Source organism: Populus nigra, chromosome 4 (genome assembly GCF_951802175.1).
Source record: "Populus nigra chromosome 4, ddPopNigr1.1, whole genome shotgun sequence".
NCBI lineage: Eukaryota > Viridiplantae > Streptophyta > Magnoliopsida > Malpighiales > Salicaceae > Populus > Populus nigra.
The window spans coordinates 22,841,492-22,902,439 of NC_084855.1; the positions used below are offsets into that span (position 1 = coordinate 22,841,492).

Sequence of the window (60,948 nt, forward strand, 5' to 3'; positions counted from 1 at the left end):
GTTGATCAAATATACTAGTAAAATCTCAATTAATAATCAAATTAAAAATTATTTTTATATCCTTTAAAGGTAGTTTTAGGCATCATTTGGGAACGTGGTGCAAACCATGTTCCACAAAAATTTAATTTTTTCTTGTTAAAAATTATTTTTTTCATGTTTTAGATCATTTTGATGCGCTGATCTCAAAGATAATTTTTAAAAATAAAAAAATATATTATTTTGATGCATTTCGACACAAAAAACACTTTGAAAAACAATCATAATCACACTTTCAAATAGAATTATACTGATTCAGATTTTTTATATATATGGAGAAATTGGAGGTGCATCAAAAGCAGAGGTAAAGTGGTGGATTGAGGATGTAGACTTCTTCTTCTTCGATTCTTCTTTTTATCATATCATGCAAGGCAGTGATTAAGATCCAATTTCCATACTTTAGCAAAAGAAGTTTGCGTTGTCATCTTTCTTTCTTTTTTGGTAAAATGATCTTTTAGCTGATTTGAGCATTAATTTACACAATAGAAAGATTAAATGCAAAGCTGAGTGTGCTTTGACGAGGCAATGTCTTAAGAACTAATAATTCTTATAAAATTATTATTTGGGTTTGAGTTCTAAGAATAATTATAAGAACAAAATATATACTTTTTTAAAATGTGAAAAATATTATCTTTGACTCCTAAATCTTTCGATTTTATTGAATTTGCCTCAAAACATAATACCCCTTCAAGTATAATATATTAGGGGCTAAATTGTCAAAAGAAAAGGATTTAGATACCCAGATATCAGGGAAACCCAAAGAAAAAATGAACCGGAATTATCATAGTTTTCACACCCGGCCTGGTTTAAGGCTGGGGTTCCAGGTTTTGACCGGGTCACCCGAGTTACTTTCTTTTTGTAAATCAAAACGACGTCGTTTTAGTAAAAATCAAAAGTCAACGGATTACAGTCAGGTGTTTGACCGGATCTTGCCGGGTCATTGGATCAACTAGCTAGGTCACACTGGGCTTTTTATTTTTTTATTTTTTCTTCAATTAGACCTGGTTTCATTTCTAAATTGACCGATCAAGTTAAATCGGGTTTCAAAACTATAAAAATTACTATCGATAATGGAGAGAAACATTACACTAAAATTACTTCTGTAGAGAAAAATTCTAATAACAATAAGTAAATTTGTGATTTTGTTGTTGGCTAGTAAAATTAAAGAAAGAGGTTTATAGTTTTAAAATCTAAATCGAGTGAAAGCAAAAATTATAGGTGGGAAGGGTAAATTCAAATTAATTTAATTTTAAAAAAATAATAATGAAATTTTATTGGATTTTTATCCATGTTGATCATGTCGGTCTGGAACTTAAATCAACGAGGTACCGTATCCACATGTCAAGCCGGTGATAGACTAGCTAGGGTTATAGTTTCTTGTTCTCCTTCGCAACCATCAAGGAAGATTGTGGAAATAAATTGGACCAGAAAAAGCAGATCATATCATTAGCCAGGATTTTAGGTCTTATTTGGATGGTGATGTTACACGTCATTAGGGTTAATTCAAATTAATTTAATTTAATTTAATTTAAAAAAAAAATAATGAACTTCTTATCAGGTTTTTATCCATGATGATCGTGTCATAAATCAACCTAGATTTTGATTGGTCTGAACCTTAAATCAACGAGGTACCGTATCCACATGTCAAGCCGGTGACAGCCTAGCTAGGGCTACAGTTTCCATCGCAACCAGCAAGGAAGATTGTGGAAAAAGCAGTTCATATCACCAGGCAGGATTTTAGGTATCGTTTGGATGGTGATGTCCAAGCGAATCATCTGTTGAAATCTCATTGGGCGTACTGTAATTGATGGTAAGTAGGGAGTAATTGGGTGCATCTCAAGTCAAAACAACTCAAATCATGTAGTTAGAGTCCTTTTGACAAAAAAAAACCCACTAACTGGAAACTGAATTTGTCTTCCAATTTCAAATGAAATAATTGAAGAGCTTGAAAGATTTTTACCAAATGATTTTAAATCAATGACACAGAGCATTAAGTGTAGCTCATTGATTTTGCAGCAAGCTCCAATCTAAAAACAGCACATCGCCTAGGAAAACCTGATTTTTTTATTTCATTTTGATTTTTTTTCTTATTTTTTTTAAAAAAATTTATTATTTGATATTCGATAGATTGTAAATTGATCTTTGTAGTTGGTTCTGAATTTTTTTTATAAAATTATTAGTTTCAAACAAACATCCAGATAATTGATTAGTGATTTACTTTGCGAGGGTTTAGTTTTGTTATTCTATAATTAAATAAAAAATATTTTAAAAAAATTAGTAATCTTAAGTATATTATCTAAATTATGCGTTTGACGAGTTAAATTGAGTTTACTTTCTCATTTGGTTGCTATAATCTTTTATTTTTTCATGTATTTTTGAAACACAATTTAATAAAAAAAAACAAATTAAAAAATAAAGTTATTATTTACTGACTGACATTAGTTACATCACCCGTGGTTAAAAACAGAAGGAAAAAACTAATCATATTATAGAGAAATTTAGTAGAAAATTTTTAATATTTTTTTAATTGTAATAATAATTAAAGTTCAAAATATTTTTTATTTAGAAATGTATCAAAATAATATTTTTTTTATTTTAAAAAAAATATTTTTTATATTAGCAAATCAAAACAATTTAAAAACATATAAAAATAATAAATTTTAATAAAATATTCAAAATTTAATAAAATACAGTGTAACATAAGTTACACCACATTTCCAAACCACCAACCCCCTTTACAGAAGTGAAATCTGAAGAAGCAGGGTGTGTTTGGTTTAGCTTTTGTGGTTGAGGTTTTGGTAGGGTACAATCCATTTATGCACAAAACTCAACCATGAAAACTAATTTTTCTTATTTTTTATAGTTTTTTTAATAGGTTCCACATCCAACCTCAACCTTTACCTCTCTCTCTCACACACACACACACACACACACACACACACACACACACACACACACACAGAGCAGGCATGGAAAGACCTCTTCTTGCAAAACCAAATACTTAGGTGGAGTGAATCTTACCGTCACTGTCTCAACTTTTAGTAAAAAGGGAGTCGGGTTCTTGTTAACATCACTGCATATTTTCTTTCAACTAGGTGACAACACAGTAAAAAGTATCAAATCTTTACTGCATGCACCTAAGAGAGACATCAAGATGAAACTTCCAACAAGTAAATTTGGTGCCAGTGGGGCCCTAGTTAGGACGTATGATTGATGGAATGTGTTTCTTTTTGTGGGGTTTACTATTGATGATCATTGCAAGGGTCCCCCTTTACCAGGCTGTCAATCTACAATCATAGGTTTTTATTATAACTCCTATTGTTTTTGTATTTTAAAATTAATTTAATTTTTTTTATTATAAATTAATTTTTTTATATTTTATATTTTTAAAATGCATCAAAATAATTTAAAAATAAAAAAAATATTAATTTGAAATTAAAAAAAAATTGATTTTTTTTTAAAATGCAGAAACAAAAATGACCAACTTTAACTTCGGTTGGTATATATAACCTTTGATGGAGGGAGGAGGGGAGGTGGACAACAGAGGCCATCGAGCAGTATCATTTCGTTTCACCAAACATAACCATAAAAGCTCGTTTAATTTCCTAACAGCTCCGAGAGATTTCTCTTTTTTCTTTAATGGCTAGTGTTGTTACGTAGATGTCACTTTCAAATCCATCTCCCCCTCCAGGCTGTAATGAGTGGCTAGGCTAGGCTAGGCAAGTTTCTAATCTTCTTAAATGGAACATGAATCCGAACACTACTTGTTTCTCATATGCAGCCATGGGGAGATTCATGTCACAGAGGACAAGGCCACAAGCTTCTTGTTTAATGGCCTCCATGATATGATAGACTCCTCCCTCCTCCCTCTAATACTTGTGGACGTCTGCTTTTGTTTTTCGACAACTTCTCTTGAAGATTGCCTCCTATCCTCTTGACATCGTCCAAACCAAACAAACAAATGATCTATGAGCTTGACTACATCTTTTTAGTTCCTTCAGATCTTTTTTGCACAGGCCCCAGTGTCCAGGCAACAGGGGCCCACCATATCCATTACACCAAAACATCCGAAAGTCCCATTTGTGTACAAAATAACAGTCTCCTTCCTTTCTTTCAATTCAACCCCACGTTTTTGGGCAAGCAAGTTATTCCCATATAGCACGGCGTGTGTTCATGCGAGTCTCACGCATCGACATTGGTCTATATTGACGCTACATGCAGGAGGGCAACATCAACGTCTATGCGCGTAAACCATATTGACACAACATGGAGCAAAGATTTACTTTCAATACGCAACAACTAATTCAAGGATATACGCGCGCGCACATACGTATATGTACATGTACGTATAAACATGTGCCTACGTGTGAATAAAAAAGTGGGTACATATTAATATGCAAGTAGGTGTGAATAAAAGAATATATTCTTCATTCATTCAACTGTTATGAACTGCAAGAATCTGAATGGAATACAAGGCCCAACAAGAGAGCCGAGAGGTTGGCCCTAACAAATGGGGTGTGTGCGCGTTATAAAATGGCAAAAACTAGCGGTACAAGCTATATAATAAATCACACGGGAGTTAGTAAAACGTACCACTTTCTATATGTTGCATCGATCATAACCAGAGAACCATGCTGAGGGTTCCGCGAGTTTTGACAATTCACCTTCACCATCTTCCACGTTATAAAACGGCTCAAACTCCTCTCTCCATCGTTCATCACCTTCGCTAAGAGGCTCGCCTGCATCATACTTTGGCATATCACAATCATTGTGAGCAGGTCGTCTTGCTTCTTTGGGCAAACGAGACTCTGCCACTAGCTCCTTTAGAGAACTAATCTCGTCTTCATGTTTTCTCTTCAACTTATTAATATGTTTATTCGCCTTTACAGCTTCTTTCTCTGCCTCCATAGCTCGCCTCTGCCAGAAAATTTCTAGTTAAAGAGTGATGTTGAATAATTGCTAAGAACTATAATCGAAGTTCATAATTTCAGGTAGAAACTCTATCCTGTCAAAAATGAGGGTTTTAAATTGGTTCATGCAAACTATAACACAGGGTAGCCTAATCTTATCTTGCACATTATTCAGCGTTGTCCAACAAATTCGAAAAAGACCATATCTAGCACATTAATATTCGCGGTACTGAGCAGCATTAATCAAAATATACCATGCTTCCCCTATAGGCTTCATGAAGCTTCTTCTCTATCTAGCTGAGTGACATGCACAGGTGTTGACAAACCCAATATTGATGAGTTAATTGTAAAGGAAGCTAATCTAAAATTGATTTCATATGTTAAAAATTATGCGATAAATTCACAATGTTGAAGAGACAATGATATGAGATTTGCATTCGAGCTCCAAAAGAAAACCAAGATTAAGTAAATGAATATACTGAAAAAGTAATTGCACAATGCAATAGAGTAGAAGGTACTTGAGTAGGCAAAATGAAGAACTGATTTAGCTGATGATCATCATTAATTCGAGAGGTTTGCATGCAACATTTCTGGTGTTTGGGGCATTTTGAATGTAAAATTTCCTTTTATCTTAAAACAGTTTGACTTATCATTTAGCAAAACAGCAATTGGAATTGCTTGACCATGTAAGACACGTTATGTAGAGGTGATAAGCCCAGAAAAGGTAATAAGACTATTTGAAGGGCCTTCCTTTACTTGTTTCCTAAGCACGTGAAATGAACCTTTCAGACTAAAAGATGCATATCACGGAACGATAAGAAAAATGAACTTAACAAAGAACACACTAGGGTATCATGATTTGGCACTGACCTCGGCAACAACAGCAGCTTCTTCTGCTTCTTTCAATCTCGTAAGCAATTCACCTGCTGCTTGTACAGCTTCAGCAGTGTCCCTCAGTTGAGCCTGAAGTCCCCTGCTTTCATCTCTAAAATATCGCCTCTCCTTTTCTCTTTCAGCTTTCAATGCAGAAATTTCAGCAGCAAGAGCATTTATGAACTTGGATTCGGCGCCCCTAACTCCAGCTTTAGAAGCTGCTTTCTTGACATCATCTATTCCTTCCTGTATCCGCCTGTGCCTTGCAAGCAATTGAATGTGTTTCTCCTCAAGATCTGCATACTGTTCAAGCATGCGTGCATGTCCCTCCATGGCCATTTGCATTGCTTCCTTCAGCTCTTCTGCACATCTCTTCTCTGTACCCAATTCCTGCTTCAATTTTTCAGCTAACGCCCTGCTAGCATCAAGTTCAGCTCTCAATTCTTCAGCAAGAGAAATCCACTTGCTCTCAGCATCCATCCAGCGTGTTCTCTCCATTTCAAGTTTCTCCTCCGGACTCTCCTCAGATGATTCCTGGATTGTGTTAAGAAGGGGAGCCAAACTGGGCTCACACGAGTAGGTCAATTTCAGCAGTGAATTCCTTTTTAGAGCAGATGGGGATGAAGAGTCTGTATAGTACTGTAACTGGCTTCTTAAATCTTGAATCTCTTCCAACAAGACTTCCCTTTCACCCAAATCACAGAAGTTTCGATAATGTTCTAGCTCATCCTGTACTCTTTTCAGCTCAATATTTATCTTTGAAACTTCGGGATGATTCTCATATTTCTCCTTCAAAAGCTGTAGATAAAAAATTAGATATTTATTAAAACTAATAAGCACATATGAAAATCTGAGTAAAACAGCCATACCTTGTGCTCGTGCATGAGTGCTGCTAACTCTTCCTCCATGAAATCCTTAGTAGATAAAACACCATCCATGAGGCTCTCAAGCCGAAGAATTTTGTCTTCCCTTGTCTGCCCTATTATGGAATTGCATTCCCTCTCATGCTTGTATTGTTGAACCTGTAAACAATGACCAAGAAATCATTTCGACAGTAAGAAAATAACAAACTACATTGCTGTTGTCCAAAGTGGTAACCTACCAGACGGTTGAGCTGTGTTATCTCATAAGCTTGTTTGGCACAAAACTCTTCCAGGGCCATTTCTCTCCTGATTGCTCCTGCCAAAACCTTCTCCACTGCCTGTGTGTTGACAAAATAATAAAACATGATGCAGTTGGTACACATAAATAGGGAAGCACAACCATTAAAACAAAAGCATCAAGATGAAGCCACCAAACGTACTTTAGGAACTAGCGTTTTGGGTTTGTCAATAGACTCTGAGCCAACAATGGGTACTAGCTGTAGGTTTGAGCTGTCATCGACATCTTTCACCTCTAGCTGCGTTTTGGTCTTGCAATTCGCACACAAGAATACTCTTTCTGATAACTCATCATCTTGAGGAAAAGTTTGCACACCCACATCAACAAGCGGAATTGGGTTAGATTCTGCAGGTTTACAGGCAAACCTGAATGACAATTGCCTAAATACAGAACTCTTGCGATGACTATCAATAATTTCCAAGCCACGGTGAAGGCTCGCCGCTAAATGTTCAGTTGGTGCAAGACAACTCTTACTGGTTTGAGCAGTTAGAGCAGCAGAAGAGTTGGATTTTGCAAAAGAAATACGTATGTTCTCTGGTCCTGGCTTGCTTTCATCTTTGGAATCTTTCTGGGAAGCAGTTAACGTTGATGAAGTCCGCAAACTTTTCCTGCTGCTGCTGATTCTAGGCGAAACACTTGGAGTTGGAGATTTAAGAACAGGAGAAACTTCAGAAGGAACTATACTGAGGCTAGAAGGAGACACGCAATTCACTGTCTCATTTTGAGAACCATTGGTTTCACCTGTGGCAGAAATGCCAGTGGAATTTCCATTTTCAGAACCAGAAGTAGTGCATGAGGACCCAAACACCACCATTTCTTTTGGTGATTCTTCTGTTATCAATTTTTTGGCAGAGGAACTAAGAAACCTTTTCTCCTCAACTGGCTCCTCACAGGATTCTGCATCAGTTGTGTCAATAAGTAAATCAACTGGACTTTCTAGTATTTGTAAGAGTGAAACTCTCATTTAAATCTGTAAATTCATGACAAATATTAGCATCAACGTTTAAAAAACCTGAAGTGTTTCTAGCAGGTTTAGCACAACTCAAAATCAGAATTTCATGATTCTCAGCTTGTTCAGATATTGCTTCTTCCATGTCAACATCTGTATCCTCAGTCCCTTGTTTGATGATAGATCTACCTTCATCAACATAATTCTCATCTGCAGAGCCTGCTGGTCCCAGGCCTACTTGAATGCAGAGCTTTTCAACAGCTTCCTCATCAATTTCCATCATCTCATCACCATCTTCATCTACTTGAGGTAATAGAGGACGCGGATGGATAAGGCTTTTCAGTATATTCAAACTTTTACGGGGATCCCAACCTGTTGGATTGTTGCTATTTGCCTTCACTCGGTGCAATTCATCCTGTTGCATTTACCCAGAGTCATGTATTTGCTTAACTTCTCAGCTATTAATACAAGAATATTAATAATTGAAAATAAGAGTCTACCCTTAGCTGCCGTATTACTTCTCGCAAGTGATTCACATCATCCTCCACCTCTTCATTAACAATGGCCTTATTCTTGATTGCCTTAGCACGCTGTGCAAATCGCAATGTACTGAAAGTTTCACTCTTACAACTGCATTTTTTATTCACATGAACTTCCATTATGAGAGCGAAGAAGAAAAGAGTGCTTTAAGACAGCAGTGTCTGCATTGTTTACCTTTGTGCTGGAGAAATAGCACACACCATTGCTAGTTTGGCATTGCCACCAAGTGATTCCTGTAATAAAAACGTCAACCTGGAGTCTCGGTAAGGTATATGCCTTTGCTTTCCTGTTTGAGAAATCTCAGCAAGAATGTTTATCAAGTTCCTGCAAATATAATAATTCATCACAATTGGAGGAAATGTCTCTCTTGATGCATGGTTAGATGAACATGTTCGTTAGAAATTGCATCTTTGAAGCAGCTCAAACTCGTTTTCAGAAATACATCATGGAACAGATTGTGAGAACAAAAGGCAAACAAAAATTTTATCATCTATGTTGGACTTCATATGTGTATGAGATGATTCTACCATGAATTTGACTCTATGACAGGCTCCTCCCTACATCTATCATTCCTGAACTTCCTTTAAGTATTCTGACAGATTCCCATATTTAAGTATTCTGCATTTAGCTCTTAACTTTTAATAGCTTATCAGGGACAGAGAGGGAGAGAGAGAAGAAGAAGAAGCTCTTAAAACTTCTACCTCCAGACCATCCTACATTATTCTTTTAATTCTACAGTGCACTTCCTTTTGTTTTATAAACAAATAAAAATCCAGGCTGAGGTTTTGACAAAGCAAATCTTCATTTTCATTAATTTCGCAAAATGAAGGGTGTACAATGAGAGAAAAGGCTCCTAATGCTAACTATTTTCATCCCAATTTAAATGACATTTTGCATTTTGTCAATTTAATCATTTGCTTCAAAACCAGCGAGTTTAGTTGTGAATTTGCTAGAAATAGACTATCACAATTTCAGAATTTCTAAAAATCATAGAACTGGGCAGGATAGACTTTAAACCAAACCAAATGACACCTCCTTTCTTATTCATTACTAAATCCTCATGTTGATTTGCTCTGGTTCATTTGTCTTAAGAGAAAAGGACAATAATTTAATTTGGATGATCCATGATCCATAGTTCTACACTGGCATTACGTTCAGCTTTTTCTTGAACGTTCATATGTACCAACAAGATCTCATTTCTTTTATTGAGCTCATTCTTTATCTGCACCAAAACTTTTTCCATCTGCAAAAACTCTCCCATCATATGTATATGCTTGACATGGTAGCATAACAACAGATAATTGAAGAGAGTTGATTTTGCCTTTTTTGTAGGTAAATTAACCTCAGACAACTGTTCAGAGGCAGTATATGCACATATCATTACAATTCAAAGTTGCAGTACTATATTAAGAGCTCAGACAAGTGCCAGATTATTTTATGCTAACTATCAGACCTGAATAAAAATCACAAGATTTATTTTTTGACAACAATGTTATTTTCTGGACCTACACTGATTTTACAACAACTTCAAACTAGGCAAAAAAAAAAAAAAGGAATGAAAGTGATAGCTAAGATGTGACCATACCCGAGTTGTGACAGAGATCGGTTAATATTCCCTGCTTCCTTCAACCGTTCCCCTGCAGTGCCAGTTAACTTCTGTCTCTCTGATCCAGCTAGATCAACAAGATTTATTCTGCTTGTTTTCAAGCTGCTCATTCCATCTGCCATGCTCTATAAGATAACATTTTACTTTAGAATCCCTCTGGCAGAAAATGTAAGACAAAATCAACAAAGAAGAAACATGTTCAATAATTTACAAATTTTTGTTCATGTTGCTACTTTCTGTTCTAATTGCTATATTCATGAGCAAATATTGTAACCAGACTTCACAATATCCCAACTTGCTCAGCTGGCAAATCTTTTTCCGAGGAAAAATAAAGTTTGAATCCCACCAACAGAATCAGAACCTCTACCAGAAAGGAAAAAACCAAGAAAAAGAATAGAAGTCTGACAACATACTTCATTCCATAGGATGAAGAATAAATAGCATAGATGCATACATGAGTAGTGAAAGTACTACCTTGCATCGAGATTCAACAACACAGGTGAAAACACTATGTGAACGGGAACTCTCTGCATTTATGCTGGTTGCGCCAGTCCTCCTGTTGGATAGTCCCTGCGTAGTTTATTTCACAGCCATAAACACAATGCTAGAGTTCATTTTGAAAATTAAAATTTCAAACTAGGAAGAAGATTAAAAGGAAAATAAAAATGAAACAAGAATATGAGGAAATTTCATCCTTAAATGTAAGACTGAAAGCAGGTGAGATTAAGGTAAATAACAAACAAAGACTGCAGTAAGAGAGTGTATCCTGCTTCAAGGGATATGAAACACAAAATTAATAGTTGATATTGACGGCTAGTCTTGCATGTGCACTGTAGGAGCAACTCCATGAACAGTCTACCTCCATATTCCTTCTTAGAATGATAAAGTGAATCGAAAACCCAAATTCATTTTTAATACAAACACTTTTTACTGAACTTCAGCTATTTTCCAATCTTTATTACTCCCTTTTAATATCGTTTTTCCACAAATGCAGACTTCCCTGCATAAGACTGCAACTACATTCTGAAACTTCATATACGAGATTTTGAAATTACATGATGCAGTCTATAAATTTCAATTATTTTTCATTTTTCTGTTTTTCACTCTAGGATATGATTTTAAAGGTGAAGATAGTTTTCACCCTTCTAGAAAGAGTTGAAAAATTTAACCAGGTTTGGAACGTGAAAACCATCATACAACAACATTCTGAAACTTTTAAAGCCTCATACACGAGATTTTGAAATTACATGATGTAGTCTATAGATTTCAATTATTTTTCACTTTTTTGTTTTTCATCCTAAGATATGATTTAAAAGGTGGAGATGGTTTTCGCCCTCCTAGAAAGAGTTGAAAAATTGAACCAGGTTTGGAATGTGAAAACCACCATGCAACAACATTCTAAAACTTTTAAAGCCTCATACACGAGATTTTTGAAATTACATGATGTAGTCTATAAATTTCAATCATTTTTCACTTTTTTGTTTTTAACCCTAGGATATAATTTAAAAGGTGAAGATGGTTTTCACCCTCCTAGAAAGAGTTGAAAAATTGAACCAGGTTTGGAACGTAAAAACCACCATGCAACAACATTCTAAAACTTTTAAAGCCTCATACACGGGATTTTGAAATTACATAATGTAGTCTACAGATTTCAATCATTTTTCACTTTTTTGTTTTTCACCCTAGGATATAATTTAAAAGGTGAAGATGGTTTTCACCCTCCTAGAAAGAGTTGAAAAATTGAACCAGGTTTGGAACGTGAAAACCACCATGCAACAACATTCTGAAACTTTTAAAGCCTCATACACGAGATTTTGAAATTACATAATGTAGTCTACAGATTTCAATTATTTTTCACTTTTTTGTTTTTCACCCTAAGATATAATTTAAAAGGTGAAGATGGTTTTCACCCTCCTAGAAAGAGTTGAAAAATTGAACCAGGTTTGGAACGTGAAAACCACCATGCAATAACATTCTGAAACTTTTAAAGCCTTATACACGAGATTTTGAAATTACATGATGTAGTCTACACATTTCAATCATTTTTCACTTTTTTGTTTTTCATCCTAGGATATAATTTAAAACTTGAAGATGGTTTTCACCCTTCTAGAAAGAGTTGAAAAATTAAACAAGGTTTGGAACGTGAAAACCAACCATGCAACAGCATTCTGAAACTTTTTAAGCCTTGTACACGAGATTTTGAAATTACATGATGTAATCTATAGATTTCAATCATTTTTCACTTTTCTGTTTTTCATCCTAGGATATAATTTAAAAGGTGAAGATGGTTTTCACCCTCCAAGAAAGAGTTGAAAAATTGAACTAGGTTTGGAACGGGAAAAGCAACCATGCTTGAACCATTCCCTTCCATCATTTATGCTCTAGAACAGAAGGAACAAAAGAGCTGTCCTTGCTCCAGCCATATTTTCATCTCTTTCCAGGAAAGCAAAAGAAATCATAAGAGTTCATTGCTGGTCAAGAAACTCTCTAAAGAAAAACAAATAGAGGAAAAGCATCAGCGGAAAGACCCCCTACCTTTTACAGCCTAAACTACCAACAAATCTTTCGCTTGCTACAGTGTAAAATGAGGTCAACCTCAACATGTTTTTCCATGGAAGCATTGAAACTTGTATATGAGAACTATTAAGCCGCAATCAATATTTGTGAACTTCATATAAATTTGTGCAAGAGCAGTGATTATAACAGCAAGTTTATGTTCAGTGCAAGGTAGAAAGTAGTCTAAACAACATGTTCAAATATTTTACTTCATGGGCACTCTCATTATTCTTCATAGCAAAAGAAAATTGAAATCAAACCTTTATCAGGAGTTGAGTCACATCTTTCATTGTAAATACGTACTCCTCTCTGAGATTTTCAACATAAACACCAGTTTGCATGTCTTCTCTTATCTGGAAAAGAAACCAGACCGACAATCTAAGAAGACTATTTTTAATTCTATTAAGGACAGACTAGGATGCAAAATTGTCCTGTTTACCTGAAGGTTTCTTTGACCTGGATCCAGCAAATCTGTTATTTGTTCATTATAGATCTGCAAAAAAAAAAAAGGTTTAATTATCAAGTGGTGTAAAATGCACGGTTAAAGAGCCAAGTGTGTACCAAAAGGAGCATTTAGAATTACTTAACCTCGAGAAAAGAGCAGCGACACTGATACTTAAGTTGTTTGTCAGTATGTTTAATTTGCTCCTGCAAAGGAAAGGAAAGATGAGTGCTGACGGTGATAATCTTCAACATAAGACAATCTTCAATCAGCTTGAGTGTGTAAAGAATCAAGCTTCACCTCATTTATACGATCAAAAAGTCGCTGAAAGACTCGGGGGGTCAAACCTTGTTGATCACCTGATAAATTTTCACTTGATAAAGCATTGGCTGGGCCCCACATTGTGAATGTCTTTCCACTCCCTGTCTGAACAGTACAATTTCAAGAGTAGAAAGAAGAGTTGGAAACATAATCTTGTGCAATATAAAAGAAAAGGTAGGAACTAACAAAACTGATTGGGAAGCTACCTGTCCATAGGCAAATACAGAACTGTTAAACCCAGCAAGACAATTCTCCACAAGAGGGGCTCCTACAAGTTGGAACATGTCTAGCTGTGGAAAACAAGAACGAATAAAACTTAAATGAGTATTATTTAATTACCATGATCATCAATCAGTACACTGCAAAGGAACACATCATAGATAGAGATCATGCCTGAGTGGCCCCTGTATCTGCTACTGAGTCAAAAGTGAAGGTCTGTCCATTGATTGCCAACGAATTATTAGACATTTTCTGAACTATCGTCTCTCCTTCCTCCTCGTCATCCTTTTTCAATGGCCGCATTCGCACTATTACCTGAAATATTGTAACACTAAGTTACCGAAAACTGTTTAATCTCAAATTCAACATGTAACCCGAGAAAATAAAAAGGCTAAAGCCGAGTGATCCTAATGCAAATGTTCTTACTCTTTCTTTGGCTAATAACAGATCGAAGTTCCAATCCAATCTGTTCCTTCATCTTATCAGTAACCAACACGATTTGAAAGTGAATTGAAGCCGTTTCTCATCAGCCCAAAATTTGAAAATAAGTGGAATCAAGAAATAGAATACTAAGATTTATCATCACAAATACTTAAGATCACAATCCAGAAATAGAAAGCTAAAATTCAATTTAGTGGAATCAAGAAAACTAGGATTTATAAAATTTAAAGCTGAACTAAAATTTCCTCGTTGTTTAAACAGAAAATTAGAAAAAAAAATCAATTCAATTTCAGTTGCTAAAATTTTCTCAGAAACCAAAAAGAAAAAACTAGGTTCTATTTATTCAGGAAAATAATAATAACAACAACAACAATAAGCATAAAATACCTTGACGCCAGAATCGGAGAGCGAGTTCTCCGGCGAGGTCTCCATGCTGAGCTTGCGCTTGAGAGGATTTGAAGACGGAGGCCGAGGAGGCAAGGGACTCTTCAACTTAGCGGAGGCAGGGGACGGCAAAGGCTTTAGATCGGAAGTAATAGAGTTTGGATCTGGAGGCGGAGCGTTCTCTTTAGACGATTTGGTCCTCCGCGACGGCGACGGCGAGGGTTTCGTCTTGTGAGAGCTAGGGATTGGGGACTGCTCATTATGCGCTGCTGCTTCTCTCAAGATCGGGTTTCTTGGTAGCATAAAGTGCTTCATGGTTAGCTACAGAGTTTTCTAGAGAGAGAGAGAGTGAGTGGATTATGATTTCTATAGAGAGAGAGAGTAGGGTTTGGGCAGAGTAGCGAGAGAGTAGGAGGAAGAGAGACAAGAAGGGAGCGTAGAGAGAGAAATGTAGCCGTTAGAGAAGTAGGAGTTTGAATTTCTTTTTTCTAGTTATTAATTTTTTATAAGAGAAGGGGAGAGGGGTATGGCGATTTTTGAATTTTGTTGCATCTGAGGTGGCGGGGATCCTGTGCATGCAAGAGTAGCTTATTATTACTGTTTGTACATTTCAGATGGTGTCTCCGCCATGATTTTTTCTTTATCAATGTATTCATATCGTACCATTGTGTCTCATATTAGTTGATGTGAATATGGATGACAATTTTACCTCAATGGATACTGTACCAAGGGAGTATAAAATTTTTAGACAATATCGAGTTTAGGCAGGGTTCGGGGTAAAATCTAAAAGTAAAATATTGATTTTAGATTGGGTATAGATATTAATTTATTCATTTCGATTCAAAACTCATCCCGATTTAAATAAATAACTTTTATTTTTTAAAAAAAATAAATATATATTAAGCCAATTATATATTAAAAAGTTTTAAATTATAGCATTCAGGTTTGTATTTAAATTCATGCTATAATTACCCCATAGATACTTAAGACCTCAATTAAATTGGATTTGGGTGGTTGTTTTGTATTTGAATTCGGGTATAAATAATATGAAACTTGACCATGAATATTTAGTATCACTCCTAGATATTAATAAAAATAAAAATTAGAAATGTATAAAAATATTATAATATAGCTTTTGAAAAATTTTCAAGTCTACTATAAATAAAACTTGATCAAATTTTTATAGAAATTAAAATACTTATTTTGAATTTATTTCAAAATCAATTGATAATGTAATAAGTGTTAGAAGGAAAAAACGAGTTACATCTAAAAACATTTTAAAATTAATAATGTTGGTATTCCCATGAAGTCATTAAAACATATATTAGTTATTCAGATCAATTATATTTAAAATAATTATGTTATTATTTGTAAATGTAAGGATATGTAAGTCCATAAGGGATAAAAATTAGATTCAATTAAGGTTTTTTTTTAAATAAAAAACTATCATTCTCATCACTAGAGAATTTTAGATTCCCCTCGTCTTAAGATAAAATTAGAATTTCAGGGGATAAATGTGTGCTTGTTATTATGATACAGGTGTGTTTTTAAAAGTATTTTTAATTAAAAATATATTAAAATAAATTTTTTATATTTTTATATTTTTAATATCAAAATATTAAAATCATAAAATAAAATCTAAAAAATATATATTGAAAAGCATGAAAAACAAACACATTTCCCACAAATGTTAAATTTCCTATTTAATATTTTTTAAGATTTAACATTCTATTGCCTAGATAAACAAAATTGATAATATTTTTTGACATTTTAAGATTACTTAATAAAGAGAATTCAAGAAGCCCTTGTCTCAAACCCGTCATAATCTATCTTTATTTTCAAAAAGAGCTATACTTAGTAGTTTTTAAAAATACAATAGTGGTTATTTTTTAAAGTATTTTTTACTCGGAAATATATTAAAATAATATGTATTTTTTATTTTTAAAAATTATTTTGACATCAACATATTAAAATAATCTAAAAAAATAAAAAAAATCAATTATTTTCAAAAACACTTTTAAAATATAAAAATAAATAGACTCTCAAGATATAAAAATAACTTCCACTTGATAATTTATTTTTCAATCAAGCATGAAACTCAACAATTTACAATTGCAACTAATAAAACAAAAGGAAACTACTCATCCAAGTTTTTTTCTTTTTTTTATTAACGTGAGTGTCCGGACTATCTTACGTACACCTCAATTAATCTCACGGGCCTTGAAGTTAATGACCATGTACAATTGCAACTAATAAAACAAAAGGAAACTACTCATCCAAGTTTTTTTCTTTTTTTTATTAATATGAGTATCCAGACTATCTTACGTACACCTCAACTAATCTTACGGGCCTTGAAGTTAATGACCATGTAAGTCTTCATGTAATCCCACGGGCAGGGGCGGAGCAAGACAAAAAAATTAGGGGGGGCAAATTATAAATTAGAGGGATCAAATTTTTTTTATTATTTCTATAAAATATTTACAAGGGAGGGGCATTTCTTTGCAGTGGTCGGGGCCCCTGACAGCCCCCCTCCCTCCGCCACTGCTCACGGGCCCTGAAGTTAACTAAAATGGTTTTATTCAATTGTACTAATATTAGGAATTTAATTATACTAATAAAGGGCCTTAATGAAGAAAAACATTGAAAATTAAGGCCTAATTGCAAAAAAACAAATATTGAAGATTAGAGTGAATATGTGAAATTTAGAAGTTACAACTAATTATGCATCCAGGGGCTTAATTGAGAGAATTAAAAGGTTCAAGGGTCAATTGGGAACTAAATAAACAAATTTCAAAATCAAAAACCATATTGTAAAAGGCATTGAAATTCAAGAATTCAATTGAATAAGACAATGGGTGAAATTGTAAAAATTTCAAAAGATCAAGGTTGGTTAGAGCTCAATTGTAAAGGTTCAAAGGTTCAGGGATTATATTGAAAGAGATTGTAACCACTATTCACCTTCTTTTTGCTTTCAAAAACCAAAACCCCCTACTTTCAACGCATCTTTCTCCTTTATCTCTGACACCAATATACACAAAAAATTTATTCTAATTCTGAGGATTGTAACTCAATTGGTCAGACTCTAAGTTTACTCTTTAAAAATTACTAGTTTAAATCTTATAAATTTCAAGGTTACTGAAGACTTACATGGTCATTAATTTTAGAATCTGTAGAATTAGTTAAAGTACATGCAAGCTAACTAAACACCCATGCTAATAATAATAATAAAATTCTTACCCCCTCGTACCCTATCATCCATACATACTCCATTCCCAACAAAAAATTCAGCCTTTATTGTACCAAAACCAGCTGCAAATACTCTCCAAGAAATGCTACCCAACACTGCTCTTCCTGTCAAAATAACCTTGTGTGCTCACTTGCCAGCTACTAATTTGGATCTTCACCTTCAACCAACGTCAAGGATCTCTTTCTTGCAATGAAAATTAAGTCGAGATACCACAAGCTCAAAAGCTCCTAAACCTCTCCATTCCTCCTATAAACCTCCCCATCAGGAACTTATCCTCCCAAACTTTCAACCATATATAAACACAAGCCTCCCTCTCAAGTTACAGTCATCCTAGAACCCCATCAGGAACTTATCCTCCCAAACTTTCAGCCATAAACACAAGCCTCCCTCTCAAGTTACAGTCACCCTAGAATAGTAAGAAATCAAACGAAAACTTGTTTCACCTTTCATCCTCTTCTTCCGGTATCAAGATTCAAGACAGTAACTTTTCTCAAGGCCATCCATTTTACTCACAAATTAACCATATCAAGTTCACAGAAAGAGAAGTGCGGTCCTTTCTTGAGTATATGGCGTACTGGCTACCTTCTTCACGAACCTCAACGATGTTCATATAAAGGTCTAATGGTGGTCCAAAGTTGTTGCAGCAGTAACATATGGTGGTGATTTAGTTCTGGTTTGGATAGCAACAGTAAAAAACACACCAAGTTATAGAAGACATTGACTGACTGGTAATATTGAGCCAGAGTCTTGGGTTGATTCCTGGAGTTCAAAGAACTCAGGGTTGGGTACCAAGACCCTCCTGTTACCGTTGCTCTCTTCTTTTTGTTTTTTTCTTGACTGTCTATTTGTCACGGGAGGAGGTCATTCTCGAGTTTCATTTGGTTTACTTGTCGGTACTAAATAAATATTTTGACGCTTTGTTGCCCAGCATGTCAGATGTTTACGCTCATTTCCTTTTCATTGTCTTTGATATGCTTTGTCTTGTGGCGTTATGGGTAGATATTATTTTTTAAAATATTATTTATTTAAAAATATATTAAAATAATTTTTAAAATTTATTTTTAATATTAATATATTAAAACGATTCAAAAAATTTAAAAATTATATTTTTAATAAAAAAACAAGTTGCACAAGATCAGGGGAGATAAGTCATTTTGCATTTTTATATTCTTGTATGCATGACAAAATATAGGATTTAGTATGGTCATTGCTTGTGTATAGTCCAGTGGTCATTACGTATACATAAAAAAAAAAAACGAAAAGGAATTTCTTTATTTTTTTTTCTTATGGTCAGTCCTCTAAGCATTGTTTTGGTATATATATATATATAAAAAAAGCAAAAAGTATTATTCTTGCATATTTAAGCCTTTTTTTTGGCATTTTTCATAAAAAATGAAAAAAAGAAAAACACTTTGGCCCCTTGCTTGGTGTTTGATAGTGTCAGACATCAAATCATGGCTTAGATTCGTGATTGTTTTGATTTTAGAGATTATTTGATATTGTAAAAACGGATTTTTTGAATTGTTTTTTTAATTTTGTAATAAAATAATATTTTTTATTTTTTCAAAAATTTATTTTTAATATTAATATATTAAAATAATTTAAAAATATAAAAAATAATTTAAAATAAAAACTCAACTTTTTTAAAAAATATTTTTCTACCACGAAAACAAATATCCTCGTTGAACTTGCGCTCGGCCAGGGAAATTGCATGACAAGAATGAAACAAATGGCTTGAAGTTAGTATGTTTGGTGTTGTAGTAGCTGTTGTGGTTGTGGTTTGAAAAAAATTATTTTATAAAAAGTATTTTTAGTTGAGGTTGGTTTGAAAAAATATATATTTGGTTAAAATTGTAGTTGAAATTGAGGTTGAACAAAAAGTAGTTTAATGTGTTTGGTTAAGAATGCTTTTGAAATTGAAGTTACAAAATACATTTTAAAAATATATATTAATATTGATGGTTTTTAATTTAAATATTGTAGATTTAATTATTACTATTATATCATGAAATAAATAATATTTTATATAAAATATTTTTTATTGTTCCATTAAATTTTTTAAGAGCGCAACAACAGAGGTAAAATATAATCAGGAATAAAATTGGGATTGCGATTAGATTCTATAAATGTTACGTCATCAAGTGATCTCCATCTAATTTATGTAGTGTCATTGAATAATATTTAACGCTAGTTTTTCGAATAAAATACAATTAAAAATAAAAAATATTATTTTTATTTTGTTAAATCGGACCCGGTTCAATGCATTTTTAGCTTTGAACTGGACCGGTCCGACCGGAACAGTGAGTTTTCCCAGCACAAGAAGCAGCTCATAGGTGCTTCTTGTAAACATGTGGTTGTGCCACAATTAATAGTAGGCCCCACCAGTATAAATATGTTGTTGGAGCATTACCAAATGGTTGAGTGGTTGTGGTTACTTCAAACACAGAAGTAACCACGCAACCAAATAAAAAACTTAAAATCCGTGATCCAATATAATCCCCTAAAATACCTTTTATTCTAGCATTTGAAAGATTTCCATATAAAAACAAAAAAGTATGAACAAATTCAACGAAAAAAATTAAATAGGTTAATTACCCTATTAAAAAAACATGTTAGAATTAAAAAGTGAAAGAAAATTTATTTTTTTTGATAAAATAGAGAAACTTAAATATTTGATTTGAAACTCCATAGACATTTCCTTTGTTATATAGTTTTGAGAGGAATATGATGGATTAGAAAAAAGAAAATGATGAATAATGCAATGACATAATTGTTGTTGTCTGATGCAATAATTCTTAGGCGTTTTCCGGTGGTCAAATTATTCAAGCCGAGTTTTTGAATTTCATGATCTAATTTTTAATTCTTTTATTTATTTTAAAACACACCAAAAACATTATATAAATCCTCAACCACTCTATTTCTCATAGTTTTGAAACTCAGTACGCCCCGACAAGTTGATTCAAGACTCGACCGACCCGGGACTGGAACCGGGCCGCATTAAAGAAAAAACAAGGAAAGGGAAAACCCGGTGTGACCTGGTAAAACCCGATTGCAAATCGTTAACTTATGTTTTTTCTTTTTAAAACGACTTCATTTTGATTTTTTAAAAAAATTGATCCGGGCGACCTGATGATCCGGTCAAAACTCATAACTCGGGCCTTGGACCGGGCTGGTCACTAGGCCGGGTCTAAAAACTATGCTATTTCCAACCCGTAATAATTTATAATCACTCTAAAAATAAAAATTAAAGCCAAATAAAAAACATTATCTATATTTTTATACATGGCTAAAGAGTAAAATTATCATATTTGAACTTTTATTTACGGGAGGAATTTATTAATATTAAAATTATCTTTTTTATGGTTGAAACGTGGTTTATCAATTTTGTTTTTTTTCTTCTCTACCTTGTCTTATAACTTCTCTCCTCTCTCAAAATCATTAAATATGATAAAAATGAAGTTCGAGAGCTCAAATATAAAAATTGAAAAACTTCAGGGGCAGACAAATGTAGAAGTCAAAACTTCAGGGATCAAAATGAACTTTTATATATAATGTTTCTACCGTGCAATTCACGATGTCTTGTATCTTGCTAAACAATATAATGAATCTACCCTGAATCTCTAGTTTTTTTTATAATTATAATATAATCTTATAATATTTATTGACAAAGAGGGGAAATGGTATTATCATCCTCAAATTCTCAATTTGATTACTAAACAAAAAATATTCCTGATTGGGTTTCCTACTTATTGAGCATTACTGAATATCCGGTCGCTTTGAAATTTATACCTTTATTATCTTAGAGTGTGTTTGTTATTACGATTTAAAAATATTTTTGAAAAAAATTAAATTTTTTTTTATTTTTTTATTTCAAATTAATATTTTTTTGATATTTTAGATCATTTTAATGTGATGATATTAAAAATAATTTTTTAAAAAATAAAAAAATATTATTTTTATATATTTTAAAATAAAAAACACTTTAAAAAACAACTGTTATTCTCGTAAATATACTCTTAAAGCTAGTCGGTTTTGTCATGAATTTAACAGTGGGATTTAATTGGATAATATTTGTTAGATGTTGGGTTCGATTGATGATTGTTTTTGCCTGGGGATCCTGTGGAGAATCATATGACAACGAGGCACAAACTTCTACTTAATTAATATTAAAGTTTAATTATTTATAACATAAAAGGGAAGAAAATCTAACCAAAAATCAAATAGACATGCACACTAAAATTCAACTTTTAAATTGAAAATTATGAGAGAGAGAGAGAGAGAGAGAGTTGATAATATGAAATCTAAATCAAATAAAAAATAAAATTTTAAAAACATTATTTTTTAAATAAATTTTGATGAAAAAAATAGATAGACTGAAGAAGTTTGCAAAATGAAAATGAAAAATGACTTAGGTGAAAAAGGAAGGAACATGGTATAACAATAAATGCATTCAAAGTGAGATTTAAGGTTGTGTTTATTTTTGTAGTTTAACTGTTTTTTTTTTAAATTTTATTTTTTAAAATTAATTTTTGAGTTTTTTTTACTGTTTTGATGCTAAAAATAAAATTTTAAAAAATAAAAATATTATTTTGACATATTTTTAAGCTAAACAAACTTAAAAAAAAACATTTTAAAAAAAACCAATTTGATTTTTATCTTTTAATTTATTTTTGCCAAACCAAAACGGGACCAAATCTATTAGTTTAGTTTTAAATTTTATAAAATGGAATAAATCTAATTTAATTTATGGGATTTTTAGTTATGTTATTTTTAATCAATTTTAACTTAATAAGTTTTTAATTTATAATAATATTCAATTTGATTTTTTTTATTTTTCAAATTAAAACCGAATCAAATTATTTTTTAATTTTATAACTGAAATTATTCAAAAAAATAAAAAACTTATTCAACTCAATTAATTTAATCAATTTGGAATCAATTTTTACAAATAATTTGAATAATTCAATTAATTATTTAATTTACTCACCCTCATTCAAGCTGTCATAGAATATAATAAATATTATTTGTAAAAATATTTTTTATTTTAAAATAATATTTTTTTGATATTATTATGTCAAAATAATAAAATAATATAAAAAAATTAATTTTTTTTTCAAAAAGACGATTATTAAACCACGTTGCCGAATATCTTCAAACGGTCTCAACTCCAAAATCTCTTGCCTGGAAAAGAAGCCAGCCACCCATCACAAATAACACACACACACACACAAACTAACGAGCCAGAGCCATGCTCTAGAAAGACACAGAACACCCCAGCCCACCCCGAGGGAAAAAAAAAATCTTAAGCAGAGACGAAGAGAAGGATAGCAAGAGAAAGGCCTGTCAATCAATCAATTCTCCTCAGCCGGCAGCATACGGTATCTGTAACGTCTCTATCTGCTTCAGCTTTCTTCTATGGATACTTAATTTTGTTAACTGTTGTTGTACTTGCGTATCCTGTAACGTCTTCTTCTTCTTCTTCTATAGGTTTAGTCATGGTGAGTACAGCTGCCTCAAGCTCTGTATTGATGACGAGCTTGCCTCAAATCCGTACAGATGATACTTTCTTAAGGAAGAACCGGATAAACCTAGTTCGTTCCCCTTTGATTCGATTCCAAGCCAGCCATCATCAATCTTGTCATTCCATTTCCTCGAAAAGGTCATCGCATTTCTGGAACTTGAACTGTTCTGTGTAGTTGAGATTTTACAATTTGTACAATTTTGAGGGTTTTTGATGATGAATTGATGAAATTTATGCTTTATGTTGCTTCTCTTGCTGGCTATGAACATTATTGTTCTGTTTGCTCAAGTATAGTTTTTTTTTTTTTGAAGGTGGAAACATGAGATTGCTGCCGGTAGATCAGGTACTAGTAGAAAGAAGAATAATGCTTGGAAACATTGTAGTTCGTTCCTTGGTGAGAGAGTGGTTGAGGCGTCTTTTCCAGAACAATTTAAGTGCATGTCTTGCTCCCTTAACCGCCGTAGAAGCCGCTATAGCATCAAGAGATCTATACCGAGAGCCTTTATTGATAAGTCTGCTTTTCGTTTGTCTGGCCATTCATTCGATACTGCTTCTGTAAGTACATATCTCCTGCTTCCTACTTTTGATGACCATCTGTTCTGTTTTGAGGTGTCAAAATGTTATCCCCCGCTCCCTTTCCCCTTTTAGATGGAAGAAGAAGATTATATTAAAAAGGAGGCAAAAACACGATCACAGAAATGAAGTGTGTTTATTAGTTGGACATATAAAGCTCTTTAGTTCTATCGATTATCGGTTACTGTGAATCATTAAAAGATCCCATAATGGCACAAAAATAAGCCAAAATGCTGTTATATCCCCAACAGTTGTCTCAATAAAGAGAGGCTTAGAATTGTTTTTTTAGAACAGAATGTTTTCGAATCTCGTGTATTCTATGATGCAGGATGCATTTGAGATTTCTGTCGTCGTTCTCTATGGTGGTTTAGGCTCGGACAATTGGGGATTTTAGGGTTTGGGTTAAAGAGAAAGGGAAGTAAGGCTTGTACACCTACAAAGAGAAAAACCTAAGCATCATAGCTAGGATTCTTAGAAATCTCACAATCATGGAAGCATAAATTGTTGGAAGTTTTATTCATAATTCTTTTTCTCCATATTGAAATATTACATATCTAATAGCTTTATATAGAGTTCCAAATTCTCCCACTCTTTTAAGGGTGTGAACTCCTGAATAAGAAAAATAACAATTCCTAAAATCATAATTAGTGTAGGAAAACTGAAGCAAAATTTTTAGGACTTATAAAGTAAAACCTAAACTCCGAAAGTCCATCAGATTTGGAAATTTCAAAAATACCCCTCTATTTGAAAATCACATAAGAATATAGGAATTCTGCCTCGCTATTTTTTCAACTGCATTGTTCTCTCCTAGTTGGAGAAATCTTAAACTTGTGCTCTTAAAGTGTCAAAGCTGCAAAAATTGAATAACCTTTAGTGACTTCCTTGCCTCAACACAACATCCTTGAAAAAGAAAACAACCACTCTTTTTTGAAGGTGTCGGCAGTGATACTATGACATGTTTACACTCCATTGCACCATAAACTTAGGGAATGGTGGACACTATGTGCGCTGTAAAAGGGCCTAAATTAGTTTTGAATTTCTGGAAGCTCAGTGAAATACTGGTTTAGAGCATGAAGGAAAGGCTATGGATCATGTAGAACATCAACACATCAAAAAAGGGCAGTGAAAGAGCTGCTTTGACATAAACAACCTGGTCAATATGCTAGAAATGAAGAATTAAGAATCGGATGGAAGCAGCGGAGAGAGATTGATGAACCTCCTTCCTACTACAAATAATCCAAAGTGGCAATAGAAAGAAGAAAAACCACCATAGAATCTGTACATGTCCTCAAATTCTTACCACCTTTCCTGTTCTTACAATAGGCTAAGCTTGCCAATAAGCTATCTGTTATTCAATACAAATCCTAAGTATTCCATTGCTCTTATTGTATTTCTGAGCACTCTGGATATGGAGCACACTCCTTGCACTCTTTGCATGTTCAAGGTTCGCTTTGCATTAGTTATTCAATTCAAGGTTCGCTTTGCATGTTCAAGGTTCGCTTTGCATGTTCAAGGTTCGCTTTACATAAAAAAAGGGCAGTGAAAGAGCTGCTTTGACATAAACAACCTGGTCAATATGCTAGAAATGAAGAATTAAGAATCGGATGGAAGCAGCGGAGAGAGATTGATGAACCTCCTTCCTACTACAAATAATCCAAAGTGGCAATAGAAAGAAGAAAAACCACCATAGAATCTGTACATGTCCTCAAATTCTTACCACCTTTCCTGTTCTTACAATAGGCTAAGCTTGCCAATAAGCTATCTGTTATTCAATACAAATCCTAAGTATTCCATTGCTCTTATTGTATTTCTGAGCACTCTGGATATGGAGCACACTCCTTGCACTCTTTGCATGTTCAAGGTTCGCTTTGCATTAGTTATTCAATTCAAGGTTCGCTTTGCATGTTCAAGGTTCGCTTTGCATGTTCAAGGTTCGCTTTACATCAAAAAAGGGCAGTGAAAGAGCTGCTTTGACATAAACAACCTGGTCAATATGCTAGAAATGAAGAATTAAGAATCGGATGGAAGCAGCGGAGAGAGATTGATGAACCTCCTTCCTACTACAAATAATCCAAAGTGGCAATAGAAAGAAGAAAAACCACCATAGAATCTGTACATGTCCTCAAATTCTTACCACCTTTCCTGTTCTTACAATAGGCTAAGCTTGCCAATAAGCTATCTGTTATTCAATACAAATCCTAAGTATTCCATTGCTCTTATTGTATTTCTGAGCACTCTGGATATGGAGCACACTCCTTGCACTCTTTGCATGTTCAAGGTTCGCTTTGCATTAGTTATGAGGACAAAAAGAATGAAAAGAACGTTAATCTTGCATCAAGCATTTGGTTCAGTGGTTCTTCTATGTGATATCTTCTAGAATTCAATGGCATGTGCATAATCTTCTAGAATTCAATGGCATGTGCATAAGTTAATTGATGAGCATTTATAGATTAATCTATAAAAAAAAGGGAAAGAAAGAAAGAAAAAGAAAAAGAATAGAGAAGAAAGGTAAGTAATTAGAGCTAGTTTGGATTCCTACAAATTTATTTGGAGTTCATGCCAAGGTTGAGCTTGCCTTAATTGTTCTTTAGATCAGCTCCAATCCAACAATCATAAGCTTTTGCCTACTCAAGTGGAGCTTAAGCATGGGTTTTCTGGATTTGTTTGGTACTCTCACCGTTACCAGAGTGCGTTCACTGTGATCAGGGATTAATTAATGACCATATCTGAAGAGTATTTCCTTATTTATGAAAATTGCATGACTGTTATCCCTAATTGTGTTCGTTCCAATGTCTGTTCAGTTCCAGTGTATACCAATTTCTTCGCTTGCCTCCTCAGATAATTGCTACTAAATTATTGTAGTCTTTTCATGCATATGATGTATGCATATTTTTCTAGATTGCTGATTGTTGTCTGCATAATTTCCAGGCAAAGCATGTTCATGTCCCATGTGCATCAATGGGTCCAAATGAGCCACATGCAGCAAGTATAGCCTGCCCAGATGGTATTCTTGAGAGACAAGATTCCCATTTATTAGATTCTGAATTAGAAAGAGCAAGACTACTTGAGTTTTTGAATTCTGAACTTCCATGTCACCCAAAGTTGCACAGAGGACAACTGAAAAATGGACTCTGTTATCTGATTCTACCAAATAAAGTTCCACCAAACAGGTATAGTTCATGCACTCCTGTGTGACTTATGTTATTCATCATGTTTCCAGGGCATGCCACTTTAAGAATTCTAAAATCTTATGGTTATTATATAAGATAGTTACCGCATGATAGGAGCTAGATGCTTGTTCTATGGTTCATTCAAAAAAGTTATATTTACTTCTTGTAAATGCTTGAAATATCATTACATACATTCTTGTACATTTTATTACCACATGTCCTTGTCAAATGATGTGTGAGAGGACCTGAAGGTGACTTTTGGGGTGTAATTCAGGGTTAAACTCTTCAATTAATGAGGAAAAGATAAACTACAATAACAATTCATAACAAATAAAGAAACTAAGTGCTCTTCCTCAGATCATTGAACAGTAAGCATCCTTATATATGTATATATATAACCCATCCATTAACATTAATTATGAAATAATCATCCATCAATGTGATATTGAAAGGTTATTTTCAAAATTTAATAAGCAATTTCCTAGACTTCTACTCTTTGAGGAATTGGGTTGCTCCATGTATTCTTGACTACAGATGCTTGTCTTAATTTCTCCATATGTTCACAAGTTCATTCTTCTATAGCACATGATGCTGACAACTAACGTATTGTTCGAACCTTTCTTGCAAGTTAGATGTAACTAGCATTTGGTGTTTTACTTATGGAAGTCTAATGGATTACAAATTTGAAATATGTTAGCACATCCAACAAAAGCTTCCATTATGACAATACATTACCTTCATATTTCACAAGAGCAAAGCTAACATTATGAAGGGGAGACATATTAGAGGCCAATTCCAGTTATCATGAAATGTGTTGAACTAGGTGTAAGTTAAAGTAAATTGAATTCGTGACCATGTTGAAGAATATAGTAGTTGCATGGTTATGATACTAAATCAATTCATTTAATTTCTCTTTAGCTCACCAAATGATATTAGAACTTATTACTGAATGTTAAATTCTTCTCTCGCAAGAGATGTATGGTTGTGGGATTTTTATTTTTCTACTCAAAATCTAGAGGGCCCAGAAATCTTTTCTTTTAATTCTTTAACTCCCATTTATGCAGTACCCTAAAATTTCTCATTTCATCTAGTTAGTGGTATTTGGAAAGAGAGGATACCATCTGTGGTTAAGGGTTTTAATTTGATGATGGTAATTGGTGTCGTCAAAACTCACCATTCCTTCTCTCATATACAAAACTAGCTTTCAATTTTTAGGTTCGAGGCACACATGGAAGTTCATGTAGGATCAATAGACGAGGAAGATGATGAGCAAGGAATTGCACATATGATTGAACATGTTGCATTCCTTGGAAGTAAGAAACGTGAGAAACTTCTTGGAACAGGGGCCCGATCTAATGCTTACACTGATTTCCACCATACAGTGTTCCACATTCATTCACCAACTTGTACAAAGGTTTGTCACTTTTCTCAATCTTTTCCTACACTAACAATTGATTTAATTTAATGGTTTTGATTGTTGTGTTCTTAACACCTTTTTAAGCTCCAACTGTTTCCTTTCACTCTGTTGTGTGCTTTTATTGTGATATTCTTTTGATCTGTTTTTTTCCTTGCAGCTCTTTGGTAACTTTTGATGGGTTCAAGAAAGTATTGTTTGAAGATAAATAATTCTATGCCATGATGGAGAAAAAAAATAAAAGCCATCTAAATATTCAATGTTCTTTTATAGTGAGCCAAAAAAAAAAAAGTAGTAGTTAAACACTTTAAAGCATGGATTATGATTGCAAATTTATAATATAGTTGATATCTTATATATCAGCAAAAGACTTTTAACTCTACAAAGCAAGGATTATAACTACAAATTAAGGAATATACATATGTATTAGACAATATATGATTGTTGTGTTTAATAGAAGATATTTTAATTACTAGCACAAACTTGTGTGTTTGTGTGCATTTGTAGATGTGCTTCATCTGATTCAAACTAAGTTGCTTGTTAGTATGTTTTGCACCTTGCTGGAAGGAAAAAAAGACTTCAGAATGTGCACCCAACATATTAGAGTGAATTTATTTTTGCACAATGAAAACAACACTTGGTGAGTGTTTGGGAGCATGGTAGCTTATGCTTTTAGATGCTTTTCAAAAGCGCTTTCACTTAAAAAAGAATCAAATTGATATTTTTTTAAAGCGCTTTTTAATATTCTGATGTGTTGATGTTAAAAATAAAATAAAAATCTGAAAAGAAAAATCATTTTAATGCATTTTTAAGCAATTTTTTTTAAAAAGCACCCTGCACCACAATAGCAAACACACAATTATCTTATTGTTCAATTTGTCCTTTGCATGGGATAGTGTGCACCAAGCATCTGATAAAGTTATGGAAGTTAACATACATATGGATGAGTTTCATTAATTTGGTAGAGTACATTTGAATTTTGGTGGAGTTGCTGATTGTTATCTGTACCCAATATGGTAGACATATGATACTATAGAATGAGTATCTGCGTGACTTGTTGAGAGAATTAGGGAGATACATTAGTATGTCTTGCAATATTGTGTCTCCATGCTTGCCTATTGTAATTGTATGCTTGCATTATAAACTACCTTATCTTTATGTCTTGCTATCTTTTTCTTGCTTCTTGCACCGATACTTTTTGATTAAATTCCACCATGTGGTATTTATTGATGGCAAATGGTGCTTGCCAGGATGCTGATGGAGATCTACTCCCCTCTGTGCTGGATGCCTTGAATGAGGTACAGATAAAGGAATTGCTCTTGTATTTGAGATGTTTCCCTTGGTTTGGAATTTTTTTTTGTCAAGAAGACAAATGTTTGCTAGGATGATGGCATGCAGAATAAAGATTTGACAATTACAGTGTCTTATTTAATGTATCCGTTTCATTGAACAGATAGCTTTCCACCCGAGCTTCCTTGCTTCTCGAGTTGAAAAGGAAAGGCGTGCTATACTTTCAGAACTACAGATGATGAATACTATAGAATATCGTGTTGACTGCCAGGTACAGACTCAGCGTTGCTTATAAATTGAAACTAGTTAATGTTTGAATATTTCTGTTTAATATCAATGTTTGATGATTTTCTTTTGAATGTAGTTGTTACAACATCTACATTCAGAAAACAAGCTGAGCAAAAGGTTCCCAATAGGATTGGAAGAGCAGATTAAGAAGTGGGATGCAGAGAAAATTAGGAAATTCCATGAGCGTTGGTACTTCCCAGCAAATGCAACTCTATACATTGTTGGTGACATTGCTAACATTTCAAAGACAGTTCACCAAATTGAAGTATGCCCAAAAACTTGTTGATCGTATTTGTGGCAATTAATCAGTGTCTGGATTAGTAACTTATGTATCTATCTTGAAACAAGGACTATAATTACTTCTTGATGTGCAGAATGTCTTTGGACAAACTGGCCTGGAAAACAAGACAGTTTCTGCTCCTTCTCCAAGTGCATTTGGTGCAATGGCTAGTTTTCTTGCTCCTAAGGTCTCAGTTGGGCTCCCTGGAAGTTCATCTCGTGAAAAGTCATCTAGTTCTCTAGACCAATCCAAAATCATTAAAAGGGAAAGGCATGCAGTTCGTCCTCCTGTCGAGCATTATTGGTCTCTCCCTGGAAGCAATGCAAATTTGAAGCCACCACAGATATTTCAGCATGAGTTTCTTCAGAATTTCTCAATTAATATGTTCTGCAAGGTATGGACAACAAGAGTAGTCATCATGTTTTGCAGCATTTTGCTGTGTGCTGGTTCTTTTGCAGATGCTCTTGTTTTGTTTTATCCTCCTACTTCTTGGGGCGATGATTGCTATTGTGTGTATCTCACCGCATTCTAACTTCAGAGCAAATTCAGTAAAAAGCATCATTTTATCTGCATCACTGTTTCCACCTTCATGTGCAAGTTGTGATGACAACCAGTAAAATTGAAGAGTTGTTGGGATTCTTGCTACTTGGAAAGGGAATTTTGGCAGAAAGTGAAGCCATTGAGTGGTGTTTCTGTTTAGGAAGGACTTCCTTTGCATTGTCTCAATGCGTTACTTGAGACAGTGCTATGACTAGATCAATTATTTATCATCTCAGAAACTTGTTTGATTGCATGCTTTGATTTAAAGTTTTATGGTTCCGCCTGTTAAGTTGAATCTTAGTTCCACTTGATTTCTAGATCTTTTGGGTGTTTTTTTTTTTAAAAAAGTTTTTTAGTTTTGTGTCAAGGTCTCCATATGTTCTGCCCCCTGCAGTTTGTAATGGTTTTTCCCCTACTTTCCATTTGGAACTTTTTTGAAGGAATGAATTGAATTCTACAAAATGGCAGTTGAGCTGAAATAAAAATTTCATTGTTACTTCTGATAGAATAGAAACAAAATAAAGTTTATCTTCTGAATTCTGTAACAGGCCATTTTAAGTCAACTCATGAGCAACAAATTATACCAAAGTCAGTGCAAATTGATTATTATGGGAATCATTTTTGCAATTTGTTTATTGCTTTTGATTTCAAGCTGGGTATTGTAAAAATTAAGAAGACTCTTGCTTATCCCAACGAATAATTGATGACCAACAAAGAACAAAGTTTATTATGAACATGAATAAAATTTTCCAAACCAAATGATACATGATCTTTGGATTTTTTTTTCCCAGTGTTTTACCACCTAAGTGTGTTTCACGAGTTTGTTCCAGTAATAAATTGTCTCTCTCTCTCTGAATTGGTCTCTTGATGGTCGTTAACACCCTTCAATAACCCAAGTTTATATGCATTAGTGTCGTGCTATGCCAATTATTTTTTATTTCATACTTTAGAATGGTGAGACTCTGAAGCATTGGCACTAATAAAGTGTGCCTTGGATTTAGTGTTATTATAGATAACTGCCTGTCAACTCCCCACAGAGGACATGGATTCAAGATTCTATTCATTCATATATGTCATATTTCAATCTGATGTATGATATATAGAAGCAAGTCTTTGTAATGCTGTTTGAAAGGAGAATATCATTTTTACATCTTAGTCAAAGGAAAGAAAATCAATTGGTTACTAATAATCTCGCCTTCCCATGCTGTTGATTCTGTACCCATTAGCCACTTTTCATGGCACGCCACTTTGAAGAACACTTTTCCATTCACATAAACATAAAAACATGAAGGTTTTCTCTGGTTCCCTTCTTGTAATTTAAGAAAAATCTGGTGTGTCTAAGACACTTGCAGTTATATGCTGTTAAATTCCTTATCAGCATGTAGAAAATTTTGCTTATGTGTTTCTCCCTTTGGGACTAGTATTCAATTTTCAACATGCAGAAATACTAGCCTTTGGAAAAGTGGGTTTGATTCATTGTTTTTTCCCCCCCCTTTTTTCGGGTTTGGGATTGACATCATGCTCTGGATTTTGCTGCAGATTCCGGTGAGCAAGGTCCAAACGTATGGTGACTTGTGCAGTGTTTTAATGAAGAGAATATTTCTATCTGCACTGCACTTCCGAATTAATACAAGATACAAGGTTTCTGCTGGTCATGTTATATATAGTTTGAGCCCTTTGCCGCACTTGTTTCTTTCCTTTGCTTTCCTATTGGTCACCATTTAACCTGTGATTGGGTTGGTCTCTAATTGTTTTTTCCTTATATATCAATTTTAATTTGTTCTGTTGCTTTACATGCGTGTTTGTTTGGGAATTGCCTTTTAGTAAACACAGATTATAAATGATGATGGTTTTATTGCTTACAAATGCTTAAGGTTTCTTATGACTATCGATCATGAATTTAGCTATGCTTTTGTTTCAATGTGCAGGATGAAAGTCAATGCAAATTTAACAATTAAGATTTTAACTCAACCATTTAGTAACTCTGCAGACTGCTGGTAAAAAAATTATGGAAGCTGGAAAATTGTCAGGATGAAAGCCGGTGCAAATTTAACAATTAAGATTTGAACTCAAACATATAGTAATTTTGCAGACTGCTGGTAAAAAAAATGATGGAAGCTGGAAATTTGTCTATATTGTATTAATTTCTGTATGTGTAGGTCCATATCTCTTAGTTTCATTAGCCCTCCCAAAATTTTTGTTAATTTGTTAAAATTTTCAGAGTTCAAATCCACCATTCACTTCAGTTGAATTGGATCATAGTGATTCTGGAAGGGAAGGATGCACTGTCACAACTCTTACAGTGACTGCAGAACCCAAGAATTGGCAAAATGCAATTAAAGTTGCTGTTCAGGAGGTTTGTACTTTTCTGTTCTTGCTGTCTTCACTCTCATTGCTACTGTTAAATGCAATTCCATTGCATCAATTTTTTCATTGCTATTTTCATTCAGGTTGGAATTATTATCAGATAACAAGCTCTTTTTTTTTTTCGTCATGTTGTTATTTCCCTTATTTGCTAACTGTAGAAGAGGGCATGGTTTTTTGTTTAATAAGATTACATTAGCAGTTGCAACTATTAATAGTAGTCTTCAGTGGGCCATGCATCTATTTGTGTTTTTTTGGCAAAAATTCTGGAGACAGAAAGCGTTGAATCTTATTTGATGCTGCTACCAACTTTGCTCAATCAAATTTAGATCTTCTTCCTTTTCTCATCTTTTCCTGGTTAAAATATTTTATAGATTTTGTTTGATGCAGGTTCGAAGGCTTAAAGAATTTGGTGTCACAAAGGGTGAATTAACTCGCTATATGGATGCACTTTTAAAAGATAGTGAACATCTGGCAGCTATGATTGATAATGTATCATCTGTTGATAATTTGGAATTTATCATGGAGAGTGATGCTCTTGGCCATACTGTGATGGATCAGAGACAAGGACATGAGAGTTTGTTTGCTGTTGCTGGAATGGTCACACTTGAAGAAGTAAATTTCACCCATAGTGGCCCTAACTATTATTGCCTGTTGTGCACGCTCTTATCCCTGTAAAATGAAATTATGTAACATGTGTGCTAGTAATCCAGGAAGTCATAACTTCATCATTGTCATGTGTGCTTATATTTTGATTTTGACTCTTACTGTCGCATCTTTTTTCCCCTTACGTTTCAGTATATAGCCTGAACTTGCTTTAGAACTGCCATGCTATTATTAGTATAGAGACTAATACAGAGCCATAGTTAGTATTGTGCCAAAATACTATATTCTAGAAGATACTTAATTTTTCTAATGGTTTTGATGCTTCACAAATTTTGCCATTAACATTTATCTAATGCCTTGATTTCTTGTCTCTTAACTTTAATTTGTTTGTTGATGAGGTTTTATTGGAAATATTCGTGGTTATTATTGTGATATATTTGCCTTCGGTAGTAGATGCTTTGTGAATGTAACGCTTTTTTGCATAGCCTGATGTGCTTTCTGAAGTTTTTGAAGTTGAGAATGAGGATTTTGAGGTTCCTTTGTATATTCACTCTTTTGTTTGTGAAATTATTATTTTTTCATGATTTTTTCTAGTTATTTTAACTCTCTCTCTCTCTCTCATAGGTCAATTCTATTGGTGCCAAGTTATTAGAATTTATCTCTGATTTTGGAAAACCTACTGCGCCCATTCCTGCAGCAATCGTTGCATGTGTTCCTACAAAAGTGCATATTGATGGATTGGGTGAAACCGAGTTCAAGATATCCTCAAGTGAGATTACAGCTGCCATAAAATCAGGATTGGAGGAAGCAATTGAGGCTGAGCCAGAGGTGTCCACATGGAACTTAGCATGCTTTGTTCTTTTAACTTTTTTTTTGGTTTTTATATAAACAGCCAGTTATTGAAATAAACTTCATTGACAAGTTCATTTATTTGATTCTATGTGCAGCTTGAAGTGCCAAAAGAATTGATATCTTCAACACAGTTAGAGGAGTTAAGGTTAGAACGTAGGCCATCCTTTGTTCCCTTGCTTCCACATGCAGGCTATACGAAATTGCATGACCAAGAAACAGGCATCACTCAGTGTCGTCTTTCAAATGGAATTGCTGTAAATTACAAGGTATCCTTATGCATGTTTTTATTCAGCTGGTCACTTCATTATGCTGATGTTTTGATGTTGTTTAATATCCCATTGAATTTGGATTCCTTTCGTGTTTGCAATTCCACTCAATTATATATATATATATATAGGTGATCCCTAATAACGATATGTTACTGTAGTGTAACAGTGCTTGCGGTATTTATTTATGAAGACATGTTGCATTTTGGTTCACTTCAAAGCAAAACAATACTTCTTGTCTGTTCCATCTTTCATCCTCATTTTTTGCATCTGGATGGTAATAAAAAACTTGATAGATACATATTGGGAATATGCTTAATATATCACCACCTATTTCAATTTTAGTTTAATCCCACGCTGTGTACAGATATCCAAAAGTGAATCCCGGGGAGGTGTCATGCGGCTTATTGTGGGTGGGGGCCGAGCAGCTGAAAGTTCCGAGTCTAAAGGAGCTGTTGTTGTGGGTGTTCGAACTCTCAGTGAGGGTGGTCGTGTTGGCAGCTTTTCGAGAGAGCAGGTAAGTCTAGTACTATATATTATGTTTCTTTTAAAAATTAAATATTAGAAAGTTCATTGTGTGGGTTAGACTATTGATTATGAAATGAATGTCAAAAAGAAGTCATCAATATCATTTTTACTAGCGGTGCTTGTCCTCTATTTCGTCTTATTAAAATTTTCAATTTTTATCTGAAAGATCTGCCATAAAAAAATCAGTTTAAATGGTAGTGCAGGCTGGTTGTTTAGACTTGAGGAAACCTTGGATAATCTTTTTGCTAAAGGAAATCACACAGTTGTGGTCCTATTAGATTACAGTCTTGGAAGGGAGAATTTGGAGACACTCCTACCCTTTATGGTTTTTAATGAAGAGCGCGCACTTGAGAATTGAACACGGACCTTTGTTGTGGCAAATTCCCCTATATTTTTAGATCAAAGAAAAAAAAATTGAAACCAGGATACGGCTGTATGAGTTATGAACAGCAATAAAGAGAGATCTCAAAACATAGTGAAACTAAGCAGCAGTTTAGATAGAACTTGTCAAGAATATTATCAAAGCCATCAAAACAGATAAATAAATAAATTGTCTGAATTTTAGGTGACATTTTTCTTCAGATATGATTTCATGTTGCATATATACGCTTTTTTTACAGAGCAGATCTTTTGAAGTTTTTTATCAGTAAATTAGCTTTGATAAGGAATCATTTGCAGAATAGGATTTATTGCAGTTAAATACTTAATGAAACATGAAGAATTTTGGAGGAAAAACATAAATAAAATGTGATCTGTGTATACGAATATGCTTGTGTTTAATAATTCATTATGGGACTGAGAAATTAATATTCTAAAGATGAAATCATAGTCAAAATCTTCAATTATCAGGCGTGAGTGTGTTAAGTATAATGGGTTTCCAATTTTTTAGAACTGCTGCTGCATTATGTGAAGTTAGCTGCATGCAATCAATTTTTTTTTATGCGTGCTGGGAAGTTTTCTCAGCAGTTCATTTTACCCTTATTACTGTGCAATATGCTTCTTCAGGTAGAACTTTTTTGTGTGAATCACCTAATAAATTGCTCTTTGGAGTCAACTGAGGAATTTATTTGTATGGAGTTCCGCTTCACTCTGCGAGACAATGGGATGCAAGCAGCATTTGAATTACTTCATATGGTACTTGAGGTACCCCATCAATAACCAATATATGCTGACCAGTAAAAGTTTAGTGTCATTTTTAGGTGGTGTTTGGTTTTTTTGGTTGCTTTTGATGGATGCCACATTGTTGACCTCATATATTGATATTTTGATACCTGAAATTGCTGAATCCCAGCATAGTGTCTGGCTGGATGATGCATTTGACAGAGCAAGGCAACTCTACTTGTCATATTACCGGTCCATTCCCAAAAGCTTAGAACGGGCAACTGCTCACAAGCTCATGACAGCAATGTTGAATGGGGATGAGCGGTTCATTGAGCCAACCCCACAATCATTACAAAATTTAACACTGAAATCTGTAAAAGATGCAGTGATGAATCAGTTTGTTGGTGGAAACATGGAGGTGTGTGATTATCTGCTTGTTAATCCTGCATATCACATCTGGAAACAGATATTTCATCATCTAAAAGGTGCATGTCTTCATTCTTCAGGTAAGTATTGTTGGAGATTTCTCAGAGGAGGAGGTTCACTCTTGCATTATTGATTACCTGGGCACAGTTAGAGCAACAAGAGATTCTGATCAGGAACAAGAATTTAATCCTGTCATGTTTCGACCATCCCCTTCTGATTTGCAGTTTCAACAAGTGAGGATCAAAACAAGTTTTATTACTTGAAAATTCTCACATTTGAGAATTAAAATGCCAGGAATCTTCATGCAGAATATTGTTAGTATGCTTGCAATGAGCTGAGCTTGCTAACGACACTGCTCAACTGGTTTGTAAACACGGCTTGTTTTAGAAATAAGGCTGAATCGAACAAGCATGTGCTTTACTTCAAGTCTCATGGATGTCATTCCGTGCAAGCATTGTTACTCATTAGACAGCTCTCTCTGATTTTTTTTTTAAAAACTTGAATTTATTTTGTTTTTGGAGTGATTGTTGTCCTGAATCCTTTTAAGGGTGAGATTTAGTGTTGGATTGAAACTGAGTCTTTTTATGTTGGTGAAGATTGTCTAGTAATTTAATTTGCTAGTGGTTATGGTCTTCAACTTTTCATTTGTTATTTGTAATTTGTATCCATGTTTTGGGTTGCCATTTTAGATTCAATCATAGGTTATGACTGATTGAAGATTAACAAGAAGTGAATTAAATAAGTTCTGATTGAAGATTAACAACAAGTGAATTAATATGTTCGGTTGAGCTGCCCACATCTAAGTTCCAAATTTGTGCTTGTGGAGTTGATGTGTTCTGAGCTTGAACTTGAGCTGGCTTGTTGGAGCTCAAATTGAGCTTGAGCAAGTTTGGGCATTTCATCTATGTGACTGAGCCAACCCTGCAAGCAAGTACTAATTGGTTTGGCTTATTAGATGAAGCCCTAATGCGTACCAGATTCCTAGTTTGATTTTTTCTTTTTGAAGTTTATGGAAGTAACCTGGGTCATTGTGCATTTATATGACAAGAGCGCTTAGAGTATCTGTGCTCTTATGCAGGTGTTTTTGAAGGATACTGATGAGAGAGCATGTGCATATATTGCTGGTCCTGCCCCAAATCGTTGGGGTTTCACTGTTGATGGAACAGACCTGTTCAAGTCAATGAGTGGCTTTTCGGTTGCAGCTGGTCAGTTTTCATTCTATAAGTAAAATTAATAAATTTGATGTGTATTTTGATTCTTGTAAGATTTCTTAAGAGTTGTGAGGGAATAATGGAATGAAATGAGAAATAAAAAAGGGAAGAACTTAGTTGCAAATGGTTGGATAAGCTGTATGGCTGGAAAGATGGGGATAGGATAGTATTCCTTTCTTCAGGTGCTTTGGGAGTTTCTTTAGCTGATTTTCAGTGGAACTTGGCTGCTCATTAATGATATCTGTTTTGCTTTATTATTTGGGAGGATGACTTATTCTCCAGCAAGCTTTTGTAGTTCTTTTTGCTGTTAATACAATCTTCTCTTATCTAAAAAATATATCTGCAAAAATTCCTTTTTGTTTAGCCCTTCTATCATGTTCCATGTTAAGCTTATATTCGCTGGCTTTTTTATTTTTAATTGCTCTTCTAAAATCTGTGTGCAAAATTAATTGTGACAGATAATCTTGTAAATAGGATACGTGTCTTAGTTAAGTCACTGCATTTTTAATATAGCATTCAAAGTATTGCAAGAAATGGGTCTCTTTTCAGAAGGCATGGATTATATGGATAACCACTTGGTTTGGTTTCCAATGTGTCTATTGAATTTTCATGTTGCTTTTCTTTTGGATTTAATACTGTCGAGTCTTGTCTGCTTATACAAGATGCTGGTTGACATGTTATAGAAAATGTAAATTTATTCAGGTTTGCCTTTGTGAACATTGTCTGGCTCACTTCTGAACTGTTTCTCTGCATAGAAAGTGGAAAACAACTTTATTTTTTCCCAAAAAACTGAAGTGTGACTCATAATCTCAGCTGGCCAATGCTTTGCAGATGCACAACCAATAACTGAAACACAACAGATAGACGGGAAGGATGTTCAGAAGGATATGCAAGGAAAACTTCGCTGTCATCCACTCTTCTTTGGCATAACAATGGGGCTACTGGCTGAGATCATAAATTCTCGGTGATTTTCCTGACAGGCTTGCTTAGAAAGCATTTGATCTATATGATATCACTGCATAGATTAGCAATTCACTATCATGCGTGCATTAACCAGTGTTATTGTTTGTTTGTTTCTAGTGTTTGTCTGGAATGTTCCTGAGGGAATTTAGTCTAGTTGTATCATACTCTGCAAAACTGCCTCTCCATAGGATTGCTACCTTAAGAACAAACAAACAAGTAAAAATGTGTGTACCCATCTAAAGCTGTAAAAATACTTTGGGAAGTTAATAAAATTCAATATTGTACCATGGATGATCTGTCCATTTTACTCTTTGTTAACACTTCTTGACTAGCAGATGAGGCAGTAATCTTTTAGTTTTGAAAATTATGCAGCCTTGCTCGAATCTAAAATATTTGTGGCTACCATAGCTATGAATTGTTGTATTTTCATGAAGCAATTCTTTGTTTTGTGCAGGCTTTTTACCACAGTTAGGGATTCTCTTGGGTTGACATATGATGTATCGTTTGAGTTAAGCCTATTTGATAGGCTTAAGCTTGGATGGTATGTTGTATCAGTAACATCAACTCCAGGCAAGGTGGGGGTTCATTTCCCTATATTCCATCTAATATTTTCTGTTAGTTCTGATGTATTCACTAGTTTTGGGTTCTATTAACATGCAGGTACATAAAGCGGTTGATGCATGCAAAAGTGTTCTTAGAGGGTTGCATAGCAACAAGGTTTCCCAGAGAGAGTTGGACAGGGTTAGATATTATTCAACTACTAGAATGCTGTTTGTGTTTTTCTGTGATTGACAGCATTTATACTCGGACATAGGATTCAATGAAACAAACATGTTTAATGGAAATGATGAAAAACTTTTCTAGAAGTTCGTTCTTGTTATTCCCCTTCATAACAGCTTTTGCTTAAATTAACTTCCCTGCTGGGATTTGTTTTTTACTTTTCCTTAATAGGGGATATCTAATTGCATAATGGAGTAGAGTTGTCTTTTATATCCGCATGTATCTTATGTCTTGATGCACGTGTAGCATGTTTCCATTTTAACACTTCGCAATTACAGGCAAGACGGACGTTGCTAATGAGACATGAAGCTGAGATTAAGTCCAATGCCTATTGGCTTGGATTGCTTGCTCATTTGCAAGCCTCTTCTGTTCCGAGAAAGGTGAAAAACAATATGTTTGAAACTTAGCTTTCCATCCTTTAGCTCTCATCTTCCAACTAGAAACAAAGTATGACTTCATGTGACCTGTTCTTTATGGTTCTGGGGTTCAGGACGTCTCATGTATTAAAGATCTCACTTCACTCTATGAAGCTGCCACAATTGAGGACATATACCTTGCATATGAACAATTGAAAGTAGATGAGGATTCTCTGTATTCATGCATTGGGGTTGCTGGGACACAAGCTGGAGAGGAGATTAATGGTAAACAACCATAGTTGAAATTATTCAATTTCCCTGTCCAATGTTTCCTCCTATTTACAGTGTATTTGATTTAATATAAACCAGAATAAACAGAATGCAATGATCATTGATTTTATGAACTGAATTGAAATAATTGAAATCTGTATTGATTTAGAAGCCAATTAACAAGGTTACTTAAAATAGCACATTAATTCATATATGAGTTGTTATGTCATTTTTCTTGGACATCAGGCACAAGGAACATCTTATCTTGTTTTGTCATTTCATGTTTGGATTTTTAGTGGCATATTCTCTTTGAACTGCTTGCATCTGTCTCTTTTTCCTTCTCTCTTTTTTGTCCTCTCTTTTTGCTTCATTTATTTAATTGCTTTTCTTAAATTGTTCTCCCCATTTGATTAACTCATGCTTCGCAGCTCCATTAGAAGTGGAAGAAACAGATGATGGTTTTCAGGGAGGCATACCTGTGGGACGTGGTTTGTCTACAATGACACGACCAACAACCTGATCTTCCTGGATGACTTAATATCATTGATTGCAGTGAAACCTTTTTCAGTTAGTGTTAGAAGGTATGGTTCTTATTGGCATTAAATCATATATTATTTGTATTATTTGTACAACAAGGCCTGTTGCAAACAGATATAGCAAGTTGCGTCCATATATGGCTTGGGCCCATGCAATGAAATTAATAATTTTGATTCAAAGGTCTGAAAATTTCCTTCAAACATGCCAAGGCAGATGCATATATATCATATGTCATTGGTTGAAATGTGAGAGAAGAACCAATGTTTTTTCTCTGCTTTTCTTTTCCGAGTCCTGAAATATGATATTTCCTGTGTGGAGAATGTGGGTTTATGTCAACCCACTTTGTAATTTATCACCAGCTGCCTTGAATAAAAGACTACGTTAAACCTTTTAAGGGTTTTACTTCTGTTAATCATATAAGGTCATAAATTAGAATTAGTGACAAGCGAAGTTGAATGTAGGTGTACGGGTTCCAATCCACGTCTGTCACTCTGTAACAGGATTCGGGTTAATTAGGGTCTGAGCTTGGGAGAGAGGGGAAGGTGTATCAGGACAGGGAGGAGGGTTGTACCACCCTGCATTCCTTTATAATGTTTTTTTTTTTAATTATATCTCTTCCTGTGTTGAACACCTCAAGTTTGAGCATGTGCTGAAAATTGCCATAGAATTTCCATCTTCACAGTTCCATGGTATAATAAAAGGATAGTATGCTGCATTTCTTGTTTCTACATGTTAACAAGAAGTAAAGTCATCTGCAGGATCATGGGCAGCTCTCTACCTGATTTAAAGGTCCGATCAACAATTGATGGAGTTGTCCCATAAAGCCTCTCCTGGACTTTCAGAACGGTCTAGAATGTCCTATCGAGTGGTTCAGGTATGTCAAATTAGATGCCCAACAAAAGTAGTTGTGGAGTTGCGCAAGTTGATAGGGTTATTTTGATTGCTGGCAATTTCAATCACTGGGATACCAAATTTTTTACAGATGTTTGTATAGATGCTGTTCATGGTGTCATTAGCCGCTTGAATTGATTATAGTTTACAGTCTACACCAGTGCCAATTGTTTCTATTGTAAATTAACCAATTTTGTGTACTTGATATGGGGTCTATATACTGTATGATTTTCATGCAAAAATTGTTGTTAAACTCAGGCTTGGCTCGGTGGGTTGACTAGTTGATCTGCCAACCTGAATCGTGGTTTGGGCCAAATCAGGTTTCCTCTCAAACCAGTTTGGTTTGGTTATTGATGTGGTCAAGTTCTAGTGAATCGACGGGTCAACTTCAACTTACAAGTCAGTTGACCTAATCAAAACTCAGATGAGACTGGGAGGTTAATTTCTAGGGTTGTTTTTTAATTTTTTTAAATGATGTTTTAATTTATTTATTGGCCTAGGTAGCGTATATAAATAGAGGAATATAATATTGGCCTAGGTGGCATATATACACAAAGGGCTTATTTTACAGTGTGATATAAATGTTACTTTTTTAAATTATTTTTTACTTAAAAATTTATTAAAATAATATATATTTTTTAATTTATTTTTTATATTAAAATAACAAAATAAAAAAAAAAAAATTTAAAACTAAATAAGACTAAATTTTTTTTTAGGGAATACCAAATACCACCCAAGATTGTTGGTTTTAGCCATCCCTGCAAACTGAAAATTTAGCGAGCTAGGTCACATGATTCTTGTTTTCTTTTATTTTTATTCCTGTCGTCAAAATGAACATGTATGATTTCACGCTCTGCTTTTTTGTTTTATTTCCCTTTTGACAGAAAAGAAAACGTTACCCTCAGAAGAACATATACCAGCTGGAAACGAGTCACACAATCCACGACATAACAACGCAGCAAAGCCCTAGACGATAAGAATTAGCACACTCACACTCTTCCTAGTTCCTCCTCCCCCCATCTAAAACCGAAGGAGGTCGACTCGGTTCAAGAACTCATCGTGAGTTGAGATTTACGGGTCAATTTTCGAACTATAATTATTTAAAAATAAATAGAAATAACATTGTTTTTTTAAAAAAAACCCTAATTCAGACTAAAATTATATAAACATAATTTGTAACCAACTTAACGGTGGATTTTTATGAAATAAAACTCAATTCAAATTAAGTTTTTGTTCAACAAATTACTAGATTGACTCATCTAACCGGGTAATAACCATGCAAAGAACAACCCACCCACTCTTTCGAATCCACGAAAATTCTCAAAGTACAAAAGCTGATACGGCTACATTTCTGAGAAAAACAGAACATCCCATCAAAAACTCACACCTTCTGTCGTTTTCCCTACTACGTCTAGCCACCTCACCTACCTCATGCATCTTTCAATTACGCGGCACGCCGTTGGTGCATGCACACCCACTACACGTACACCTCCTTAATTTGCGTGTCAGCCTCTGATCTCCGTCGTCCCCACAAACTCATTGCTACAAGACACACACGCCTCCTCCCCTCTTCTCTCTCTCTCTCTCTCTATATAGCTCATCTGGTCTTTTCATCATTCTCATCAAACTAACACACCCGCTAGGTATGGCAAGACTTGTGAAGTCCTCAGCACCCTTGTTTGTTTTTCTCGTTCTCTACACGCTTCTTGTGTCAGGAGTGAGTGGAAACGGCGGAGGGATGGTAGGCGGGAGAGCCAAGGTGAGTGATGTGAAGACTAACAAGGAGATTCAGGAGCTGGGAAGGTTCTCCGTGAAGGAGTTCAACAACCACAGGAGCACGTACGGGAAAGGTGGTGAAGTTGGAGAGCTGATGTTCTCTGAAGTGGTGGAGGCACAGACGCAGGTGGTTTCTGGGGTGAAGTATTATTTAAAGATTGAGGCAACCACACAGAGTGAAGAGAAGCTTATGTTTGATTCGGTGCTTGTGGTCAAGCCTTGGCTTCGATCCAAGGAGTTGCTTGCCTTTGAGCCTTCCATTGGACTGAGGGTAAGAAAATGAGACACTAAAACGAAGATAATCAAGATCTTGAGGTGTTGAATTGTGATAATCAACTGTAACAACATGAGTTGAAGAGATTAAGTAATCTGATCTTTTGTCTTTGTTTTACGAGTCTGTATGTAATAACCATGTTCATATATGTTAACTGTGGGTGCTCAAGAAATTTATATGAATAAAGAAATAATTATTTATAGCCTCTCTTCTTAATTTATCCACCTCTCTGTTCTTTCTTAAATAATTAACCAGCATCTTAGGCTTAGCAGCATGCATCCTACCACTGTTGTAAAACCCGGTGAAATTCAGGCCATCGACTTTGTTTTAACCTATTTGCATCGAGTTTTAGACTCGGTTTTCTATTATGTCCAATCATGTATTTTAAAAAAATTTCTAGTTTTAAATTATTATTGCTCATTATCATTGCTCGTATTTGATTGAATTGGATTGGATGTTGTTGCACTCAATACTATAAACTATAAAGTATATAATATATAAATGATATTTTTATATTAATTATTTTAATATGTTTTTAAACCATAAATATTTTAAAAAATAATTTTTATTATACTTTTAAACTACAAAATAAAAATAAAAAATAGAGATTTTTACTATAAACTTTATACTACGGGAATAGAGATAGTCGTTACAATAGAAGAATATGTTCTTGTCTTTTTTTTAAAAAAAAAAAAAACTACATATATTAACTTTAAAATTATTTTAAAAATTGATTTATTTTATATTTTTTTAATTAAATATATTTTTATCTCTAAAATAGCGATATAGTTAAATATATTTTTTAAAATTGTAATCACTGCTCATATCTGATTGAATTGAATTGGATGTCGTACTCCTCCGAATACCTATCAAGTATTCTATTCAACTGTTTTTTTAGCTGCATTTGGTCGAATTGACTTGGATTTTTTTTATAAAAATTTAAATAAAAAACATTTTTTAATTATTAAGTAAAATTGAAGGTTGAATAATTATGTTTATTTTAAGCAAAATTTTATCAACCCTTCAAATAGGAAGCAGCCGCTTTCCAAGGTCAGCATCCACTGCAATGACTTGTGCAGGCTGCTGCGTTTTGGGTCTCCTCCAGTCAAGCTTCTAGCTTCATACTGCCTGTTGGAGCTCATCACAGGATTGTCAGAACAAAGAAACACAAGTCATGAGGAATTAAAAAGAATATTAGGGAAATTAACTGAATCAGGAACTGCCTATTGAATTATAATTATAGTCAAGAGGCAAAGAGACATGAACCAAGGAAAACATTGAACATAAAAAACACTGCTGAGTCTCGTTCTGTTTCATCCCATGATGATGACGATGAAATTGAAGACTTCAGATAAAATCACAAATCATCTGGAAAAACCCTCCTCTACAGCATCCTGCACCTAGGACGCTATCATGTCCGCCAATAATTGTTAACACAGGCATGACTCCACAAGGGCCATATCGCATTACTAGAGGGAAAAGGAACAAGGGAAAAGGAAGAAAAGAGAGAACTGCTGGTAAATCGACGCTACCCGCACTAGAACACTCTTCAATGCTAATACTAATCTGATGAGCCATACATATGTACTTTTAAGTCCACCAAAGTTCAAAATTACACCGAGCACCATGTAGGATAATATTGTGATGGTGGTCAGAGTTCAACAAGCACAAATCTTTACTATAGCTAGTTCAGTGGGGAACCATCCCGCATGCATCAACATTCCTATATTCTATAGCCAAAGGCTCTAACTGTCCTCGTTTACAGATGAGCAGCAAACAAATTGTGCCCAGTGTGGTCTTCCCTTGACTTTTTTCTTCTCACTCTTAATATCTGCAGGGTGCCTTGCTGGAAGACTCCATGTTTTCTCTTCATCCTTGACAGGCTCACCCACAGGTTCTTGAGGAACCAGAATCGGGCTCAATGTTTTAGGTGAAGTGCCATTACTATTAGCTGCAGGGTCACCTTTGTCAACTGGGATTTCCTTAGCATCTGGAGACTTGGATTTGGTTTCCATGTTTGCCTTACCCAAAAGGATTTTCGGAGCATGTTGTGGGCTCTTCAAGGGAGGGTGTTGTTTCCCTGTGCTCCAGTTCGTGACCTTGGCCATAATCTCTTCATTCTTCTTTCTCCCTGGAGAATAGTTAACAACATTAGTAATGGATGGAAACCAACCAGCTTGTACAGAAGCAGCTTTTGGCTGTTGAGGGTTCTGTGTTGTCTGGGCTTCAGATGCATCGGCTTTCTGGTTAATCCCATCTGTAGGTTCAACCAATGTCATGAAAGAAGGGGCCTCAAAAACATCTGATTTATCAGCATGTTGTGTCTCAGAAGCAGCTCTCAGCATCTTCAAGGTGGCTTTCTCTGCTTCTGATAATGCTTGGGAACCATTTGATGGCAAAGTCTCAGCATCAAGAATAGTCGGTATATCCGATTGGGTGGAAAGTACTATTTCAAGGATTAAAAATCACAAAATAGATTGAATTAATGAAAACAAGACAACTTGTTCTGTTAATGTATAAAAATAAAATACATATGCATATAACTAGTAGCATCATGGAAAGAATGGTTTGCAAACATGCTTACAACACATGTTATCAATGCTCAAGGAGCTCATCCTAATCAATTTTAACCAATAAAATGAAACAAGGTAGCAATTGTAACAAGTGTTTGTTTGGGAACTATCATTTAAAACACCTAACAAAATTAACTAATCCATGGTGATTCTATACAACACTTTATATCATGCAAATGCAAGATATTAGGGGGCTCTGGGTCCCAATTACGCCCTACATTTCACACCTACAAAAGGTAGAAAGATAGAGATGGTAGATCCAAATCCAAGGTAATCTGTTATTGAGTTAACTAAAACAAAATTGAATTGCAAACATACCTGAAACGGAACCCCAATGAGCTTCCAAACTATCAGTTTGACTACTTGAATCAACTGAAAAGTCAGTACCAGATGCAACAACCTGTTGTGTAACTAAGTTATTATCACCTTCAACAGGCAAAAAGTCAGATGTGTTCCCAGATGCAACTGCAAGGAAATCTCTGGCATGACTATCTGCAATAGGGGAAGGGTTTTGAAGGGAAAATGTAATCTCTGGAGGAGAAACAAGAGGCTCTCTCACCATTTTGTCTTCAGAAGACTCCCATAATACCTCAACATCTCCACGGCCATCTGATTCAGCAACTGTACTAACTTTGCCATCATGCTCTTGTAGATTGGCCATACTATTGCTTTCAGGTTCCTTTTTGCTATCTTGAAGCTCCAACACTCTACCTAAATCTATGTGTTGATGTTCTGACAGCTTACCCCCACACACATTAATTTCATTCTCTGAGGTAAAATGGTATTCAACATTGGCAGCAGATTCAAGTGTTGCTTTTGGCTCCCTCAGGAGATTTTCCTCCCCCAATCCAGGTACAGAATCACCCTCAGTTTCAATTTTAGACACATTGCATCTTTCTATTTTACCCTCTTCATGAGCATCAGCATTGACATCTCCAAGTACGCTGTTCCTTCGATCAACTTGTTCGGCGGGAATACTAGCATGTCCAGAAGTTGGTATTCTGTTTTCCGCACAATTCTCCACTGCATTTCTTTTGTTTATGTCATTTACAGCTATTTCGGAACTTTCAATTTTATCTTTATCATGATTACCAGTATCATCTAAGTTTGTCTGCCTGACTTCAGCATCTATTGGCACTACCAGGGTGTTAGTAACAGATATGGCGTTTGTAGTGTGCTCTAGATAACTCGTCAGAGATGAAGTTTCACAATGATCACGAGGTACTTCTTCGGGAGATTGAACAGAAATGCTCTTCTCCAGGTCACCTACCACAACATCTGTTACACCAACTTCTGATTCAAGGGGCACATCATCTTCTGCTTCATCAGGCAATACAATAAGCTGGCTGGCCACACCTCTGGGTTCAACATTATCATCCAAAACATGCAAATCTGATGTAGAGACTTTGGTGTCCTTGATCAATGGCCTTGAATTAAAACCAGAAGGATTGTCCTTAGTGCCAGAATCCTTAACATTATTAAATACTTCAGATGAATCCACATTTATAAGTTTGGGTAATTTCCCTCCTTCATGGTCTTTAAAACCTTTAACCATGTTCTCAGCATCGGCTACCACAGGAAAGTCATGGGGAACTATAAGCACATGCACATTTTCATCCCCTTCTCCCTTATTATCATAGCTGTCTGTTGAATTGACATAATCAGTCAAGCCCATTTCTTGAACACCACCCCCCTTGGTCTGAGCAGCATCAAAAGAAGAATCAACAGGTTCATCTGATTTAACTTCAGAGGAGAGATTATTTAAAGACATTCCAGAGGCTAAAACATCTGCATGGCCTTCCTTCAATTTAAGGGATTCTGCAGTAGGCACAGGCTCTGAAGTTACATCCTCCATCTTCTGCAACTTGGATACCATCTCAGATGCTTCCCCTGCATCAAATTTAGTTCCTTCATATCCTTTTGCATCAGTCTCTGACAAATCCTTTCCAGCACCAATCTTCTTATTCTCTTGTAATGCATCTGTTTGTGTTTCAAGTTTGATGGGGATTGAGTCACATGCTGAACCTTCATTATCATGGCTATACTCAAAGCCAGATTCTTCATCTCTGCAATCTATTAAAGGTCTAGTCATGAAGCCAATGGTAGAATTTGAGTCATGATCTAGGGACTCTTGTGCTTTTCCAGACAGATTGCATACTGGAGCTTCAGTACTTTGCATTTGGATGGGGTCGGCTGAATTGCTAGGAGGTGGGCCGGTAACTGCATTATTTCATAAAGCAACAATCTTCATACATAGACAACATGCTCGCTGATATAAATTTTAACAATCCTATATCCACAAATAATCTGTCTACCCCCTTTGTTTTTGGCAGGGGGGTATAGTGCGTCCATTGTTAAGTGACTGCGGGATATCAATTAATCCACACATGGAATTACTCGTGCACATACACTCAGAATCTCATTATTTTCCTTCCTCGGAAAAGAAAGGGTAAAAGCAAGAAATCATAATTGAGTTTCACAATCGTCTAAACCCCTAGGTTTAAATAAATGTCATATGGACAGTTAATGACTGAAGCATCATATTCAAAACACACTGCAAATACAAAATTATTCACATTCAAGGAAACACAAGATGATTTGAGTTTTCCCAGAATTGTCTTGAAAATCTATGGTCAGAAGTGATGTTCAGAAAATTAAAATTAGTACGAAATATCGATGGTGGAGTACAAGAGAAAGTTTCCAAAACGAGCCCACATCAGAAGTTATTTTAACTCAATTAAAAACAAAAAAAAAATATGGAATCCACAGATATTGTCCTGTGTCCTACATGCATGCACAAATGATTTACCTCCCCTGTGAAATGAAGCTAAAACAAGCATGTCTCACAGCACCATGTTACACGTGAAGATATAAGATTAAAATCACCCCAGAGAGTTCTTACATGCCTAAATTACACGTGAAGGTATACATATTCCATGAAAAAACACAATTTTCAGAAAGAAATATCTCCATTTGATTCCCTTCCATTATTTAATTTAATCACACCTTAACTTGTTAGTTTTCCTAACCACTCAAATCCTGTGCTATCAGAACTCTTTACAACCAAGTTACAATGTGACAACAAAAGTTGAGAGAAATTAGTTACACACAGCAAACCAGATGTAATCCAAATATATACAATCCAACTATAAAACCCCTATGGCTTCTCGTTAACCAGTCTTCCAAGTGACACATGATTGTGCCAAAAAGCTAGAAACGAAGCTTGTCAAACAAGATCCACCAATGAGCTCAATGGTCATATCTAAATTTCTTGAAATCCAAAAGGTGTTTGCCACAACTAGACTTTCTCAAGTACCCCACCTATCAATCCAAGATCTCAATCGAGGTTATTGTCTTATGTCCTAATAAATAATTCTACTTACCACCATATAGCACGCTCCATGGATGCCTAGTGGCTTATTTGACCCAATCCTACCCTTCACTTAAAATGACTCCATCATACTTGAGAATGCACTCAGTGATGAACTTACAGGATTATGAAATGAAGCCTATTTAATAAAAAAAAATAGATCGAAGCATCTTTTACATGAGAGAGTCACAATAAATCACAGGACAACTCCAGACAAGCATTAAATATTGCAGCTATCCAAGTACAAATCAATCATGTTATACACTCAGATGCAGAAAAAACAGCTCAAATAAATAAATTATCTGGTCCCGTTGAAAGCTTACCATTAACCGAACCATCCTTGGATGTTTGAGCAGTGGCTTTATTGAACTCCAGGCCAATTTCCTGTTCTTTAACATCCCTAGTATGCTCTCCCGTCACCGAACTGTATCCACTTTCAGGAAATTCCGCAACAGCATCCTTAAAGACCTCGTCTTCTGATCTATTTGATATGTTCCCTACTCCGCCACTACCCTTCTCGTTACTACTTCTCTCCAAACCTTTTGGACCTTGCGCAGCCAAATTAACCAGTATTAGTTAAGAAAAAAAATGCAATGCTTCTCCCGATCAGAGACGAAGTGCGAATCTTTATTTCAATTTAACCTTGAGCAGTCTAAGGCTCCCTACAATGAAGTCAAGCATCCACAACAGTAAATCCATTCTCTTCCTAAGTTTTATGGGGGAAAAAAAAACAAAACATGATTCTATAGCAAGAATTCTCACTAGGGGTTTCAGGTTCTTCATCAGAAACATTGTCATCATCAGAAAGAGCCGAGAGGGAAGTCTCCTCAGAGTCAACAACCTTGTATCCTTCAAGAGTTCCACATATCTTCTTGTGTGCACGCATGCGTCTTGCACTTGGATGTGGTTTCGGAAAGGGCCACCCACATCTGTGACACACATGAACTCCATGACTCCCATGCCCTGCAAGTTTCAACAAAAACCCACATCACCAACCATCCACAGGGACCAACCAGCCCAAGACAACTTCACAAAATAAACAAAGAAAGTGAATTTCCACAAAATGTGAATAGAAAAAACACAACCCAGAAATCCTTTTCCACAGAAAAGTTGAAGAAACCCAAAAAAAGACACAAGATTTAATACTAAAGAAAATGAAAACCCATGGAAATAAATAAAACAGAAAAGCAAGAGGGTAAAATCAAGAATTGAACCTGGTGTATGTGTATGATTCTTTCTGGGGTCTTGGCTATCCATTTTCCAAGTTGGAGAAAGAAAGTGTGAATGTGTGTAGTATACAAAGAAAGACAAAAGAGTTGACTATAGGCGAAAGCAGAGATCTTTATAAATAAGAAATAAATGTGTGTCCCTTTTATTTCTTTTAATAATAAAGATATAATAAGCTATTCGTCATTAAAAATATATATTTATAAAAAAAAATTATTATATTTCGATACCACTTAGTAATGAACACACATTTATTAATAATAAATAAAAAATCATTCTTGGTTTCCTCCACTTAACTCAATAAAATTCAAAGCTAGTTTTTTTTTTTAGAATAATGCACAGCAGAAAGCATTCAATCAATAATGATTCAAAAATTGACTAAGCATCATGTTTGCAGCATTACAGGGCTACGCAACAGCCAAACATGGCAACAGGCCATCTTATAAACAAGAAATTGGAATAGCCTATTCACGCACTGCCTAGAAAAAAACCTTAGCAGCAACAAGGGCTCGTGTACAAGATTGTTGAAATAATGATCATCTTTCAGCTGTCACGTCCATCTTCCTTGTCTGAGAAGTAAACATTTCAGCTATATCTGCTGCTGTGCTACATTCCTCTGGATTTCTGTCTGATACGGAGCGAGTAAATCTTGGGAATCAGTCTGAGATGCCATGAGATTGATGAACGACACCTACAGCAGCTTAGTGAACAGGTGAAATTGTAAAGTCAGCACCTCTTATTTCCCAAACAAATTCCGGAGAAAACCACATATCCGGCACATCCACCGTTCGATAGTATGGCGGCTTTCTGGCCAAGATCCTATCTCCAGAGAAGAATTCTTTCATCTCTGTATAAAAAGCATATGAAAACACAGACATGACACGACACACACTTTGGAAGGCCCAAAAATAGCTCCAATCACTATATACACACACCTTTGTTATCTCCTGACACAAACCATCCTCTATTTTCGTGGCTTCGCTTCGCTCTTCTTTTTCACTGCACTCTTTCATTTTCTCTCCACCACCACTTTAAAAACAAACTAGAACACCCCCCACAAAACAATAATATGATGAAATAATACGATGAAGGCAGTTTTCTTGAGCCAAAAATCCGAAGCTTTTGTTAAAAAAACAAAATGATAAAGAAAAGTCGCATGTTTTTTTTATTATTATTAATGTCGGTATTTAGATTAGTTTGAACGACTTAATTAATTTAATAGGTTCTAAAGTTAATAATTATATAAGTTTTTAATAGTTATAAAATTTAAATTAATAAATTTTAAAAAATAAATTTAAAACTTGACTAATTAAATTAAAAGTTGTTAAAAAAAAAAGAAATAGCCAGTAATTATTTATAATTTACACCATAGAGAGAGAGATAAATTACAGTAACAAAAAAAAATAAAAACATAAATAACTGGATTTTAATCGTAATGCAAGATCATGAGACTCCCTAATTTAATTATGAATATGTATATTCTTTTTCATAATATATGACGTCACTTTTTTCAAGAATTTTAGGCTTCGCTTGTCCAGAAAATGATCGAATATTAAATCATAATTATTAAGCTAAATGATATTGGTTTGTGGTTAATTATATAATTTGGGGTCTAGTCTAATATTTTATTTTAAATTCTTTAAAATATTGATTGGGTTAAATTTAAGTTATCTAATGATGATTAAACTTGCATGAGATTTAGATGGGTTAATTTTTTAAAAAAAATATTTAAAATAAAATCAATATATTTTCATAATTTTATTATTGTAGTTTGGAAAAAATTAAATTATATTTTTTAAAAATAAATTTAACTTTTGAAGTTGTATTTATAGTCTATTTGGGAGTGTAGTTATGGTTGTTTTTTAAAGTGTTTTTTGTGCTGAAATACATCAAAATAAAGTTTTTGTATTTCTAAAAAAATTATTTTTGAAATTAGTGCATCAAAACGATCCAAAACATATAAAAAAATTAATTTTTAATAAAAAAAATTAAATTTAAAAAAAAAACAGTATTCCCAATTGTTTTCTTGATTCATAACCTCAACACAATAATATAAGTATGTTTGATATTAATGTTTTTCAAGTGAAAGTATATGCTGTTTTATAAAGAAAAAAATATATATTTTCATATTAAAATTATACAAAAAGTTTTTTTAAAGAAATTAATAAAAAAAACAATTTAAAAAGAAAAACGACAACCACACCTAAAACCCAGCAGCAGAACCCCCTATCTCTCTGAAATTTCTGCCTTCATAAACCCTCCCTGTTTTCCCCTCTCCTCTCTCAAATTCTCAAGAGAAAATCATGAACTTCCTCCCTAAGTCCAGCGACCAACAAATTTTCCCAGCATCCAAACAAGCCCCGCAAATTGACCTCCACCATGCCTTTACCACTCTCCAAGACCACTGCTCTACATTTCTCCAAAACCTCTCTCACCAATTCCCTCTCTTCAATCCCAACTTCCAAACCCACGCAAAACAATCACTCGACACTCTTATCTCACGCCTCAACCCCAACTCTCCCTTGTCCTCCAAGAACCCATTATGGGCTCGAATTCCTCACGAGCCCGTTAATCAACCAGGCACTTCCATGTCAACTGAAACCATTGAAGAGAGATTGGCTGGCGTGCCTGTGTATGCTTTGAGTAATTCCAATGAAGAATTCGTGTTGGTTTCTGGGCTTTCAACGGGGAAGTCTCTTGGATTGTTTTGTTTCAAACAGGAGGATGCAGAGGCACTCCTTGAGCAAATGAAGAGCATGGACCCTGGAATGAGAAAAGGCGGCTCAAAAGTTGTTCCTGTTGCGTTAAACAAGGTGGGTTTCTTCTGTTTCGTTTTTTTTTTTTTTTTTTTGCCTCTTCTGTTCCATTTGTCGTTTTTTCTTCTTCTTTCCTTCTAATTCTGTGAGCTTTTGCAGGTTTTTCAGTTAAAAGTTGATGGGGTGGCCTTTAGGTTGATACCGGAACCTTCACAAGTCAAGAATGCACTTATGGTGAGTGTTCTGTAAAATTTGTTCCACTTTACTTCTGCTTGGATTTTGCTTAATGAGAAGAAAGCTCTAGTATGTGCTGTAAAACTTAATTTCCAGCATTTCAGCACTTTTGCTACCATCTTGATCCTAACCTGTGGATGTTTGCATATCTGTAAGCAACTAGAGTTAATCAGCTCTTTTTTATGCATTCTAGGAGAAAAAAGTTTAGAAATTGGTTTACTTAATCATGTGTGTTGTTTCTTGTAAACCTAGCCTACTTAAGTATTTTTGTTATTTGTATCTTTACAATAGCCCACCTTCTCTACTTCCAACATCATCATCTTATTACCAACATACAATCACCACCATGAGTATTATTACCCAGGTGACCATCAGAACCAAATTTGAAGCATAACTTGTATTCTTTTTTTCATTGCTTGCAAAAATGTCTGTAAATATTATCAATGTAAATCTTTTTGTGAATTTTTCTCTCTATAAATGTTATATGCAAAACAAACAGACCTTCATTTGAACACTTCTTTTCTCTATAATTACCAACTTACTCTTCTCTTTTAATTTTTCTTATAAATGAGGGGTCTCTGTTTGTGTAAATGTACTTATTGATTGCATTGTGCTTATTTTGTTGTAGGAAAGAGAGCGGGTTGGTTTATCTGATGATTGCTTCTCCGGGGTTCCAGTTTTCCAGGTTCCAAGGACATAACCCGTCTTCTCATAAGTGTTCTCCTTCTGATATATTGATTATTTGGATAACTATGATGCTGCATAAAAAAATTGGGATTTTGATCAAGTGAATAATTATATCGAGTAAATGATAAATGAAGCATTTTTTTCCCATGAATTGTTGTTGAGGAAACTGAATCAATTTTTGGGAATGAACAACTTATGCCATGCATTAACTGCATTTCATCCTTCATAGGGTAAGAATCCAGTAACTAACTTTGTCCTTGTACTACTTGCAACTAGTTTCTTATGGTTAGAATTAGACGAGGTAAAGTAGATTGCTCTGAGCCTGATAACTTAGTTCTGTAAATATCTAATGTTTTCATGGCAAGGTAACAGTACCAGTATATTTCCTATCCTTACTTTACAGCTTTCTTGATTACAATCTAGCAAGTACGTGATCATATTTGCTATCCATTTCTTTCAGTTTTCCTCAGTTGAGACTGAAGATATTGAACTAAATTAGTCGGTGAAATATACATTTGTTTGTCAACTTGCCACAGTTAGGAGGTTTCATTTTGAGATTGATGAGTCCATGAAGTAACAATAATGAATACCCGTAGAGTGTTGTGTGAGCATTCTATTGGCATTTGCATGATCACATAAATAATGGCTTTCACCTCTGGAGTTTGGTGTCCATTTGCCACAGAGGTTTTCCACACTTTCAGACTGGGAAATGGGTCTATTGAGGTTTGCAAAATTGAAAAATCGTAATTTGCTTGTCCTGATATCCCTCTTTACTCTTTGTGACACGACTTATTCTTTTTTGTTCCTTTTGTTTCTATATAGTTTTTTTTATCCTAGTAGATTTGAATCTGGTCAATGCTTGGTCAAGCCTTGGAGTTGGCTTTTGCTCTTCCTCCACCATGGCTTGTTAGAAGATTACTTTTTTTTTCTCTCTTTTCTTTGAACTTACCTTTGGTCATTGGACATAAGCCTTCTTTCATATTTCTTTCAGAGATTTCTGGACTATAAAAGTTTGAATCAATGAAATATTTTCTTTTCAGTCAAGGAGTTTGGTATTGAAAAGTCAAAACAGAAGCTATCGTCCAGTTTTTTTTAGAAAGGTTAGTAAAGAAGATGACCTTATTATTATTTACTACTATTCTGGTTAATTATGTTGTGGTTTCATTTTTCTTGCCCTGGTTGTTTTTCTAGGAGGATTTAGAAAAATCACTTTTAAGAGCTTCCCGTGAGCAGCATAAAGTAAATCCTGCCTTCAAGCAGGGGGATATTGAGGTATTGCTTTTTTAGCCATCTTTTATTAGCATCGTTCATTTTCTTAGCTGCTTTTACTCGTATTATCAACTTTGTTTTGTAGGTTGCTGTTTTCGAAGAGATAATTAAGTGTATGAAGGTATGTTGACTTGGCTAATAAAACAGGCATGATACTAATTTTTCATTTTCAAGCTGTGGGTGATCATATAGAATATAAGGAACAAAGGAGCTTCAATAACAGTCTTTCTCATTTATTTGGGATGATTTCATCCACATTTTTGTTACAGCAATTCTTTTGCCTATCTTCTGGAAATATAACACGGAAGATTTTAAATTCCGAGGCTAAAATGACAAGAAATAAAATTTTGCAGGAGGGTTCTGCTACAACTTGGGATGATGTTGTCTTCATCCCTCCTGGTTTTGATGTTTCAACTACTCCTGCCAAGCAGTAGGCAGCTGCAGATGTAGGTGATGGTTTTCTTGTCAGTTAACTATCTTACAGTTATACAGCCATGCATTCAGACTATAAAATATGCGGTTTCGATCAATTTAGTTTTGTTCATCTTTCATCTTTCTTTTGTTTCCAGTGTACCCATGTTTTACAACTTGGTGCAGACTGATGTATTCTGCTGCTGTGTGTTGAATCTAATTTGGTTGAATGAGGCATTTGAACTCCGGATGTAATGAGTATTAGCAAATGAAAAAAGGGTGGGTATGAAAATTCTAAGCACTAGCGGTAGCTTTCCTCTTTTGATATTCAAGTACGAGCCCCTTTTGAGTTAATAAACTCATATCTATATGGTTGCCCCCATTGAGAAGGCTGATTATAAGCTGGTATGATGGGGTGGCAGCTGAAACTTTAGATCTTAATCTCATTAAACAAATGCGACAATATTGCACGCCCTCTGTCACAAGGAGCAGGGGGGAGGCTTTTTGTCAAATGGAAAACGCCATCCAAAGCCATCCCCTTTGGGCCAGGTTTTGTGCAGGTTTTGCTTTGGATTGCACCTTGATCCTTGTCAAAATAAGGTAACTATGGGACATGGTCCGCTCTCCTCTATGAGATTCTAGTTATGGAATGAACCTCCAAAATCCAACTTCCAGGGTACTTGCCATCGGACATGGGAGTTTCTCCTTGGAGGTAGAATCTTATCTTTCATCCTACCAATTCAACACCAATCTTTGCCAAGTATTTTCTTCTCCTGTGGCTGTCACATAAGAAACTCAATCACGCCATTGAATTGAATGTTTAGACTCAAGATTGGTCAATTTAATTCTAGAAACAAGAAAAAACTAATGTGTTTACAATGGATTTCCAGAGCAATCGCGATGATTTATCTTAACTTGTATTATCCACCGGTTCAGTTTTTATCACTGTTGTGCTTTTGAGATAAAGGAGCTCCATCATGGCAAATAAAACAAAGAATACTTAATGTTTTTCAGATTCAGTTCATTACCATGTCAATCTAAAGTTGATCATTTTATATGTTGTTTCAATTGAAAAAAGTTCCTTGAACTTGACCATGTTTTGTCTCACCGAGTTCTACCGAATCAATCAAGTTGCGGGTTAATGGGTCATTTGTATTTGACCAATTTAATATTTAAAACAATTTTGAAGTGAAACTTAGCCTACGAGCTACAATTATGCCATGTAGCCCTAAACAAGACACACAGGAGGTAAAAAAAACAAAACCACAACGGGTTTGCACATTTCCAGTGCAATAAAGTAAGATTTCTATGGAGTTTTATGTACCAGTTCAAAGCAATGAGAAGGATTCCAGGGAAAACAACAGAAGGTTGGCAAAGAGTTGTTGGGGCGTTGTTAATGGAGTAGACTTTTCATGCTGTAAATCTTGATTCTATCTGCATACTTGCTGAAATGATCATCTCAGATTCTTGCATAGCTAGGTTTGAAAGGTATGTATCGTTTGAAATGGGCATGATCCTGCTTTCAGATGGGAACTTGGTGTTCCTGACAAGCTAGCCATACTGTCATCATTCTTAGGGCTCACGAATCTTTTCGAGGAAATGATGTGACGGATTTCCTGTGCCCTACGGTGCCCGAAGTTTCTCCATAAAATCACAATTGCTTGGGCCATACGTAATCTCTCTAGACTCATTATTTGAACCCACCATTTTGGACGTTCTTCAAAACAAATTGACATTATTTTATTATTTTTTAAATTGTGATCTTCATAGTTACGATTTAAATGAAAATTAAGTATCTTTTGAAGTTATTTTATCATAAAAAAACATATTTTATTACACCATACTATAATGTAAAACGAAGTTTTAGAACAAAAAGATCGTAAAAACTACAGCACCTTCTTTCAAATGAAAAATATCAATTTAAAATATCAATTATATGGGAAAAAAATTTATAATACTCCTGCTATAACTAATAATACTTACAACATCAGAAATAAACACAGAAAAAAGAGAAATAAATAAGAAAAAATCACATATAATTCCACCCAAAAAACATAAGAAGAATTTATCTGCTTTTCTTCTATCCATCTCCTTTTAATATGAAAAGAAGAAATAGTTGTAGCTTTAATATCATATAATTAATTTCTCAATGATGAGGGGGGTGTTCATTGATTCAAACAATGGTATGATTTAACACCAACTACTATGATATATAAAATAATTACTTTTGATATTATATTGTGAAAGGGAAAGAAAATTCAAGCTCAGCACGTGAATTATATTGTGAAATCTTCTTCGTTTCATCACCCATATTATCAACATCAAATCTATTTTCAGTGAGTCCTTTTTTTTCAGATAATATTTAAAATTGCGGTGCAAACCGTGTTTCTCAAATATTTTTAAAATTATTTTTACTAAAAATTAATATTATTTGTGTATTTAATCGTTTTGATACGCTGAATTCAAAAATAATTTTTTAAAAATAAAAAAATATTATTTTGATGCATTTCAGTACAAAAAACACTTTGAAAAACAACTATAACCACACTCCTAAACAGGTGATGCAAAGTTCTTTGGAACAATTATATCTGACCAATTGTATTAAAATTAATTGTATCAAATATATTATCAACAAAATCCTTCAAGAAATCCCATGTATTTTGAGTGTTTTGATCTTAAGATATAACAGATATCATAAATTCAATGGTTATAATTTATTTTTTTCCATGGGACTAATTAATACTTTAAGATATATAAAAGTTAACGAGTAGTCTTGAAATTCCGGTTGAACATTATCCAAAAACATTTAATATAGAATCCATTTTCATTATATTAAGTCAAGAAAAAATGAATATTCAGTATCAAAATAAATTTTTATTGCAAAACAGATAATTGAAGAGATGGATGAGGAGCATCGTGAATATTTAGAGAGTGTTTGAGAATGTGGTTCGTGGTTGGTTTTTAAAGTGTTTTTTACTCGGAAATACATCAAAATATTTTTTAAAAACAAAAATTATTTTTGACATTAACGCATCAAAATCATCTGAAAACATCAAAATAATATTAATTTAAAATAAAAAAAATTAATTTTTTTAAAAATATTTTTGAAACGTAAAAACAAATAATACATCAAAACAATCTAAAAATATCAAAAAAATATTAAATTAATTTTTTTTTAAAATATTTTTAATATGTAAAAACAAAAACAAAAACAAAAACAAAAACAAAAACAAGCATAACAAAATTAAATAAACCCTGATTTAATTAAGAGTGTTTAAATAATAACCTAGGCATTAATTTAATGGCCTTAATTCCATCTGCAGAACCCAGGATCGTAAACTTAAAGTATTCCAGAGCAGGAATAAATGATAATTAATGAGTGATTTGCCCTTTGATTCCCAGTGGACATCACGAGACTGAAATAAAGAAAATAATTGAGAAAATGTAAAGAAGGGATCGATCGTGACAAGAAAAATAATTGACGTTGAAAAATATCTTTGGCTAGCTAGCTGTTTTTGTTGCTTGTAAACATTTTCTGCTACCTATTGCCCTATCCCATCATATATATATATATATATATATATATATATATATATATATATATATATTCTCTTACTGGATTATTTGGAAGTTGTGGAAGAAGCCAAACTTGAATTGCAGCTGTGTATGTATATTACCAATTTTAAATTAGTGTATGGTGGATGGATAGATTAGTAGATGTTATGATGTTGGTTTTGTATACATTATATCCACCTGCATGCTAAAATAATAGTTATAAAATCCGGTTCGGTTTATGGGTAACTCATGGATTTGAAGTTAGTGTTTGATATTAATATAATGATTGTATTTTTAAAGTGTTTTTTATTTTAAAATAATATATTTTAAATTTATTTAGACAAAACAACTATATAAAATTACGGTTGAAAGATGAACAAACTTGGAAAAGTTATTATAATAAATTTAAAGACATGTCATGACATGGTTAAACATTTTTCTTTTCTTTGCCCCATTTTACTTGTTGTGTTTTAGATTATAGTTATTACATTCGGTTCGGTTTTATTTATCAATCCAATAACTCATCGACTTCGAGTTTAGTTTGAGTTGTTTTTTTCAAACCAGCTTGAATATTAATTTAGTTAAACTTGAATAATTCAATAAATGATTTCATGACTTTTTTTTATTTTTATTCAAAACAATATCATTTTATTAAAATAAAATAAATTTGAAACCAAAACTGGGATTAGTCCCGCAGGGTTATGATGATTAGTCACCATACCAAAACCAGCCTGTTTTGGATAAAGGGTAACGGTACCAACATTAATTGAATCTTGGAAGGTTAATCCAATAATTACGAATTGTTTTACATACTAATTATTGTCACTTTTTATGTGAAAATCTTTATCAAAGCATTAAAAAAATCGAAAATATAGAAGAAAAAAAATGAAAAACACTTAAATGT

At 34.2% G+C, this 60,948-nt stretch overlaps 5 protein-coding genes across 11 annotated transcripts; 3 read left to right on the top strand and 2 right to left on the bottom strand.

Annotated features, from left to right (window-relative positions):
- Positions 1–4,443: 4,443 nt before the first annotated feature.
- On the bottom strand, positions 4,444–14,908 carry LOC133692856 (kinesin-like protein KIN-12B). The gene is made up of 17 exons (XM_062114017.1): positions 14,442–14,908; positions 13,788–13,928; positions 13,601–13,684; positions 13,374–13,499; positions 13,220–13,279; positions 13,071–13,124; positions 12,892–12,984; positions 10,550–10,645; positions 10,055–10,200; positions 8,644–8,793; positions 8,430–8,559; positions 7,993–8,344; positions 7,123–7,877; positions 6,922–7,020; positions 6,689–6,841; positions 5,817–6,617; positions 4,444–4,953 (listed from the first exon to the last, which is right to left on the bottom strand). Exons 1-17 carry the CDS (start codon positions 14,751–14,753, stop codon positions 4,636–4,638), a joined length of 3,870 nt encoding a protein of 1,289 aa, XP_061970001.1. The 5' UTR covers positions 14,754–14,908; the 3' UTR covers positions 4,444–4,635.
- A 7,945-nt stretch (positions 14,909–22,853) lies between these two features.
- LOC133692056 (stromal processing peptidase, chloroplastic-like) lies at positions 22,854–42,480 on the top strand. 5 transcript variants are annotated; one of them, XM_062112731.1, is made up of 27 exons: positions 22,854–23,063; positions 23,173–23,344; positions 23,518–23,761; positions 26,708–26,949; positions 28,165–28,363; positions 29,614–29,661; positions 29,817–29,924; positions 30,018–30,206; positions 30,316–30,615; positions 32,301–32,402; positions 32,983–33,117; positions 33,516–33,740; positions 34,356–34,559; positions 34,679–34,849; positions 35,217–35,366; positions 36,383–36,520; positions 36,669–36,896; positions 36,985–37,137; positions 37,983–38,109; positions 38,929–39,079; positions 39,533–39,653; positions 39,739–39,819; positions 40,137–40,238; positions 40,349–40,499; positions 40,913–41,065; positions 41,780–41,895; positions 42,171–42,480. In XM_062112731.1, exons 2-25 carry the CDS (start codon positions 23,181–23,183, stop codon positions 41,002–41,004), a joined length of 3,825 nt encoding a protein of 1,274 aa, XP_061968715.1. In that variant the 5' UTR covers positions 22,854–23,063; positions 23,173–23,180; the 3' UTR covers positions 41,005–41,065; positions 41,780–41,895; positions 42,171–42,480. The 5 variants fall into 5 exon arrangements, with proteins under 5 accessions (XP_061968715.1, XP_061968713.1, XP_061968714.1 ...); XM_062112729.1 differs by lacking the exon at positions 42,171–42,480 and having other exon boundaries at positions 22,854–23,069; positions 41,780–42,154; XM_062112730.1 differs by lacking the exon at positions 42,171–42,480 and having other exon boundaries at positions 41,770–42,154.
- A 671-nt stretch (positions 42,481–43,151) lies between these two features.
- Positions 43,152–44,167, top strand: LOC133692058 (cysteine proteinase inhibitor B-like). Its single transcript, XM_062112733.1, has one exon. The coding sequence runs from the start codon at positions 43,558–43,560 to the stop codon at positions 43,969–43,971; it is 414 nt and encodes a 137-aa protein (XP_061968717.1). The 5' UTR covers positions 43,152–43,557; the 3' UTR covers positions 43,972–44,167.
- Positions 44,168–45,497: 1,330 nt separating this feature from the next.
- LOC133691552 (uncharacterized) lies at positions 45,498–52,168 on the bottom strand. Of its 2 annotated transcripts, none has more exons than XM_062112101.1 (5): positions 51,624–52,168; positions 50,668–50,868; positions 50,229–50,453; positions 46,854–48,755; positions 45,498–46,408 (listed from the first exon to the last, which is right to left on the bottom strand). In XM_062112101.1, exons 2-5 carry the CDS (start codon positions 50,789–50,791, stop codon positions 45,708–45,710), a joined length of 2,952 nt encoding a protein of 983 aa, XP_061968085.1. In that variant the 5' UTR covers positions 50,792–50,868; positions 51,624–52,168; the 3' UTR covers positions 45,498–45,707. The 2 variants fall into 2 exon arrangements, with proteins under 2 accessions (XP_061968085.1, XP_061968084.1); XM_062112100.1 differs by lacking the exon at positions 51,624–52,168 and adding an exon at positions 51,120–51,277.
- Positions 52,169–53,328: 1,160 nt separating this feature from the next.
- On the top strand, positions 53,329–56,790 carry LOC133691553 (protein TIC 22-like, chloroplastic). 2 transcript variants are annotated; one of them, XM_062112104.1, is made up of 8 exons: positions 53,329–53,945; positions 54,048–54,122; positions 54,751–54,807; positions 55,850–55,909; positions 56,001–56,081; positions 56,164–56,199; positions 56,432–56,524; positions 56,648–56,790. In XM_062112104.1, exons 1-7 carry the CDS (start codon positions 53,436–53,438, stop codon positions 56,510–56,512), a joined length of 900 nt encoding a protein of 299 aa, XP_061968088.1. In that variant the 5' UTR covers positions 53,329–53,435; the 3' UTR covers positions 56,513–56,524; positions 56,648–56,790. The 2 variants fall into 2 exon arrangements, with proteins under 2 accessions (XP_061968088.1, XP_061968087.1); XM_062112103.1 differs by having other exon boundaries at positions 56,432–56,790.
- Positions 56,791–60,948: the final 4,158 nt, after the last annotated feature.

Bases quoted from the DNA above. Each gene is read 5' to 3' on its own strand.
- LOC133691553 (XM_062112103.1), top strand. From the start codon at position 53,436: ATGAACTTCCTCCCTAAGTCCAGCGACCAACAAATTTTCCCAGCATCC. The intron at 54,808-55,849 runs GTTCCAAGGACA...TTTTCTTTTCAG, and splicing joins CCGGGGTTCCAGTTTTCCAG to TCAAGGAGTTTGGTATTGAA. The intron at 55,910-56,000 runs GTTAGTAAAGAA...TTGTTTTTCTAG, and splicing joins GTCCAGTTTTTTTTAGAAAG to GAGGATTTAGAAAAATCACT.
- LOC133691552 (XM_062112100.1), bottom strand. From the start codon at position 51,162: ATGGATAGCCAAGACCCCAGAAAGAATCATACACATACACCAG. The intron at 50,869-51,119 runs GTTCAATTCTTG...TGAAACTTGCAG, and splicing joins GAATCATACACATACACCAG to GGCATGGGAGTCATGGAGTT. The intron at 46,409-46,853 runs GTATGTTTGCAA...TCCTTGAAATAG, and splicing joins TCATTGGGGTTCCGTTTCAG to TACTTTCCACCCAATCGGAT.
- LOC133692056 (XM_062112731.1), top strand. From the start codon at position 23,181: ATGGTGAGTACAGCTGCCTCAAGCTCTGTATTGATGACGAGCTTGCCT. The intron at 36,897-36,984 runs GTGTGTGATTAT...TTCATTCTTCAG, and splicing joins TTGTTGGTGGAAACATGGAG to GTAAGTATTGTTGGAGATTT. The intron at 39,080-39,532 runs GTGATTTTCCTG...TGTTTTGTGCAG, and splicing joins GCTGAGATCATAAATTCTCG to GCTTTTTACCACAGTTAGGG.
- LOC133692856 (XM_062114017.1), bottom strand. From the start codon at position 14,753: ATGAAGCACTTTATGCTACCAAGAAACCCGATCTTGAGAGAAGCAGCA. The intron at 13,500-13,600 runs GTAGCTTCCCAA...TGTACTGTTCAG, and splicing joins CTGTATTTGCCTATGGACAG to ACAGGGAGTGGAAAGACATT. The intron at 8,794-10,054 runs GTATGGTCACAT...TTATATTTGCAG, and splicing joins CGATCTCTGTCACAACTCGG to GAACTTGATAAACATTCTTG.
- LOC133692058 (XM_062112733.1), top strand. From the start codon at position 43,558: ATGGCAAGACTTGTGAAGTCCTCAGCACCCTTGTTTGTTTTTCTCGTT.